Here is a 72,089-nt window from a genome sequence, read left to right as displayed (position 1 = left end):
ATTAAGCATAGATAACTGTTGCCAAAAGGTTGGTTGCTGCTGCTGCTTATTATATTGATTTGCTTGCCCAGTTTGTCCTTGACCAATGCTTGGATGTGGTTTCCACCCTTGATTGTAATTCCCTTGACGGTATGGAAATTGATTAGCCATGAAATTAACATCCTCCAAGGCTTCCACTGGAAAAGCACATTGACCATTGATATGATCACCTCCACATAATTCGCACAACTGGGTTTGTACCTGTGCAGCAGTTTTCAACTCTTTAGGTAATTGTGCAAGAGTTTTAGTCAGAGTCTCCAGCTGTTGAGTTAGAATTTTATTTTGAGCTAGCAAGGCATCATGTGTCTGTAATTGGAGAACCCCTTTTTGTTGCATAGGAGCTCCTCTTTCACTGTTGAGCTCATTATCACTAGTAGCCATGTTATCAATGATTTCTATAGCTTCCTCTGGAGTTTTCCATTTAATATTGCCTCCTGCTGAGGCATCAAGCATCATCTTGGTTTGTGAACCAAGCCCTCCAAGGAAAGTTAAGACTACTTCCTGTTCTTCAAAGCCATGCGTAGGTGTTTTTCTTAGCAGACTTTTGTATCTATCCCATGCATGCCCCAGTGATTCTTCCATGCCCTGCTTAAATGAAGATATCTCTTGCTTGCCTTTTGTCACCTTTGATTGTGGAAAGTACTTGTTCAAAAACTTTGTTACCACTGCTTCCCACTCTGTGAAACTTCCTTCTGGAAAAGAGTTCAACCAAAGCTTAGCATTGCCTCCCAATGAGAAAGGAAACAAACTAAGTTTGATTGCTTCGTCTGGCACCCCATTGATTTTCACTGTGTTGCAAATTTCATTAAATGTAGTAAGGTGCCCATATGGGCTTTCATGAGATAACCCATTAAATTGATTACTCTTCACCAGTTGGATCAGTGCTGGTTTGACCTCCATATTGGCTGCATTGACTCTAGGTCTAGCTATGCTGTTAAAGTGTTGAGGTCCAGCTATGTTGGTGTAATCAGCAAGAGTTCTTCTGATATTATTATTCTCCATATTTTCTGTGCTATTGTCAGAACCTTGTGGTGATGGTTGCAACAGAGTTTTCGGAGGAGGGAAAAGTTCTCTAGATGTTCTGATTCTTCTCCTCCGTCTACTGTCTTCTAATCCTTCAAGCAGAGGTTCTGTTGTTTTCTTACTCCTAGTTCGAATTGCCTCCTGCATACACAAGAACACAAAACCCTAGAAAAGATTTGGTTAGCACAAAAAGATATAAGAGAAGATATAATATTCAGAAAATAAAATAAAAAAAAATAAAAAACAGAAAAATAAAATAAAAATTCGAAATTTAAAAATAAAATAAAAAAATAAGTCAAAGATAATCAATAATCACACAAATTAACCAGTTAAACCACGAGTCCCCGGCAACGGCGCCAAAAACTTGATGGACAAGTTTATGAGCACCAAATTATGATGTCACAAACTTGTTTTCAATCGGCAAGTATGACCGAATCGTTCAAGTAATAAACTTGGTTAGACCAAGTATCGTTCTTCCCAAAGGACTCACGGCCTAGTTTAGTTATGTGGTTTCTTGATTAACTAAGACTTACAAACGAAATATTTGGGGTTTAAAATGCAAGACAGAAAATAAACATGTATGCATGAATTTTGATCAATGGCAAAAAGCAAAAGATAAACACTTTCAATGAAATATAAATATGAATATGTTGTTGGGGGTCAATTTCATCTTATCCACTCTCATATATTTTAGGAATTCAACATTCAAATCATCATTGTTAATGCCACTCTCTAAAGTACCTTTCTAGAAGGCTTCTCCCTAATCACGAGTTCATACAATTCCTAGCATTCCTAATGATCAGTTCATAAGTGCAGGAGCTTAACGACAACCAATATCATATTGGGAGAAATTCCCCGGATCTAGACTTCCCCGTACGTGCCCGTATCGACAAAACCAATAATCATGCATCGAATGAGTTAAACAATGCAAGCATTAAGCAAAGAGGAAAAACCCTAACTAATGATGAAAAGAAAGCATAAGTCTTGATTAAAAGATGTAAAAACAGATTCCATATATGAGAGTTTCACAAGATTACATTGATTCCCCAACAAACATACAGAGTTTAGTTCACCATATTCATGGTGAACCTAGATGAATTACAATGAAAGAATGAAAGAATAAACCCTAAAAAGGTGAAGAGGAAGCCTCAGCATCCAAGATCCTCCTTCAAAGGGGTGGAAGAGAGAGTGTTTGCTTCGTTCCAGCCAGAGATGCCTAACCCTAGGAAACCCTAAAGCTTATATATCATTCGTAAATTACAAAAAGTCAAATCCAAGCCCATTAAAATGCCGCTCAGCGGTAAAATACCGCTCAGCGGTGAGTACGTGACTTGTTTTCTCCCCTCAGTGGCCATTTTGCCCCTCAGCGGACCTTACGTGACTTCCAGAGTGCCGCTCAGCGGTAAAATACCGCTCAGCGGTGAGTGCGTGACTTGTTTGCTCCCCTCAGCGGCCATTTTGCCCCTCAGCGGACCTCCCGCAAGCTCCTGAGTGCCGCTCAGCGGTAAACTGCCGCTGAGCGGTGACTTCGGCTTCTCCTTTTGCACTTTTTATTGTCTTTTCTGATTTCATCTCTCTCCTTCTTCACTTCTTTCACCAAATTCACCTTAAAACCTGCACAAAAACACTGAAATCAAGCATAAACCTGTCCAGCTCTCTTATTTCTAAAAACATGAGGAAAAACATGATTTCAAGCTAGTTTCTAAGTGTAAAAGTTGCTTTTAGTGTCAATTTTAATCATGAAAATAACAGTTTTTCAACTGTTATCAGTCCACTTCGTCCACTTCGTCAACTTCGTCCACTTCCTTCACTTCCTCCACTTCGTCCACTTCGTCCACTTTGTCCCCTTCGTCCGCTTCGTCCACTTCGTCAACTTCGTCCGCTTCGTCCGCTTCGTCCACTTCGTGCACTTCGTCCATTTCTTCCACTTCTTCCACTTCTTCCACTTCTTCCTCTTCTTCAACTTCTTCATTTTCTTCTTCTTCTTCTCCTTCATCCACTTTTTCCCCTTCGTCCACTTCGTCCAGTTCCTCCACTTCCTCCACTTCGTCCACATCGTCCACTTCGTGAACTTCGTCGACTTCGTCATCTTCGTCCACTTCATCAACTTCGTCCACTTCTCCCACTTCGTCCGCTTCGTCAACGTCATCCGCTTCGTCAACTTCGTCCACTTCCACCACTTCTTCAACTTTGTCCAGTTCCTTCACTTCCTTCACTTCCTCCACTTCCTGCACTTCCTGCACTTCTTCCACATCCTCAACTTCGTCAACTTCGTCAACTTCGTCCACTTCTTCCACCTAGTCCACTTCCTCTACTTCGTCAACTTCGTAAATTTCGTCAACTTCGTCAACTTTGTCTACTTCGTCTACTACCTCTACTTCCTCCACTTCTTCCACTTCCTCCATTTCCTCCACTTCGTCAACTTTGTCAACTTCGTCAACTTCGTCCACTTAGGCCACTTCTTCCACTTCCTCCTCTTCCCCCAAGTCCTCCACTTCGTCCAATTCATGCACTTAGTCCACTGCTTTCACTTCGTCCACTTCCTCCACTTCCCCCACGTCTGTCACTTCGACCACTTCCTCCACTTACTCCACATCCTCCACTTCGTCCAATTCGTCCACTTAGTCCACCTACTCCACTTCCTCCACTTCGTCCACTTCCTCCACTTCGTCCACGTCGTCCACTTCAACAACTTTGTCCACTTCGTACACTTCGTCCACTTCGTCCACTTTGTCCACGTCATCCACTTCAACAACTTCGTCCATTTCGTCCACTTCATCCACTTCGTTCACTTCATCAACTTCGTCCACTTCGTTCACTTCGTCCACTTCGTTCACTTCGTCCACTTCCTTCGCTTCGTCCACTTCCTTCGCTTCGTCCACTTTGTCCACTTCCTCCACTTCTTCCACTTCCTCGACTTCGTCAACTTCGTCCACTTAGTCCACTTCCTCCGCTTCCTCCACTTCGTCCACTTCGTCCACTTCGTCCACTTCGTCCACTTCGTCAACTACGTCAACTGCGACAACTTCCTCCACTTCGTCAAATTCGACAACCACACCCACTTTGTAAACTTCCTCATTTTCGTCCACTTCGTTCACTTCGTCCACTTTGTCCACTTCGTCCATTTCGTCCACTTCGTCAACTTTGTCAAATTCGTCCCCTTCGCCCACTTCGGCCACTTCTTCCACATCCTCATCTTCCCCAAGTCCTCCACTTCGTCCAATTCATGCACTTAGTCCACTGCCTTCACTTCGTCCACTTCCTGCACTTCCTCCACTTCCCCCACGTCCGTCACTTCGACTACTTCCTCCACTTACTCCACATCCTCCACTTCGTCCAATTCGTCCACTTAGTCCACTTCCTCCACTTCCTCCACTTCCTCCACTTCCTCCACTTCGTCCACGTCGTCCACTTCAACAACTTCGTCCACATCGTACACTTCGTCCACTTCATCCACGTCATCCACTTCAACAACTTCGTCCACTTCGTCCACTTCGTCCACTTCGTCCACTTCGTTCACTTCATCAACTTTGTCCACTTCGTTCACTTCGTCCACTTCCTTCGCTTCGTCCACTTCGTCCACTTCCTTCGCTTCGTCCACTTCGTCCACTTCCTCCACTTCTTCCACTTCCTCGGCTTCGTCCACTTCGTCCACTTCGTCAACTTCGTCCACTTCGTCCACTTCGTCAGCTACATCAACTTCGTCAACTTCGACAACTTCCTCCACTTCGTCAAATTCGACAACCACACCCACTTCGTCAACTTCATCATTTTCGTCCACTTCGTCCTCTTCGTCCACTTCCTCCACTTCGTCCATTTCGTCCACTTCGTCAAATTCGTCCCCTTCGTCCACTTCGTCCACTTCGTCCACTTCGCCAACTTCGTCCACTTCGTCCACTTCGTCAACTTTGTCAAATTCGTCCCCTTCGTCCACTTCGTCCACTTCGTCCACTTTGTCCACTTCGCCAACCTTGTCTACTTCGTCAACTTCGTCCACTTCGTCAACTTCGTGCAACTCATCAACTTCGTCCACTTCGTCAACTTCGTCCACTTCGTCAAATTCGTCAACTTCGTCAAATTCGTCAACTTCGTCCACTTCGTCCATTTCTTCCACTTCTTCCACTGCTTCCACTTCTTCCACTTCTTCCTCTTCTTCTTCTTCTTCATTTTCTTGTTGTTGTTGTTGTTGTTGTTCTTCTTCTTCTTCTTCTTCTCCTTCATCCACTTTTTCCCCTTCGTCCAGTTCCTCCACTTCGTCCACTTTATCCACTTTGTCAACTTCGTCCACTTCGTCAACTTCGTCCACTTCTTCCACTTGGTCCGCTTCGTTAACGTCGTCCGCTTCGTCAACTTCGTCCACTTTGTCCACTTCGTCAACTTCGTCCACTTCTTCAACTTTGTCCACTTCCTCCACTTCCTCCACCTCGTCCATTCCTCCACTTCGTCCACATCGTCAACTTCGTCCAACTATTCCACTTCCTCCACTTCATCTACTTCATAAACTTCCTCCACTTCGTCAACCTCGTCCACTTCCTCCACTTCGTCCACTTCGTCCACTTTGTCAACTTCGTCCACTTCGTCAACTTCCTCAACTTCGTCCACTTCATCAACTTCATCAACTTCGTCCTGTCCGTCCAGTTCGTCCACTTGGTATACTTCGTCCCCTTCGTCCACTTCATCAACTTCGTCTACTTCATCTACTTCGTCCACTTCGTCCACTTCGTCAACTTCGTCATCTTCATCATCTTCGTCTCCTTCGTCCACTTCGTCAACTTCCTCAACTTCGTCCACATAGTCCAGTTCCTCCACGTCCTCCACTTCGTCCAATTCGTCCACTTAGTCCACTTCCTCCACGTCCTCCACGTCCTCCACTTCGTCCACTTCCTCCACTTCGTTCACGTCGTCCACTTCACCAACTTCGTCCACTTCCTCCACTTCGTCAACTTCGTCATCTTCGTCAACGTCCTCCACTTCGTTCACTTCATCCACTTCGTCCACTTCTTTCGCTTCGTTGACTTCCTCCACTTCCTCCACTTCGTCAAGTTCATCGACTTAGTCCATTTCCTCCACTTCCTCCACTTCGTCCACTTCGTCAACTATGTCAACTACGTCAACTTCGTCAACTTCGACAACTTCGACAATTTCCTCCACTTCGTCCACTTCGCCAAGTTCATCAATATCGTCCACTTTGTTCACTGCGTCCACTTCGTCCACTTCGTCCACTTCCTCTACTCCGTCCACTTCATTAACTTCGTCAATTTCGTCCACTTAGTCCACTTCCTCCACATCGTCCTCCTCGTCCACTTCGTCAACTTTGTCATATTCGTCCACTTCGTCCACTTCGTCAACTTCGTCAACTTCGTCCACTTCGTCAACTTCGTCCACTTCGTCAACTTATTGCACTTCGTCCACTTCCTCAACTTCGTCCACTTCGTCAACTTCGTCCACTTCGTCCACTTCGTCATCTTCATCCACTTCGTCAACTTCCTCAACTCCGTCCACTTCGTCAACTTCGTGCACTGCGACAACTTCGTCAAATTCGTCCTCTTCGTCCACTTCGTCCACTTGGTCGACTTCGTTCACTTCGTCTCTTCGTCCACTTCGTCCACTTCGTCAACTTCGTCATCTTCGTCCACTTCGTCCACTTCGTCCACTTCCTCGACTTCCTCCACCTCGTCAACTTCGTCCACATAGTCCACCTCCTCCATTTCCTCCACTTCCTCCAGTTCCTCCACGTCCTTCATTTCGTCCAATTCGTCTACTTAGTCCACTTCCTCCACTTCCTCCACTTCCTCTACTTCCTCAACTTCTTCTACTTCTACTTCTTCTTCTTCTTCTCCTTCATCCACTTTTTCCCCTTCGTCCATTTCGTCCACTTCGTCCACTTCGTCCACTTCGTCCACTTCGTCCACTTCGTCCACTTCGTCCACTTCGTCCACTTCGTCAACATCGTCCACTTCTTCAACTTCGTCTACTTCCTCCACTTCCTCCGCTTTGTCCACTTCGTCCACTTCGTCAACTATGTCAACTATGTCAACTACGTCAACTTCGTCAACTTCGACAACTTCGACAATATCGTCCACTTCGTCCGCTTCGCCAACTTCATCAATATCGTCCACTTTGTTCACTGCGTCCACTTCATCCACTTCCTCCACTTCGGCCACTTCCTCTACTCCGTTCACTTCATTAACTTCGTCAATTTCGTCAACTTCGTCCACTTTGTCCACTGCGTCCACTTAGTCCACTTCCAACACTTCGTCAACTTCGTCAAATTCGTCCCCTGCGTCCACTTCGTCAACTTCGTCCACTTCGTCCACTTCGTCAACTTATTGCACTTCGTCCACTTCGTCAACTTTGCCCACTTCGTCAATTTTGTCCACTTCATCCACTTCGTCAACTTCGTCCACTTCATCAACTTCCTCAACTCCGTCCACTTCGTCAACTTCGTGCACTGCGACAACTTCGTCCACTTCGTCCTCTTCGTCCACTTCGTCTACTTGGTCGACTTCGTCCACTTCGTCCACCTCGTCAACTTCGTCAACTTCGTCAACTTCGTCATCTTCGTCCACTTCCTCCACTTCCTCCACTTCCTCCAGTTCCTCCACGTCCTTCACTTCGTCCAATTCGTCTACTTAGTCCACTTCCCCCACTTCCTCCATTTCCTCAACTTCTTCTACTTCTACTTCTTCTTCTTCTTCTCCTTCATCCACTTTTTCCCCTTCGTCCACTTCGTCCACTTCGTCAACTTCGTCCACTTCGTCAACTTCGTCCACTTCTTCAACTTCGTCCACTTCCTCCACTTCCTCCACTTCCACCACTTCGTCCACTTCGTCCACATCGTCCACATCGTCAACTTCTTCAACTTCGTCCACTTCGTCCACTTAGTCCACTTCATCCACTTCCTCCACTTCCTCCACTTCCTCCACTTCCTCCACTTCGTCAACTTCGTCAACTTCGTCAATCTCGTCAACTTCGTCTACTTCCTCCACTTCCTCCACTTCGTCGACTTCCTCCACTTCCTCCACTTCCTCCGCTTCGTCCACTTCACCAACTTCGTCCACTTCCTCCACGTCCTCCACTTCCTCCACTTCCCCCAAGTCCTACACCTCGTCCAATTCGTCCACTTAGTCCACTACCTTTACTTCCTCCACTTCGTCCACTTCACCAACTTCGTAAACTTCCTCCACTTCCTCGACTTCCTCCACTTCTCCACTCCGTCCACTTCGTAAACTTCGTCAACATCCTCAACTTCGTCAACTTCATCCACTTCGTCCTCTTCGTCCACTTGGTCTAGTTCGTCCACTTCGTGCTCTTCGACCACTTCGTCCACTTCGTCCACTTCGTCCACTTCGTCCACTTCGTCCACTTCGTCCACTTCGTCCACTTCGTCCACTTCGTCCACTTCGTCCACTTCGTCCACTTCGTCCATTTCGTCCACTTCCTCCACTTCGTCCACTTCGTCCACTTCGTCCACTTCGTCAACTTCGTCCACTTCGTCAACATCGTCCACTTCGTCCACTTCGTCAACTTCGTCCACTTCTTCAACTTCGTCCACTTCCTCCACTTCCTCCACTTCGTCTACATCGTCAACTTCGTCAACTTCGTCCAATTAGTCCACTTCCTCCACTTCGGCCACTTCGTCAACTTCCTCCACTTCGTCAACTTCTTCAACTTCGTCAACTTCCTCCACTTCCTCCACTTCGACGACTTCCTCAACTTTCTCCACTTTCTCCACTTCGTCAACTTCGTCAACTTCGTCAATTTCGTCCAATTCGTCCACTTAGTCCACTTCCTTCACTTCCTCCGCTTCGTCCACTTCCTCCACCTCCTGCACTTCCTCCACGTCCCCGACGTCCTTCACTTCGTGCAATTTGTCCACTTAGTCCACTTCGTCAACTTCGTCAACTTCCTCCACTTCGTCCACTTTGTCAACTTCGTCAACTTAATCCACTTCGTCAACTTCCTCCACTTCCTCCATTTCATCCACTTCCTCCACTTCCTCTACTTCTTCGTCCACTTCGTCCACTTCCTACACTTCCTCCACTTCCTCCACTTCCTCCACTTCGTCCACTTCGACAACTGCGTCAAATTCGTCCACCTCCTCTACTTCCTCCACTTCGTCCATTTCGTCCCCTTCGTCCACTTCGTCAACTTCGTCCACTTCGTCAACTTATTGCACTTTTTCCACTTCGTCAACTTCGTCCACTTCCTCCGCTTCCTCCACTTCCTCTACATTGTCCACTTCGTCCATTTCACCAACTTCGTCCACTTCCTCCACTTCCTCCACTTTGTCAACTTCGTCAACTTCCTCAACTTCGTCCACTTCGCCAACTTCGTCCACTTCGTCAACTTCCTCAACTCCGTCCACTTCGTCAACTCCGTCCACTTCGTCAACTTCGTCCTGTCCGTCCACTTCGTCCACTTGGTCTACTTCGTCCCCTTCATCCACTTCATCAACTTCGTCCACTTCGTCCACTTCGTCCACTTCGTCCACTTCGTCCACTTCGTCAACTTTTTCATCTTTGTCTACTTCGTCCATTTCATCCCACTTCGTCAACTTCCTCAACTTCGTCCACATAGTCCACTTCCTCCACTTCCTCCACGTACTCCACGTCATCCACTTCGTCCAATTCGTCCACTTAGTCCACTTCCTCCACTTCCCCTCCACTTCTTCCACTTCTTCCACTTCGTCCACTTCCTCCACTTCCTCCACTACGTTCACGTCGTCCACTTCACGAACTTCGTCCACTTCCTCCATTTCGTCAACTTCGTCAACGTCGTCCACTTCGTTCACTTCATCGACTTCATCCACTTCGTTCGCTTCGTTCACTTCCTCCACTTCCTCCACTTCGTCCACTTCGTCAACTATGTCAGCTATGTCAACTACGCCAGCTTTGTCAACTTCGACAACTTCGACAACTTCGTCCACTTCGCCAACTTCATCAATATCGTCCACTTCGTTCACTGCGTCCACTTCGTCCACTTCGTCCACTTCGTCAACTTCCTCTACTCCGTCCACTTCATTCACTTCTTCAATTTCGTCCACTTAGTCCACTTCCTCCACTTCCTCCCCATCGTCCTCTTCGTCCACTTCGTCAACTTCGTCAAATTCATCATCTTCGTCCACTTCGTCAACTTTTTCACCGTCGTCCACTTCGTCAACTTTTTCATCGTCGTCCACTTCGTCAACTTATTGCACTTCGTCCACTTATTGCACTTCGACCACTTCGTCCACTTCGTCAACTTCGTCCACTTCGTCAACTTCGTCCATTTCGTCCACTTCGTCAACTTCGTCCACTTCGTCAACTTCGTCCACTTCGTCCACTTCCTCCGCTTCCTCCACTTCGTCCACTTTGTCAACTACGTCCACTTCGTCGACTTAGTCCGCTTCCTCCACTTCCTCAACTTCCTCCAATTCCTGCACTTCGTCAACTCGTCAAATTCGTCCACTTACTCCACTTCGTCAACTTCGTCCACTTCCTCCACTTCCTCCACTTCCTCCACTTCGTCAACTTCGTGCACTTCGTCAACTTCCTCCACTTCGTCAACTTCGTCCACTTCGTCAAATTCGTCAACTTCTTCCACTTCGTCCACTTCGTCCATTTCTTCGAGTTCTTCCACTTCTTCCTTTTTTTCTTCTTCTCCTTCTTCTTCTTCTTCTTCTTCTTCTTCTCCTTCATCCACCTTTTCCCCTTCGTTCACTTCGTCCACTTCCTCAACTTCGTCCACTTCGTCGACTTCGTCCACTTCGTCAACTTCGTCCACTTCGTCCACTTCGTCCACTTCGTCAACTTCGTCCACTTCGTCCACTTCGTCAACTTCGTCCACTTCCTCTACTTCCTCCACTTCCTCTACATCGTCCACTGCGTCCACTTCACCAACTTCGTCCACTTCCTCCCCTTCCTCCACTTTGTCAACTTCCTCAACTTCGTCCACTTCGTCAACTTCGTCCACTTCGTCAACTTCCTCAACTCCGTCCACTTCGTCAACTTCGTTCACTTCGTCAACTTCGTCCACTTCCTCAACTTCGTCCTGTCCGTCCACTTGGTCTACTTCGTCCCCTTCATCCACTTCATCAACTTCGTCACTTCGTCCACTTCGTCCACTTCGTCAACTTTGTCAACTTTTTCATCTTTGTCTACTTCGTCCATTTCCTCCCACTTCGTCAACTTCCTCAACTTCGTCCACATAGTCCACTTCCTCCACTTCCTCCACGTCCTCCACGTCCTCCACTTCGTCCAATTCGTCCACTTAGTCCACTTCCTCCACTTCCCCTCCACTTCCTCCACTTCTTCCACTTCGTCCACTTCCTCCACTTCCTCCACTACGTTCACGTCGTCCACTTCACGAACTTCGTCCACTTCCTCCATTTCGTCAACTTCGTCAACGTCGTCCACTTCGTTCACTTCATCCACTTCATCCACTTCGTTCGCTTCGTTCACTTCCTCCACTTCCTCCACTTCGTCAACAATGTCAGCTATGTCAACTACGCCAACTTTGTCAACTTCGACAACTTCGACAACTTCGTCCACTTCGCCAACTTCATCAATATCATCCACTTCGTTCACTGCGTCCACTTCGTCCACTTCCTCCACTTCGTCCACTTCCTCTACGCCGTCCACTTCATTCACTTCGTCAATTTCGTCCACTTAGTCCACTTCCTCCACTTCCTCCCCATCGTCCTCTTCGTCCACTTCGTCAACTTCGTCAAATTCATCATCTTCGTCCACTTCGTCAACTTTTTCACCGTCGTCCACTTCGTCAACTTTTTCACCGTCGTCCACTTCGTCAACTTATTGCACTTCGTCCACTTATTGCACTTCGTCCACTTCGTCCACTTCGTCAACTTCGTCCACTTCGTCAACTTCGTCCATTTCGTCCACTTCGTCAACTTCGTCCACTTCGTCAACTTCGTCCACTTCGTCCACTTCCTCCGCTTCCTCCACTTCGTCCACTTCGTCAACTACGTCAACTTCGTCGACTTAGTCCGCTTCCTCCACTTCCTCAACTTCCTCCAATTCCTGCACTTCGTCAACTGCGTCAAATTCGTCCACTTATTCCAGTTCGTCCACTTCCTCCAGTTCCTCCACTTCCTCCACTTCGTCAACTTCGTGCACTTCGTCAACTTCCTCCACTTCGTCAACTTCGTCCACTTCGTCAAATTCGTCAACTTCTTCCACTTCTTCCACTTCGTCCACTTCGTCCATTTCTTCGAGTTCTTCCACTTCTTCCACTTCTTCCTTTTTTTCTTCTTCTCCTTCTTTTTCTTCTTCTTCTTCTTCTCCTTCATCCACGTTTTCCCCTTCGTTCACTTCGTCCACTTCCTCAACTTCGTCCACTTCGTCCTCTTCATCCTCTTCGTCCACTTTGTCCACTTGGTCTACTTCGTCCACTTCTTCCACTTCATCCACTTCGTCCACTTCGTCAACTTCCTCAACTCCGTCCACTTCGTCAACTTCGTCCACTTCATCAACTTCGTCCTGTCCGTCCACTTCGTCCACTTGGTCTACTTCGTCCCCTTCATCCACTTCATCAACTTCGTCCACTTCGTCCACTTCGTTCACTTCGTCAACTTTTTCATCTTTGTCTACTTCGTCCATTTCCTCCCACTTCGTCAACTTCCTCAACTTCGTCCACATAGTCCACTTCCTCCACTTCCTCCACATCCTCCACTTCGTCCAATTCGTCCACTTAGTCCACTTCCTCCACTTCCCCTCCACTTCCTCCACTTCTTCCACTTCGTCCACTTCCTCCACTACGTTCACGTCGTCCACTTCACGAACTTCGTCCACTTCCTCCATTTCGTCAACTTCGTCAACGTCGTCCACTTCGTTCACTTCATCCACTTCATCCACTTCGTTCGCTTCGTTCACTTCCTCCACTTCCTCCACTTCATCCACTTCGTCAACAATGTCAGTTATGTCAACTATGCCAGCTTTGTCAACTTCGACAACTTCGACAACTTCGTCCACTTCGCCAACTTCATCAATATCATCCACTTCGTTCACTGCGTCCACTTCCTCCACTTCCTCCACTTCGTCCACTTCCTCTACTCCGTCCACTTCATTCACATCGTCAATTTCGTCCACTTAGTCCACTTCCTCCACTTCCTCCCCATCGTCCTCTTCGTCCACTTCGTCAACTTCGTCAAATTCATCATCTTCATCCACTTCGTCAACTTTTTCACCGTCGTCCACTTCGTCAACTTTTTCACCGTCGTCCACTTCGTCAACTTATTGCACTTCGTCCACTTATTGCACTTCGTCCACTTCGTCCACTTCGTCAACTTCGTCCACTTCGTCAACTTCGTCCATTTCGTCCACTTCGTCAACTTCGTCCACTTCGTCAACTTCGTCGACTTCGTCCACTTCCTCCGCTTCCTCCACTTCGTCCACTTCGTCAACTACGTCAACTTCGTCGACTTAGTCCGCTTCCTCCACTTCCTCAACTTCCTCCAATTCCTGCACTTCGTCAACTGCGTCAAATTCGTCCACTTATTCCACTTCGTCCACTTCGTCCACTTCCTCCACTTCCTCCACTTCCTCCACTTCCTCCACTTCGTCAACTTCGTGCACTTCGTCAACTTCCTCCACTTCGTCAACTTCGTCCACTTCGTCAAATTCGTCAACTTCTTCCACTTCTTCCACTTCGTCCACTTCGTCCATTTCTTCGAGTTCTTCCACTTCTTCCACTTCTTCCTTTTTTTCTTCTTCTCCTTCTTTTTCTTCTTCTTCTTCTTCTCCTTCATCCACGTTTTCCCCTTCGTTCACTTCGTCCACTTCCTCAACTTCGTCCACTTCGTCCTCTTCATCCTCTTCGTCCACTTTGTCCACTTGGTCTACTTCGTCCACTTCATCCACTTCGTCTACTTCGTCCACTTCGTCAACTTTGTCATCTTCGTCAACTTCGTCTGCTTCGTCCACTTCCTCCACTTCCTCCACGTTCTCCACTACGTAAACTTCGTAAACTTCGTCCACTTAGTCCACTTCCTCCACTTCCTCCACTTCCTCAATTTCGTCCACTTCGTCAACTTCGTCCACTTCGTCCTCTTCGTCCACTTCATCCATTTGGTCGACTTCGTGCACTTCGTCCACTTCGTCAACTTCGTTAACTTCGTCCACTTCGTCCACTTCGTCAACTTCGTCCACTTCGTCAACTTCGTCAACTTGATCCACTTCGTCCACTTTGTCAACTTGATCCACTTTGTCCACTTCCTCCACTTCCTCTACTCCATCCACTTCGTCAACTTCGTCCACTTAGTCCACTTCCTCCACTTCCTCCACTTCGTCCACTTCGTCCACTTCCTCCACTTCCTCCACTTCGTCAACTTCCTCCACTTCCTCCACTTCGTCAACTTCTTCAAATTTGTCCACTTCGTCAACTTCTTCCACTTCGTCCACTTCGTCCACTTCGTCAACTTCGTCACCTTCGTCAACTTCGTCCACTTCGTCCACTTCCTCCACTTCGTCCACTTCGTCCACTTCGTCCACTTCGTCCACTTCGTCCACTTCGTCCACTTCGTCCACTTCGTCAACTACGTCAACTTCGTCAACATCGTCCACTTAGGCCACTGCCTCCACTTCGTCAACTTCACCCACGTCCTCCACTTCATCCAATTGTTCCACTTAGTTCACTTCCTTCACTTCCTCCACTTCGTCCACTTCCTCCACTTCCTCCATTTCCTCCACTTCGTGAACTTCGTCAACTTTGTCCACTTAGTCCACTTCCTTCACTTCCTCCACTTCGTCCACTTCCTCTACTTCCTCCACTTCCTCCACTTCCTCCACTTCCTCCACTTCCTCCACTTCGTCAACTTCGTCAACTTCGTCTACTTAGTCCACTTCCTCCGCTTCCTCCACTTCATCCACTTCGTCCACTTTGTCAACTACGTCAACTTCGTCGACTTAGTCCACTTAGTCCATTTCTTCCACTTCCTCAACTTCCTCCAGTTCATGCACTTCGTCAACTGCGTCAAATTCGTCCACTTACTCCACTTCGTCCACTTCCTCCACTTCCTCCACTTCCTCCACTTCCTCCGCTTCCTCCACTTCGTCAACTTCGTCAACTTCATCCACTTCGTCCCCTTCGTCCACTTCGTCAACTTCGTCCACTTCCTCCACTTCCTCCACTTCGTCAACTTCCTCCACTTCCTCCACTTCCTCCACTTCGTCCACTTCGTCAATTGCGTCCCCTTAGTCCACTTCCTCCGCTTCCTCCACTTCGTCCACTTCGTCAACTTTGTCCACTACGTCAACTTCGTCCACTTCGTCAACTACGTCAATTTCGTCGACTTTGTCAACCTCGTCAACTTCGTCCCCTTCGTCCACTTCGTCAACTTCGTCAACTTCGTCCACTTCGTCCACTTCGTCCACTTCGTCAACTTCGTCCACTTCGTCATCTTCTTAGACTTAGTCCACTTAGTCCACTTCCTCCACTTCCTCAACTTCCTCCAGTTCCTGCACTTCGTCAATTGCGTCAAATTCGTCCACTTACTCCACTTCGTCCACTTCCTCCACTTCCTCCACTTCCTCCACTTCCTCCACTTCCTCCAGTTCCTCCACTTCGTCCACCTTGTCAACTTCGTCGACTTAGTCCACTTAGTCCACTTCTTCCACTTCCTCCAGTTCCTGCACTTCGTCAACTGCGTCAAATTCGTCCACTTCGTCTACTTCCTCCACTTTGTCGATTTCGTCCACTTCGTCCACTTCCTCCACTTCCTCCACTTGGTCCACTTCTTCAATTTCGTCTACTTCGTCAACTTCAACCACTTCCTCAGCTTCCTCCACTTCCTCAACTTCTTCCACTTCCTCCACTTCCTCCACTTCGTCCACATCGTCCAATTAGTCCACTTCCTCTACTTCCTCCACTTCGTCCACTTCGTCAACTTCTTCCACTTCGTCAACTTCTTCCACTTCGTCCTCTTCGTCCACTTCGTATACTTCATCCACTTCGTCCACTTCAACAACTTCGTCAACTTCGTCAACTTCGTAATCTAGGTCAAATTCGTCTACTTCGTCTACTTCCTCTACTTCGTCGACTTTCTCCACTTGCTCCAGTTCGTCAACTTCCTGAACTTCCTCCACTTCCTCCACTTCCTCCACTTCGTCCACATCGTCAACTTCGTCAACTTCGTTCGTACACTTCGTCAACTTCGTCCACTTCGTCCTCTTCGTCAATTTCGTCCACTTCGTCCTCTTCGTCCACTTCGTCCACTTCCTCCACTTCGACAACTTCGTCAACTTCGTAATCTTCGTCATCTTCGTCCACTTCCTTTACATCGTTGACTTCCTCCACTTGCTGCACTTCGTCCACTTCGTCAACTTCGTCAACTTCGTCAACTTCGTCAACTTCGTCCACTTAGTCCACTTCCTCCACTTCCTCCACTTCACCCACGTCCTCCACTTCGTCCAATTCGTCCACTTAGTCCACTTCCTTCACTTCGTCCACTTTCTCCACTTCGTCCACTTCCTCCACTTCGGCCACTTCGTCAACTATGTCAACTTCGTCCACTTCGTCAACTACGTCAACTTCGTCCACTTCGTCAACTACGTCAACTTCATCAACTTTGTCAACTTCGTCCACTTCGTCCACTTCATCCACTTCGTCCACTTCGTCCACTTCCTCCACTTTGTCAACCTCGTGCACTTCATCCACATCGTTCACTTCGTCCACTTCGTCAACTTCCTCCACTTCGTCAAATTTGTCAACTTCTTCCACTTCGTCCACTTCTTCCATTTCTTCCACTTCTTCCACTTCTTCCTCTTCTTCTTCTTCTTCTTTTCCTTCATGCAATTTTTCCCCTTCGTCCACTTCGTCCACTTCCTCCACTTCGTCAACTTCATCCACTTCGTCCACTTCGTCAACTTCGTCCACTTCGTCAACTTCGTCTACTTCGTCCACTTCGTCCACTTCACGAACTTCCTCCACTTCCTCCACTTCCTCCACTTCCTACACTTTGTCCACTTTGTCAACTTCGTCAAACTTCCTCCATTTGGTCTACTTCTTCAACGTCGTCCATTTCCTCCGCTTCCTCCACTTCGTCCACATCGTCCACTTCTTCAACTTCGTCCACATCGTCCACTTCGTCCACTTCATCAACTTCGTCCGCTTAGTCAACTTCCTCCACTACCTCCACTTCCTCCACTTCCTCGATGTCCTCCAGTTCGTCCAATTCGTCCATGATGAGAGGGTCGCACCTCCCAACAAAAGTTGTTTGCAAAATTAATGCAGTATAGTACTAGGAAGTGACTCCTAGGTCGTCTCTCAAGGACCAATTGTGGTTCAGTCTCAGGTCAACACATAGTGGGGGGGGTTTTGTGAAGGTTTTATGAATGCAAGTTAACTAAATCAAAACAGGAACATAAACACGGATGTAAACACAGGATTAAAACAGTTGATCACTTAAGCTAACATCATAACTAAAATATCACAACCAAGAAAAATAGAGAACATTAAAATGAAAAATGCTTAAACCAAATTAAAAGTGCACATTATAATCATCCACCACCAACGCATATCAACAAACTAAAAATGTGCTACACTAAAATCAAATGATCCAGAATTGCTAAATGTAAATTAATATATAAAATATAAAAATGTAACTTGGTTAAAACGTGAAGACTAAAAGAAATTTCCAATGCTTCTTCCCAAAAGAAAATCAAACACCGTTCTCCTAAAAGAATGTTGGACGTGACCTAGCCACTCACTCCAAAAGAAATCACGCATATACCCTACTGCTGCAATAAATCAGCGCACAACACTTCAAGACGTCACCTAGCTTTTCTAATGAATTAAGCACCACTTCGTCACAGCGGTGTGCTTCCAATCTCATCACCTTTTCTCCCTCATAAAAAAAAAACATCTTAATCCTAATATCTAAAAACAATGAAAATAGAGAGCTGCTTGAACCGAGAAAGAACCATGCACAGCAAAATGCTCTTTCATTGATAGACCCAAAACTTGAATAACAACAAAGTGCTTAATACAAAACTGAAAAGGGAAATAATCAGCAAATTAAAAACAAAATAAAGGTTTCTATTCCACCATAAAAGTGTTGCTACTCTTCTATGAAAAAAAACGTTAATGGAGGCGGCTCCCAGTTCCACGTCTGGCCCCCTTCTTCATATTCCTTCCAGCTCAACCATTCTCCCAAGCATCCTATCCGTAACCCTCCATCTCTCCCTTTTTCTATGTGAAAGATCCTCCAATGTAACAGCGCTCTCCCCCCTTCTCCCTTCAAGCCAAAATGTGAACTTAAATGTGCCTCCTCCTAGGTTGCGGCTGGGTCCAGGTGCTGAACGTGTGTCACTTCCTCCTTGGCTTCTTCGTGCACCTCCATCTTTGCTGGATACAACCCGTGCATTCTGCGTGCTGCTGCTGCTGTTGTGCCAAGTGAATCAGCTGGGTTGTCCGTGAGCTGTGTGCTTGAACCGTGGTGCCTCTTCAATGCTGCTGGACCTCACGTGGATAGCCCACTTTTCTCCTCTCATCCAGCGCGCTTCAATTTTAATTTGCTGGGCCCCCATCTGCTGGACTGTGGCTTTGCTTCATCTCCAACTCATTCCCGTGCTTTTTCTTATCACACCTTAAGTTTGTTGAATGCGTGAAGTGCTGGCTGGAGTGTGCATTTTGGGACGCGTGCCTCCTCAAGGTAAAGAAACATCTCCCATAATCAAGTCCGCACACTCCATCTCCGCGTGAATTGGACTAAGGGCGTGATGTGCTTCCAGCTTAATTACCGAGTGCACCCCCAGAAAAATAAATTCACACCTCTTCTCTCCACGTGGCCCCCCTCCATTGGTGTCCTTTACTTTAAAAGAGAAAGAAGATTCCTTGACAGCTGGTTGCCTAGGCTGTGTGGTGTGATGATTCCAAGCCAATTTTGCTTCTTAAAATTCATGAAGTGAATGACATGTTCTCCCTCTTTCACGTGCAGCCCCATCCATTCTTTATTCATCAATTTCATGGACCCACGTTTTTGGACATGAGCACAAGAGCCGTGTGCTTCTAACATGCTGCCACACTCCATTTCCCAATTAAAAGTCCAAATCCAAAAGCTTCTATGTGTGTAGTGAAAGAGCACGGAGCTTCATAGTCTGCACATCTTTTTCTATTCAACACAAAATGAATCAATGCAGTGTAGCTTCTTTCTTTTTTTCTTCCTGCACCCCCTCCTTTCTTTACTTCACTAAAACAGATCCACCTTCTCCACTGGACGGTGCTTGCTGGAATCAAGCTCCAAAGGTGCATAAACCAAGTTCTAGGAAAAATGAAAGCCACTTCCTCTGCTGGACCGTGAATGTGGCTGCTTTCTTTTTTTTTCTTTGCTATCCAATAAAGCCAAGCTATTGTATGCCTTGTTTAAGAGTGTTGGAAGGTCTTAGCATCGTCCAATGATCAATTCCAGCCACCACAATTACTAAACAGCAAGCAAACAATGCAAACAGATTAGAAATCACTCAAACAGTAATCACTGGACTGACATATGAGAGTAAAATAAATACTGGGAACAGCACAGAACGAATTTGAACAAAGTAAAAACTATACGTTAAAATAGACATCTAGACGAAACTATGAAAAAAAATTGCATGGAAAACGGATAAGAATTGAACTCAAACGAAGACACACAAGTTGACACAACATTCACGCGGCAGCCAGCGAAAATAAAAAATGGCTAAGATGCATTGGCTCAATTGCCATTTCTCATTTAGCTTTCAAATGTCCCAAAAAGTTATCCAAAATTTTCCCTTAATTAATAATGCAAAATAATAAGCTCAGATAATTCAAATTAGTTAAAATAAGAATTTCCGATCAAATTAAGCACAATTAGGAAAAACAGGAAAATACCGGACGTTTAAGCATAATTCCCCGACTAATTCTAGCACATTAAACTAAGTGAAGTGAGGAAAATATTGGTTCATCAAAATAGACCACACTTAGTCTTTTGCACTCCTGGGCAAAATCAAGACGCAAATCAGGGAATAGTTCAAAGGACTTTTAAGAAGGTGACACAAAGTCGACACACACAAAATAAAGACTCGCAAGGAAACAAACAGAATTTACACAGTCCTCAAGAAATCTGGACAGAGAAAAGAAGTAGACAATTCCAACACAGAATGAATCAAAGAAAGCAGATACTCATGAAATCATCCAAGTAATTCAAGACATGGCAAAATGATCAATCAGCTCAAGAGGTGAATCAAAAGTAACATAGCCTCACAGATGCACACAATGAGTGTTTCTCTCAAGTGTTTAAGGTAAATCGATGTCACTCAATGCACTCAAGAAAGCAAACAACAACAGACTTGGCAAACCTCTAATATCATCACTCAAAACATATGCATGTTCAAATCAAAAGGTCTTTTCATGGTTGTAATGGGGCCAAGGACAAGGGAGGATATATCTGGATAAGAAGCTACAAACCATAAGGAACAGAGGAGCAATGGGGAACAAGTGTAAACACATTCAAACACACCCACAACCTCTAATTCCATCCTCTTCTTGACTCCATTATTCACAATTATTCACATTTTTTTTTCACTATTTTTCTGCTCTCTTCTTTTTTTTTTTTCTTCATCCTGTCTCTTTTCTTTTCTCTCTTTTCAAAACAAAACTGTAAAAGACAAGATACACATATATTTACCAAAACAAAACAAGAAGATGAACCAACTAGCCAACTCATCAGAATCCCCAAGGAGATCACACTTGTTCCCAAAACACTTCCAAAGCTCCAAAATTCCCTAAGGTTAAGGTAATCATGGTTTTTTTTTTTTTTTTCACTTAGGGCCAGTGTATGAGCTTCAAAACAAAGAAATGAGGAAAGTATAGGCTCAAAAGGGGTTTTCAAAGGATCAGAACAAGGTAAGCTTATTTGGCTAGAGAGGCTCAAAAACAAAACTGCCTTTATCACTTCCAAACATGCATATCAATCAAGAATTATCAACAAGAGTCAAGCCAAGGCATATGCGCAAGCAATCAAGAGACGTATCACACACAAGAAAGAACATAAAGTGGCTCAAATCTCACACAGGGTAATTCTGTCACAATCAATTCAACTCTCAAAAATCATAAGCATCTTCCCAAGCAAAGAAAAGCAAGGATTCCAACATCTCAGAGTATCAATGAAGTGAAGGAAATGATAAGTCTACAACCCAAACAAGGTTCAGAAATGAAGAGAATCATGCACAACTGTATACAAGACACGACAAAAATAACCTAGAAAAGAAAAAAAAATTAACCAAGAAATCAAAAACTAACAAAGAAAAATAAAAATCTCCCCCAATAGACCACACTTAAACTACACAGTGTCCTCAATGTGTCATAAGCATAAGATCAGAAATCAGAACAATCAACACATCATGGACAAGTGCAATAAAAGTAGGAAAAGGAGGAGAAGAGAAAAGGAAAACTCCCCTGATCATGGTGGCAGTTGCCAATTTTGGACTTGCAGGGAGATGTCTTCCACCATTGGACCCAGCCAGGAAGTTTTGAGGAAAAATTGCTTCATCCTCCATATTTGATCAAGCAGGGAAATGTCTTCCACAGCTGGATCTAAGAAGAAGTGATTGTTGATGAGCGGGTTCAACAGGTGCTTATTGATCTTGAAGCTTTTGTCATTGTGAGCACCTTTGTTGTCCACTGTGGGTGTTTGTTGATCAAATTCATTTGTACCTCCTGCAATAGGGTTAGTGCAATGTGGCTCTACAGAAATTTCATGCAGGGGTATAACACCCAATCCCAGTGTAACAGGCTGAACCTCAGATACATCCTCAAAACATGAATCAATTTCGAAATTAAAAGTAATATCAATAACAGACTCAGATTCATGTTCAGTGCATTGAGAATAAACATCTGGATGTGATATCAAAAAGTGGTTCTCATCATGCACAGAGGGAAAATTAAAAACATGCTCAGCAACAATATGATCATCAACATACCTCTCAACAGCATAATCATGAACAACATAATCATCACTGACATAATCATACTGAGGTATGCTTACCTCCACTTCCTTGAAGATTGGAAGAGTGGTGGAAGCTGATGATGGTCTACCTTTCTCAAAAATGTTGCTCATATATGCCTGGTCCTCAAAATCTTTCTCGGTCTCCTCAGGTGCAAGAGTGGGACCATCTGAAGGTGGGAAAGTATGTGGTGCAGTAGTAAGCTCATGACTCTTCTCCCCATCTTCTATGTTGATGCCACTATCATCATATCTGGAATCTGAACAGTCTGAAATGGGAACTCTGAATCTTGAGACTGTTCCTCAGTGAGTTGAGTGGCCATCTGCCCTATCTGATCAGTCATACTCTGAATGACAGCTCCTATTTCTTGCTGGAACTGCATGTTCTCTTGCTGAAACTGAAGGTTCTGCATGGTCATCTGCTCCAACAACTCCTGCAATGTAGGCTCAGAAGTAGAAGGCTGAGGAGCTATTTGGGCAGGAGCATCATATTGCTGACTTTGGTATTGCTGGACTGGTGGAGGCATACAAGTACTCTGGAATGGTGGTTCTTGATAATGATGCTGTGGAGCATTATACCATTCCAAGGTAGGGTCATTCCATCCAAGACCGTTGCTGTAACCATACTGCACAAGGGAGAATTTGCTCAGAAACTGATGCTCAAGATATCCCCAATCGGTAACGGATCTCAAAGGGAGAGAGTCTTTCCAATCCTTAGCTGCTCCTTGTAATGAATGCGGAAATGCGCTCAAGAAAATGTAATCAAGAGGGACATCTGGAGGCTTCATTGAAGAGCACATGATGTGGAGCTCCTCCAAATGTCTGTGTGGGCATTCTCCTGCAAAACCATGAAACTTAGGCAGCAAATGTATCAGTCCAGGGGTGAGATCGCAATGAAGATCATCCTCCTTAAGTGAAATCGGCTCACAAAGAGCACTCTCAGAAATTAGAGGATGAGTCGTATTGTTCTCAACATAGAAATCAGCAGAATATGAATTACAATCAGAGTAACATGCAGAAGGAGAATCATAATCAGAGGCACTAGCAAAACAAGCAGTGTTCACGAAATCAAAATAGGTAGACATGGAAAAAGAAGAATACTAAAAATCACGAAACAAATAAAACACAACACATTTATACATGCAACACGCACACACAAAACAGAACATCACATCACAACACAAGACAAAACACAACACACACAAACACAACAAAAACCTAAGACCGAACCGTTGGTCCCCGGCAACGGCGCCATTTTGATGAGAGGGTCGCACCTCCCAACAAAAGTTGTTTGCAAAATTAATGCAGTATAGTACTAGGAAGTGACTCCTAGGTCGTCTCTCAAGGACCAATTGTGGTTCAGTCTCAGGTCAACACATAGTGGGGGGGGTTTTGTGAAGGTTTTATGAATGCAAGTTAACTAAATCAAAACAGGAACATAAACACGGATGTAAACACAGGATTAAAACAGTTGATCACTTAAGCTAACATCATAACTAAAATATCACAACCAAGAAAAATAGAGAACATTAAAATGAAAAATGCTTAAACCAAATTAAAAGTGCACATTATAATCATCCACCACCAACGCATATCAACAAACTAAAAATGTGCTACACTAAAATCAAATGATCCAGAATTGCTAAATGTAAATTAATATATAAAATATAAAAATGTAACTTGGTTAAAACATGAAGACTAAAAGAAATTTCCAATGCTTCTTCCCAAAAGAAAATCAAACACCGTTCTCCTAAAAGAATGTTGGACGTGACCTAGCCACTCACTCCAAAAGAAATCACGCATATACCCTACTGCTGCAATAAATCAGCGCACAACACTTCAAGACGTCACCTAGCTTTTCTAATGAATTAAGCACCACTTCGTCACAGCGGTGTGCTTCCAATCTCATCACCTTTTCTCCCTCATAAAAAAAACATCTTAATCCTAATATCTAAAAACAATGAAAATAGAGAGCTGCTTGAACCGAGAAAGAACCGTGCACAGCAAAATGCTCTTTCATTGATAGACCCAAAACTTCAATAACAACAAAGTGCTTAATACAAAACTGAAAAGGGAAATAATCAGCAAATTAAAAACAAAATAAAGGTTTCTATTCCACCATAAAAGTGTTGCTACTCTTCTATGAAAAAAAACGTTAATGGAGGCGGCTCCCAGTTCCACGTCTGGCCCCCTTCTTCATATTCCTTCCAGCTCAACCATTCTCCCAAGCATCCTATCCGTAACCCTCCATCTCTCCCTTTTTCTAAGTGAAAGATCCTCCAATGTAACAGCGCTCTCCCCCCTTCTCCCTTCAAGCCAAAATGTGAACTTAAATGTGCCTCCTCCTAGGTTGCGGCTAGGTCCAGGTGCTGAACGTGTGTCACTTCCTCCTTGGCTTCTTCGTGCACCTCCATATTTGCTGGATACAACCCGTTCATTCTGCGTGCTGCTGCTGCTGTTGTGCCAAGTGAATCAGCTGGGTTGTCCGTGAGCTGTGTGCTTGAACCGTGGTGCCTCTTCAATGCTGCTGGACCTCACGTGGATAGCCCACTTTTCTCCTCTCATCCAGCGCGCTTCAATTTTAATTTGCTGGGCCCCCATCTGCTGGACTGTGGCTTTGCTTCATCTCCAACTCATTCCCGTGCTTTTTCTTATCACACCTCAAGTTTGCTGAATGCGTGAAGTGCTGGCTGGAGTGTGCATTTTGGGACGCGTGCCTCCTCAAGGTAAAGAAACATCTCCCATAATCAAGTCCGCACACTCCATCTCCGCGTGAATTGGACTAAGGGCGTGATGTGCTTCCAGCTTAATTACCGAGTGCACCCCCAGAAAAATAAATTCACACCTCTTCTCTCCACGTGGCCCCCCTCCATTGGTGTCCTTTACTTTAAAAGAGAAAGAAGATTCCTTGACAGCTGGTTGCCTAGGCTGTGTGGTGTGATGATTCCAAGCCAATTTTGCTTCTTAAAATTCATGAAGTGAATGACATGTTCTCCCTCTTTCACGTGCAGCCCCATCCATTCTTTATTCATCAATTTCATGGACCCACGTTTTTGGACATGAGCACAAGAGCCGTGTGCTTCTAACATGCTGCCACACTCCATTTCCCAATTAAAAGTCCAAATCCAAAAGCTTCTATGTGTGTAGTGAAAGAGCACGGAGCTTCATAGTCTGCACATCTTTTTCTATTCAACACAAAATGAATCAATGCAGTGTAGCTTCTTTCTTTTTTTCTTCCTGCACCCCCTCCTTTCTTTACTTCACTAAAACAGATCCACCTTCTCCACTGGACGGTGCTTGCTGGAATCAAGCTCCAAAGGTGCATAAACCAAGTTCTAGAAAAATGAAAGCCACTTCCTCTGCTGGACCGTGAATGTGGCTGCTTTCTTTTTTTTTCTTTGCTATCCAATAAAGCCAAGCTATTGTATGCCTTGTTTAAGAGTGTTGGAAGGTCTTAGCATCGTCCAATGATCAATTCCAGCCACCACAATTACTAAACAGCAAGCAAACAATGCAAACAGATTAGAAATCACTCAAACAGTAATCACTGGACTGACATATGAGAGTAAAATAAATACTGGGAACAGCACAGAACGAATTTGAACAAAGTAAAAACTATACGTTAAAATAGACATCTAGACGAAACTATGAAAAAAAATTGCATGGAAAACGGATAAGAATTGAACTCAAACGAAGACACACAAGTTGACACAACATTCACGCGGCAGCCAGCGAAAATAAAAAATGGCTAAGATGCATTGGCTCAATTGCCATTTCTCATTTAGCTTTCAAATGTCCCAAAAAGTTATCCAAAATTTTCCCTTAATTAATAATGCAAAATAATAAGCTCAGATAATTCAAATTAGTTAAAATAAGAATTTCCGATCAAATTAAGCACAATTAGGAAAAACAGGAAAATACCGGACGTTTAAGCATAATTCCCCGACTAATTCTAGCACATTAAACTAAGTGAAGTGAGGAAAATATTGGTTCATCAAAATAGACCACACTTAGTCTTTTGCACTCCTGGGCAAAATCAAGACGCAAATCAGGGAATAGTTCAAAGGACTTTTAAGAAGGTGACACAAAGTCGACACACACAAAATAAAGACTCGCAAGGAAACAAACAGAATTTACACAGTCCTCAAGAAATCTGGACAGAGAAAAGAAGTAGACAATTCCAACACAGAATGAATCAAAGAAAGCAGATACTCATGAAATCATCCAAGTAATTCAAGACATGGCAAAATGATCAATCAGCTCAAGAGGTGAATCAAAAGTAACATAGCCTCACAGATGCACACAATGAGTGTTTCTCTCAAGTGTTTAAGGTAAATCGATGTCACTCAATGCACTCAAGAAAGCAAACAACAACAGACTTGGCAAACCTCTAATATCATCACTCAAAACATATGCATGTTCAAATCAAAAGGTCTTTTCATGGTTGTAATGGGGGCCAAGGACAAGGGAGGATATATCTGGATAAGAAGCTACAAACCATAAGGAACAGAGGAGCAATGGGGAACAAGTGTAAACACATTCAAACACACCCGCAACCTCTAATTCCATCCTCTTCTTGACTCCATTATTCACAATTATTCACATTTTTTTTTTCACTATTTTTCTGCTCTCTTCTTTTTTTTTTTTCTTCATCCTGTCTCTTTTCTTTTCTCTCTTTTCAAAACAAAACTGTAAAAGACAAGATACACATATATTTACCAAAACAAAACAAGAAGATGAACCAACTAGCCAACTCATCAGAATCCCCAAGGAGATCACACTTGTTCCCAAAACACTTCCAAAGCTCCAAAATTCCCTAAGGTTAAGGTAATCATGGTTTTTTTTTTTTTTTCACTTAGGGCCAGTGTATGAGCTTCAAAACAAAGAAATGAGGAAAGTATAGGCTCAAAAGGGGTTTTCAAAGGATCAGAACAAGGTAAGCTTATTTGGCTAGAGAGGCTCAAAAACAAAACTGCCTTTATCACTTCCAAACATGCATATCAATCAAGAATTATCAACAAGAGTCAAGCCAAGGCATATGCGCAAGCAATCAAGAGACGTATCACACACAAGAAAGAACATAAAGTGGCTCAAATCTCACACAGGGTAATTCTGTCACAATCAATTCAACTCTCAAAAATCATAAGCATCTTCCCAAGCAAAGAAAAGCAAGGATTCCAACATCTCAGAGTATCAATGAAGTGAAGGAAATGATAAGTCTACAACCCAAACAAGGTTCAGAAATGAAGAGAATCATGCACAACTGTATACAAGACACGACAAAAATAACCTAGAAAAGAAAAAAAATTTAACCAAGAAATCAAAAACTAACAAAGAAAAATAAAAATCTCCCCCAATAGACCACACTTAAACTACACAGTGTCCTCAATGTGTCATAAGCATAAGATCAGAAATCAGAACAATCAACACATCATGGACAAGTGCAATAAAAGTAGGAAAAGGAGGAGAAGAGAAAAGGAAAACTCCCCTGATCATGGTGGCAGTTGCCAATTTTGGACTTGCAGGGAGATGTCTTCCACCATTGGACCCAGCCAGGAAGTTTTGAGGAAAAATTGCTTCATCCTCCATATTTGATCAAGCAGGGAAATGTCTTCCACAGCTGGATCTAAGAAGAAGTGATTGTTGATGAGCGGGTTCAACAGGTGCTTATTGATCTTGAAGCTTTTGTCATTGTGAGCACCTTTGTTGTCCATTGTGGGTGTTTGTTGATCAAATTCATTTGTACCTCCTGCAATAGGGTTAGTGCAATGTGGCTCTACAGAAATTTCATGCAGGGGTATAACACCCAATCCCAGTGTAACAGGCTGAACCTCAGATACATCCTCAAAACATGAATCAATTTCGAAATTAAAAGTAATATCAATAACAGACTCAGATTCATGTTCAGTGCATTGAGAATAAACATCTGGATGTGATATCAAAAAGTGGTTCTCATCATGCACAGAGGGAAAATTAAAAACATGCTCAGCAACAATATGATCATCAACATACCTCTCAACAGCATAATCATGAACAACATAATCATCACTGACATAATCATACTGAGGTATGCTTACCTCCACTTCCTTGAAGATTGGAAGAGTGGTGGAAGCTGATGATGGTCTACCTTTCTCAAAAATGTTGCTCATATATGCCTGGTCCTCAAAATCTTTCTCGGTCTCCTCAGGTGCAAGAGTGGGACCATCTGAAGGTGGGAAAGTATGTGGCGCAATAGTAAGCTCATGACTCTTCTCCCCATCTTCTATGTTGATGCCACTATCATCATATCTGGAATCTGAACAGTCTGAAATGGGAACTCTGAATCTTGAGACTGTTCCTCAGTGAGTTGAGTGGCCATCTGCCCTATCTGATCAGTCATACTCTGAATGGCAGCTCCTATTTCTTGCTGGAACTGCATGTTCTCTTGCTGAAACTGAAGGTTCTGCATGGTCATCTGCTCCAACAACTCCTGCAATGTAGGCTCAGAAGTAGAAGGCTGAGGAGCTATTTGGGCAGGAGCATCATATTGCTGACTTTGGTATTGCTGGACTGGTGGAGGCATACAAGTACTCTGGAATGGTGGTTCTTGATAATGATGCTGTGGAGCATTATACCATTCCAAGGTAGGGTCATTCCATCCAAGACCGTTGCTGTAACCATACTGCACAAGGGAGAATTTGCTCAGAAACTGATGCTCAAGATATCCCCAATCGGTAACGGATCTCAAAGGGAGAGAGTCTTTCCAATCCTTAGCTGCTCCTTGTAATGAATGCGGAAATGCGCTCAAGAAAATGTAATCAAGAGGGACATCTGGAGGCTTCATTGAAGAGCACATGATGTGGAGCTCCTCCAAATGTCTGTGTGGGCATTCTCCTGCAAAACCATGAAACCTAGGCAGCAAATGTATCAGTCCAGGGGTGAGATCGCAATGAAGATCATCCTCCTTAAGTGAAATCGGCTCACAAAGAGCACTCTCAGAAATTAGAGGATGAGTCGTATTGTTCTCAACATAGAAATCAGCAGAATATGAATTACAATCAGAGTAACATGCAGAAGGAGAATCATAATCAGAGGCACTAGCAAAACAAGCAGTGTTCACGAAATCAAAATAGGTAGACATGGAAAAAGAAGAATACTAAAAATCACGAAACAAATAAAACACAACACATTTATACATGCAACACGCACACACAAAACAGAACATCACATCACAACACAAGACAAAACACAACACACACAAACACAACAAAAACCTAAGACCGAACCGTTGGTCCCCGGCAACGGCGCCATTTTGATGAGAGGGTCGCACCTCCCAACAAAAGTTGTTTGCAAAATTAATGCAGTATAGTACTAGGAAGTGACTCCTAGGTCGTCTCTCAAGGACCAATTGTGGTTCAGTCTCAGGTCAACACATAGTGGGGGGGGGTTTTGTGAAGGTTTTATGAATGCAAGTTAACTAAATCAAAACAGGAACATAAACACGGATGTAAACACAGGATTAAAACAATTGATCACTTAAGCTAACATCATAACTAAAATATCACAACCAAGAAAAATAGAGAACATTAAAATGAAAAATGCTTAAACCAAATTAAAAGTGCACATTATAATCATCCACCACCAACGCATATCAACAAACTAAAAATGTGCTACACTAAAATCAAATGATCCAGAATTGCTAAATGTAAATTAATATATAAAATATAAAAATGTAACTTGGTTAAAACGTGAAGACTAAAAGAAATTTCCAATGCTTCTTCCCAAAAGAAAATCAAACACCGTTCTCCTAAAAGAATGTTGGACGTGACCTAGCCACTCACTCCAAAAGAAATCACGCATATACCCTACTGCTGCAATAAATCAGCGCACAACACTTCAAGACGTCACCTAGCTTTTCTAATGAATTAAGCACCACTTCGTCACAGCGGTGTGCTTCCAATCTCATCACCTTTTCTCCCTCATAAAAAAAAACATCTTAATCCTAATATCTAAAAACAATGAAAATAGAGAGCTGCTTGAACCGAGAAAGAACCGTGCACAGCAAAATGCTCTTTCATTGATAGACCCAAAACTTCAATAACAACAAAGTGCTTAATACAAAACTGAAAAGGGAAATAATCAGCAAATTAAAAACAAAATAAAGGTTTCTATTCCACCATAAAAGTGTTGCTACTCTTCTATGAAAAAAAAACGTTAATGGAGGCGGCTCCCAGTTCCACGTCTGGCCCCCTTCTTCATATTCCTTCCAGCTCAACCATTCTCCCAAGCATCCTATCCGTAACCCTCCATCTCTCCCTTTTTCTAAGTGAAAGATCCTCCAATGTAACAGCGCTCTCCCCCCTTCTCCCTTCAAGCCAAAATGTGAACTTAAATGTGCCTCCTCCTAGGTTGCGGCTGGGTCCAGGTGCTGAACGTGTGTCACTTCCTCCTTGGCTTCTTCGTGCACCTCCATCTTTGCTGGATACAACCCGTGCATTCTGCGTGCTGCTGCTGCTGTTGTGCCAAGTGAATCAGCTGAGTTGTCCGTGAGCTGTGTGCTTGAACCGTGGTGCCTCTTCAATGCTCTTGGACCTCACGTGGATAGCCCACTTTTCTCCTCTCATCCAGCGCGCTTCAATTTTAATTTGCTGGGCCCCCATCTGCTGGACTGTGGCTTTGCTTCATCTCCAACTCATTCCCGTGCTTTTTCTTATCACACCTCAAGTTTGCTGAATGCGTGAAGTGCTGGCTGGAGTGTGCATTTTGGGACGCGTGCCTCCTCAAGGTAAAGAAACATCTCCCATAATCAAGTCCGCACACTCCATCTCCGCGTGAATTGGACTAAGGGCGTGATGTGCTTCCAGCTTAATTACCGAGTGCACCCCCAGAAAAATAAATTCACACCTCTTCTCTCCACGTGGCCCCCCTCCATTGGTGTCCTTTACTTTAAAAGAGAAAGAAGATTCCTTGACAGCTGGTTGCCTAGGCTGTGTGGTGTGATGATTCCAAGCCAATTTTGCTTCTTAAAATTCATGAAGTGAATGACATGTTCTCCCTCTTTCACGTGCAGCCCCATCCATTCTTTATTCATCAATTTCATGGGCCCACGTTTTTGGACATGAGCACAAGAGCCGTGTGCTTCTAACATGCTGCCACACTCCATTTCCCAATTAAAAGTCCAAATCCAAAAGCTTCTATGTGTGTAGTGAAAGAGCACGGAGCTTCATAGTCTGCACATCTTTTTCTATTCAACACAAAATGAATCAATGCAGTGTAGCTTCTTTCTTTTTTTCTTCCTGCACCCCCTCCTTTCTTTACTTCACTAAAACAGATCCACCTTCTCCACTGGACGGTGCTTGCTGGAATCAAGCTCCAAAGGTGCATAAACCAAGTTCTGGAAAAATGAAAGCCACTTCCTCTGCTGGACCGTGAATGTGGCTGCTTTCTTTTTTTTTCTTTGCTATCCAATAAATCCAAGCTATTGTATGCCTTGTTTAAGAGTGTTGGAAGGTCTTAGCATCGTCCAATGATCAATTCCAGCCACCACAATTACTAAACAGCAAGCAAACAATGCAAACAGATTAGAAATCACTCAAACAGTAATCACTGGACTGACATATGAGAGTAAAATAAATACTGGGAACAGCACAGAACGAATTTGAACAAAGTAAAAACTATACGTTAAAATAGACATCTAGACGAAACTATGAAAAAAAATTGCATGGAAAACGGATAAGAATTGAACTCAAACGAAGACACACAAGTTGACACAACATTCACGCGGCAGCCAGCGAAAATAAAAAATGGCTAAGATGCATTGGCTCAATTGCCATTTCTCATTTAGCTTTCAAATGTCCCAAAAAGTTATCCAAAATTTTCCCGTAATTAATAATGCAAAATAATAAGCTCAGATAATTCAAATTAGTTAAAATAAGAATTTCCGATCAAATTAAGCACAATTAGGAAAAACAGGAAAATACCGGACGTTTAAGCATAATTCCCCGACTAATTCTAGCACATTAAACTAAGTGAAGTGAGGAAAATATTGGTTCATCAGTCCACTTAGTCCACTTCCTTCATTTCCTCCACTTCTTCCACTTCCTCCACTTCGTCCACTTCGTCCACTTTGTCAACTTCGTCAAATTCGTCCACTTCATCCACTTCGTCAACTTCGTCAACTTCGTCCACTTCGTCAACTTCGTCCACTTCGTCAACTTCCTCCACTTCGTCCACTTCGTCCACTTCGTCCACTTCCTCCACTTCGTCAACTTCCTCCACTTCGTCAACTTCCTCCACTTCCTCCACTTCGTCAACTTCTTCAAATTTGTCCACTTCGTCAACTTCTTCCACTTCGTCCACTTCGTCCACTTCGTCAACTTCGTCACCTTCGTCAACTTCGTCCACTTCGTCCACTTCCTCCACTTCGTCCACTTCGTCCACTTCGTCCACTTCGTCCACTTCGTCCACTTCGTCCACTTCGTCCACTTCGTCCACTTCGTCCACTTAGTCCACTTCCTTCACTTCCTCCACTTCGTCCACTTCCTCCACTTCCTCCACTTCCTCCACTTCCTCCACTTCGTCAACTTCGTCAACTTAGTCCACTTCCTCCGCTTCCTCCACTTCATCCACTTCGTCCACTTTGTCAACTACGTCAACTTCGTCGACTTAGTCCACTTAGTCCATTTCTTCCACTTCCTCAACTTCCTCCAGTTCATGCACTTCGTCAACTGCGTCAAATTCGTCCACTTACTCCACTTCGTCCACTTCGTCCACTTCCTCCACTTCGTCCACTTCCTCCGCTTCCTCCACTTCGTCAACTTCGTCAACTTCATCCACTTCGTCCCCTTCGTCCACTTCGTCAACTTCGTCCACTTCCTCCACTTCGTCAACTTCCTCCACTTCCTCCACTTCCTCCACTTCGTCCACTTCGTCAATTGCGTCCCCTTAGTCCACTTCCTCCGCTTCCTCCACTTCGTCCACTTCGTCAACTTTGTCCACTACGTCAACTTCGTCCACTTCGTCAACTACGTCAATTTCGTCGACTTTGTCAACCTCGTCAACTTCGTCCCCTTCGTCCACTTCGTCAACTTCGTCCACTTCGTCAACTTCGTCAACTTCGTCCACTTCGTCCACTTCGTCCACTTCGTCCACTTCGTCAACTTCGTCCACTTCGTCATCTTCTTAGACTTAGTCCACTTAGTCCACTTCCTCCACTTCCTCAACTTCCTCCAGTTCCTGCACTTTGTCAATTGCGTCAAATTCGTCCACTTACTCCACTTCGTCCACTTCCTCCACTTCCTACACTTCCTCCACTTCCTCCACTTCCTCCACTTCCTCCACTTCCTCCACTTCCTCCAGTTCCTCTACTTCGTCCACCTTGTCAACTTCGTCGACTTAGTCCACTTACTCCACTTCTTCCACTTCCTCCAGTTCCTGCACTTCGTCAACTGCGTCAAATTCGTCCACTTCGTCCACTTCCTCCACTTTGTCGATTTCGTCCACTTCGTCCACTTCGTCCACTTCCTCCACTTGGTCCACTTCTTCAATTTCGTCTACTTCGTCAACTTCAACCACTTCCTCAGCTTCCTCCACTTCCTCAACTTCTTCCACTTCCTCCACTTCCTCCACTTCGTCCACATCGTCAACTTCGTCCACTTCGTCCAATTAGTCCACTTCCTCTACTTCCTCCACTTCGTCCACTTCGTCAACTTCTTCCACTTCGTCAAGTTCGTGAACTTCGTCCACTTCGTTCGTCCACTTCGTCAACTTCGTCCACTTCGTCCTCTTCGTCCACTTCGTATACTTCATCCACTTTGTCCACTTCAACAACTTCGTCAACTTCGTCAACTTCGTCAACTTCGTAATCTAGGTCAAATTCGTCTACTTCGTCTACTTCCTCTACTTCGTCGACTTTCTCCACTTGCTCCAGTTCGTCAACTTCCTGAACTTCCTCCACTTCCTCCACTTCCTCCACTTCGTCCACATCGTCAACTTCGTCAACTTCGTTCGTACACTTCGTCAACTTCGTCCACTTCGTCCTCTTCGTCAATTTTGTCCACTTCGTCCTCTTCGTCCACTTCGTCCACTTCCTCCACTTCGACAACTTCGTCAACTTCGTAATCTTCGTCATCTTCGTCCACTTCCTTTACATCGTTGACTTCCTCCACTTGCTGCACTTCGTCCACTTCGTCAACTTCGTCAACTTCGACCACTTAGTCCACTTCCTCCACTTCCTCCACTTCATCCACGTCCTCCACTTCGTCCAATTCGTCCACTTAGTCCACTTCCTTCACTTCGTCCACTTTCTCCACTTCGTACACTTCCTCCACTTCGGCCACTTCGTCAACTATGTCAACTTCGTCCACTTCGTCAACTACGTCAACTTCGTCCACTTCGTCAACTACGTCAACTTCGTCAACTTTGTCAACTTCGTCCACTTCGTCCACTTCATCCACTTCGTCCACTTCGTCAACTTCGTCCACTTCCTCCACTTCCTCCACTTCGTCAACCTCGTGCACTTCGTCCACATCGTTCACTTCGTCCACTTCGTCAACTTCCTCCACTTCGTCAAATTTGTCAACTTCTTCCACTTCGTCCACTTCTTCCATTTCTTCCACTTCTTCCACTTCTTCCTCTTCTTCTTCTTCTTCTTTTCCTTCATGCACTTTTTCCCCTTCGTCCACTTCGTCCACTTCGTCCACTTCCTCCACTTCCTCCACTTCGTCAACTTCGTCCACTTCGTCAACTTCGTCCACTTCGTCAACTTCGTCCACTTCGTCAACTTCGTCTACTTCGTCCACTTCGTCCACTTCACGAACTTCCTCCACTTCCTCCACTTCCTCCACTTCCTACACTTTGTCCACTTTGTCAACTTCGTCAAACTTCCTCCATTTGGTCTACTTCTTCAACGTCGTCCACTTCCTCCGCTTCCTCCACTTCGTCCACATCGTCCACTTCTTCAACTTCGTCCACATCGTCCACTTCGTCCTCTTCGTCCACTTCGTCAACTTCGTCCGCTTAGTCAACTTCCTCCACTACCTCCACTTCCTCGATGTCCTCCAGTTCGTCCAATTCATCCACTTAGTCCACTTCCTTCATTTCCTCCACTTCTTCCACTTCCTCCACTTCGTCCACTTCGTCCACTTTGTCAACTTCGTCAAATTCGTCCACTTCGTCCACTTCGTCAACTTCGTCAACTTCGTCCACTTCGTCAACTTCGTCCACTTCGTCAACTTCCTCCACTTCGTCAACTTCCTCCACTTCGTCAAATTCGTCAAATTCTTCGACTTCGTCCACTTCGTCCATTTCTTCCACTTCTTCCACTTCTTCCTCTTCTTCTTCTTCTTCATTTTCTTATTCTTCTTCTTCTTCTTCTTCTTCTCCTTCATCCACTTTTTCCCCTTCGTCCACTTCGTCCACTTCGCCCACTTCGTCTAGTTCTTCCACTTCGTCCACTTCCACCACTTCGTCCACATCGTCCACTTCTTCAACTTCCTCCACTTCCTCCACTTCACCCACGTCCTCCACTTCGTCCAATTCGTCCACTTAGTGCACTTCCTTCACTTCGTCCACTTCGGCCACTTGGTCAACTTCGTCCACTTAGTCCACTTCCTCCGCTTCCTCCACTTCGTCCACTTCCTCCACGTCCTCCACTTCGTTCAATTCGTCCACTTAGTCCACTTCGTCCACTTCCTGCACTTCCTCCACTTCCTCCACCTCCTCCACTTCGTCAACTTTGTCCACTTTGTCAACTTCGTCTACTTCGTCCACTTCACCAACTTCCTGAACTTCCTCCACTTCCTCCACTTCCTCCACTTCCTCCACTTCGTCCACTTTGTCCACTTTGTCAACTTCGTCGACTTCGTCCACATCGTCCACTTCTTCAACTTCCTCCACTTGCTGCACTTCCCCCACTTCCTCCACTTCACCCACGTCCTCCAGTTCGTCAAATTCGTCCACTTAGTCCCCTTCCTCCACTTCCTCCGCTTCGTCAACTTCGTCAACTTCGTCCACTTCGTCAACTTCGTCCACTTTGTCCACTTCGTTCACTTCGTCAACCTCGTGCACTTCGTCCACTTCGTCAACTTCCTCCACTTTGTCAAATTCGTACACTTCTTCCACTTGGTCCACTTCTTCCATTTCTTCCACTTCTTCCACTTCTTCCACTTCTTCCACTTCTTTCACTTCTTCCACTTCTTCCAGTTCTTCCTCTTCTTCTTCTTCTTCTTCTTCTTCTTCTTCTTCTCCTTCATCCACCTTTTCCCCTTCGTCCACCTCGTCCACTTCCTCCACTTCCTCCACTTCGTCCACTTCCTCCACTTCGTCAACTTCGTCCACTTCGTCAATTTCGTCCACTTCGTCCACTTCGTCCATGTCACCAACTTCCTCAACTTCCTCTACTTCCTCCACTTCCTCCACATCCTCCACTTCCTCCACTTTGTCATCTTCGTCCACTTCGTCGGTTTCGTCCACTACGTCTACTTCTTCAACTTCGTCCACTTCCTCCGCTTCCTCCACTTCCTCTAATTCGTCCACATTGTCCACTTCTTCAACTTCCTCCACTTCCTGCACTTCCCCCACTTCCTCCACTTCACCCACGTCCTCCACTTTGTCAAATTCGTTCCCTTAGTCCACTTCCTTCACTTCCTCCACTTCGTCAATTCCTCCACTTCCTCAACTTCCTCCACTTCCTTCACTTCGCCAACTTCGTCCACTTAGTCCACTTCCCCCGCTTCCTCCACTTCGTCCACTTCATCAACTACATCAACTTCGTCCACTTAGTCCACTTAGTCCACTTCCTTCGCTTCCTCCACTTCGTCCACTTTGTCAACTTCGTCCACTTCGTTCACTTCCTCCACTTCGTCCTCTTCGTGAACTTCGTCCACTTCCTCCACTTCGTCCACTTCCTCCACTTCCTCCACTTCCTCAACTTCCTCTACTTCGTCCACTTCGTCAACTTCGTCAACTTGGTCCACTTAGTCCACTTCCTCCACTTCCTTCACTTCGTCAACTGCGTCAAATTCGTCCACTTCCTCCACTTCGTCCACTTCCTCCACTTCATCCATTTCGTCCAGTTCGTACACTTCGTCCATTTCGTCCACTTCGTCCACTTCGTCCACTTCGTCCACTTCGTCCACTTCGTCCACTTCGTCCACTTCGTCAACTTCGTCCACTCCTTCAACATCGTCCACTTCGTCCACTTCGTCAACTTCAACCACTTCTTCAACTTCGTCAACTTCGTCCACTTCGTCAACTTCTTCCACATCCTCCACTTCCTCCACATCGTCAACTTCGTCATCTTCGTCCACTTCGTCAACTTCTTCCACTTCTTCCACTTCGTCCATTTCTTCCACTTCTTCCACTTCTTCCACTTCTTCCACTTCTTCCACTTCTTCCTCGTCTTCATCTTCTTCTTCTTCTTCTTCTTCTTCTTCTTCTTCTTCTTCTCCTTCATCCACTTTTTCCCCTTCGTCCACTACGTCCACTTCCTCCACTTCGTCCACTTCGTCAACTTACTCCACTTCGTCGACTTCGTCAACTTCGTGCACTTCGTCCACTTCACCAACTTCGTCCACTTCGTCCACTTCGTCAACTTCCTCCACTTCGTCAAATTCGTGAACTTCTTCCACTTCGTCCACTCCTTCCACTTCTTCCTTGTCTTCTTCTTCTTCTTCTTCTTCTTCTTCTTCTTCTTCTTCTCCTTCATCCACTTTTTCCCCTTCGTTTACTTTGTCCACTTCCTCCACTTCGTCCACTTCGTCCAATTCGTCCACTTCACCAACTTTCGCCACTTCGTCTACTTCCTCCACTTTGTCCACTTCGTCAACTTCGTCAACTTCGTCCACTTCGTCAACTTCGTCTACTTCGTCAACTTCGTCCACTTCTTCAACTTCGTCCACTTCCTCCGCTTCCTCGGCTTCCTCCACTTCATCCACATTGTCCACTTCGTCATCTTCGTCAACTTCGTCCACTTCGTCCACTTAGTCCACCTCCTCCACTTCCTCCACTTCGTCTACCTCGTCAACTTCCTCCACTTCGTCAACTTCGTCCACTTTGTTCGTCCACTTCGTCCACCTCTTCCTCTTCGTCCACTTCGTCCACTTCGTCCACTTCGTCAACTTCTTCTTCTTCATCAACTTCGTCTACTTCTTCCACTTCGTCCACTTCCTCTATTTCGTCCACTTCCTCCACTTCCTCCACTTCGTCAACTTCGTTTCCTTAGGCCACTTCCTCCACTTCGTCCACTTCTTCCACTTCCTCCACTTCGTCAACTTCATCCAATTCGTCCACTTAGTCCACTTAGTCCACTTCGTTCACGTCCTCCACTTCGGCCACTTCGTCCACTTCGTCCACTTCGTCCACTTCACCAACTTCCTCCACTTCCTCCACTTCCTCAACTTCCTCCACTTCCTCCATTTCCTCAACTTCATCCAATTCGTCCACTTAGTCAACTTCCTTCACTTCCTCCACTTCGGCCACTTCGTCCACTTCGTCCGCTTCGTCCGCTTCGTCCGCTTCGTCCGCTTCGTCCGCTTCGTCCGCTTCGTCCGCTTCGTCCGCTTCGTCAACTTCGTCAACTTCGTCCACTTCGTCCACTTCGTTCACTTCGTCCACTTCCTCCACTTCGTACTCTTCCTCCACTTCCTCCCCTGCCTCCACTTCCTCCAATTCGTCCACTTAGTCCACTTCCTCCACTTTCTCCACTTCCTCCGCTTCGTCCACTTCGTCCACTTCGTCAATTTCGTCCACTTCCTCCACTTCGTCAACTTCGTCAACTTCCTTAACTTCATCCACTTCGTCAACTTCCTCCACTTCGTCAAATTCGTCAACTTCTTCCACTTCTTCCACTTCTTCCACTTCGTCCATTTCTTCAACTTCCCCCACTTCCTCCACTTCACCCACGTCCTCCACTTCGTCCACTTCGTCCACTTCGTCCTCTTCGTCCACTTCGTCCACTTCGTCCACTTCGTCAACTTCCTCCACTTCCTCCACTTCGGCCACTTCGTCAACTTCGTCCACTTAGTCCACTTCCTCTGCTTCCTCCACTTCCTCCACTTCGTCAACTTCTTCCACTTCGTCTACTTCGTCCACTTCGTCAACTATGTCAACTTCGTCCACTTCGCCAACTACGTCAACTTCGTCCACTTCGTCAACTTCGTCCACTTTGTCCACTTCGTCCACTTCCTCAACCTCGTGCACTTTGTCCACTTCGTGCACTTCTTCAACTTCGTGAACTTCCTCCACTTCGTCAAATTCGTCAACTTCTTCCACTTCGTCCACTTCTTCAATTTCTTCCACTTCTTCCACTTCTTCCACTTCTTCCACTTCTTCCGGTTCTTCCTCTTCTTCGTCTTCTTCTTCTTCTTCTTCTTCTTCTTCTTCTGCTTCATCCACTTTTTCCCCTTCGTCCACTTCCTCCACTTCCTCCACTTCCTCCACTTCCTCCACTTCCTCCACTTCGTCAACTTCGTCCACTTCGTCAACTTCGTCCACTTCGTCCACTTCACCAACTTCCTCAACATCCTCCACTTCCTCCACTTCCTCCACTTTGTCCACTTTGTCAACTTCGTCCACTTCGTCGACTTCGCCCACTTCGTCTACTTCTTCAACTTCGTCCACTTCCTCCGCTTCCTCCACTTCGTCAACATCGTCCACTTCTTCAACTTCCTCCACTTCCTGCACTTCCCCCACTTCCTCCACTTAGTCCCCTTCCTCCACTTCCTCCTCTTCGTCAACTTCGTCAACTTCGTCCACTTCGTCAACTTTCTCCACTTTGTCCACTTCGTCCACTTCGTCAACCTCGTGCACTTCGTCCACTTCGTCAACCTCGTGCACTTCGTCCACTTCCTCCACTTCCTCCACTTCCTCCACTTCCTCCACTTTGTCCACTTTGTCAACTTCGTCCACTTCTTCCACTTCTTCCTCGTCTTCTTCTTCTTCTTCTTCTTCTTCTTCTTCTTCTTCTTCTTCTTCTCCTTCATCCACTTTTTCCCCTTCGTCCACTTCCTCCACTTCCACCACTTCGTCCACTTCATCAACTTCGTCCAGTTCGTCCATTGCACCAACTTCGTCCACTTCCTCCACTTCGTCCACTTCGTCAATTTCGTCCACTTCGTCTACTTCGTCCACTTCGTCAACTTCCTCCACTTCGTCAAATTCGTCAACTTCTTCAACTTCGTCCATTTGTTCCACTAGTTCCACTTCTTCCACCTCTTCCACTTCTTCCTCGTCTTCTTCTTCTTCTTCTTCTTCTTCTTCGTCGTCTTCTTCTTCTTCTTCTTCTTCTTCTTCTTCTTCTTCTTCTTCTCTTTCATCCACTTTTTCCCCTTCGTTTACTTTATCCACTTCCTCCACTTCCTCAACTTCGTCCACTTCGTCAACTTCGTCCACTTCGTCCACTTCGTCAAATTCACCAACTTCCTCAACTTCCTCCACTTCCTCCACTTCCTCCACTTTGTCAACTTCGTCCACTTTGTCTACTTCTTCAACTTCGTCCACTTTGTCTACTTCTTCAACTTCGTCCACTTCCTCCACTTCCTCTACTTCCTCCACTTCGTCAACATGGTCCACTTCTTCAACTTCCTCCACTTCCTGCACTTCCCCCACTTCCTCCACTTAGTCCCCTTCCTCCACTTCCCCCGCTTCGTCAACTTCGTCACATTCGTCAACTTCGTCAACTTTCTCCACTTTGTCCACTTCTTCCACTTCGTTAACCTCGTGCACTTCGTCCACTTCGTCAACTTCCTCCACTTCGTCAAATTCGTCAACTTCTTCCACTTCGTCCACTTCTTCGATTTCTTCCACTTCTTCCACTTCTTCTACTTCTTCCAGTTCTTCCTCTTCTTCTTCCTCTTCTTCTTCTTCTTCTTCTTCTTCTTCTTCTTCATCCACTTTTTCCCCTTCGTCCACTTCGTCCACTTCCTCCACTTCGTCCGCTTCGTCCACTTCCTCAACTTCGTCAACTTCGTCCACTTCCTCAACTTCGTCCACTTCCTCCACTTCGTCAACTTCTTCAACTTCCTCCACTTCCTGCACTTCTACCACTTCCTCCACTTCACCCACGTCCTCCACTTCGTCAAATTCGTTCACTTAGTCCACCTCCTTCCGTTCCTCCACTTCCTCCACTTCGTCCACTTCCTCCACTTCCTCCACTTCCTGAACTTCCTCCACTTCCTCCACTTCGTTCACTTCCTCCACTTCGTCCACTTCGTGAACTTCGTCAACTTTGTCCACTTCGTGCACTTCCTCCACTTCCTCCACTTCCTCCTTTTCCTCTACTTCGTCCACTTCGTCAACTTCGTCGACTTAGCCCACTTAGTCCACTTCCTCCACTTCCTCCACTTCGTCAACTGCGTCAAATTCGTCCACTTGCTCCACTTCCTCCACTTCCTCCACTTCGTCCATTTCGTGCACTTCGTCCACTTCGTCCACTTCGTCCACTTTGTCCACTTCGTCAACTTCGTCCACTTCGTCAACATCGTCCAGTTCGTCCACTTCGTCCCCTTCAGCCACTTCTTCAACTTCCTCAACTTCCTCCACTTCCTCAACTTCTTCCACATCCTCCACTTCCTCCACATCGTCAACTTCGTCAACTTCTTCCACTTCGTCCACTTCTTCCATTTCTTCCACTTCTTCCACTTCTTCCACTTCTTCCACTTCTTCCTCGTCTTCTTCTTCTTCTTCTTCTTCTTCTTCTTCTTCTCCCTCATCCACTTTTTCCCCTTCGTCCACTTCGTCCACTTCCTCCACTTCCACCACTTCCTCCAGTTCGTCCACTTCATCAACTTCGTCCACTTCGTCTATTTCACCAACTTCGTCCACTTTGTCCACTTCCTCCACTTCCTCCACTTCCTCCACTTCCTCCACTTCCTCCACTTCGTCAACTTCGTCCACTTCGTCAACTTCGTCCACTTCGTCCACTTCACCAACTTCCTCAACATCCTCCACTTCCTCCACTTCCTCCACTTTGTCCACTTTGTCAACTTCGTCCACTTCGTCGACTTCGCCCACTTCGTCTACTTCTTCAACTTCGTCCACTTCCTCCGCTTCCTCCACTTCGTCAACATCGTCCACTTCTTCAACTTCCTCCACTTCCTGCACTTCCCCCACTTCCTCCACTTAGTCCCCTTCCTCCACTTCCTCCGCTTCGTCAACTTCGTCAACTTCGTCAACTTCGTCCACTTCGTCAACTTTCTCCACTTTGTCCACTTCGTCCACTTCGTCAACCTCGTGCACTTCGTCCACTTCGTCAACCTCGTGCACTTCGTCCACTTCCTCCACTTCCTCCACTTCCTCCACTTCCTCCACTTTGTCCACTTTGTCAACTTCGTCCACTTCTTCCACTTCTTCCTCGTCTTCTTCTTCTTCTTCTTCTTCTTCTTCTTCTTCTTCTTCTTCTTCTTCTCCTTCATCCACTTTTTCCCCTTCGTCCACTTCCTCCACTTCCACCACTTCGTCCACTTCATCAACTTCGTCCAGTTCGTCCATTGCACCAACTTCGTCCACTTCCTCCACTTCGTCCACTTCGTCAATTTCGTCCACTTCGTCTACTTCGTCCACTTCGTCAACTTCCTCCACTTCTTCAAATTCGTCAACTTCTTCAACTTCGTCCATTTGTTCCACTACTTCCACTTCTTCCACCTCTTCCACTTCTTCCTCGTCTTCTTCTTCTTCTTCTTCTTCTTCTTCGTCGTCTTCTTCTTCTTCTTCTTCTTCTTCTTCTTCTTCTTCTTCTTCTTCTCTTTCATCCACTTTTTCCCCTTCGTTTACTTTATCCACTTCCTCCACTTCCTCCACTTCGTCCACTTCGTCAACTTCGTCCACTTCGTCAAATTCACCAACTTCCTCAACTTCCTCCACTTCCTCCACTTCCTCCACTTTGTCAACTTCGTCCACTTTGTCTACTTCTTCAACTTCGTCCACTTTGTCTACTTCTTCAACTTCGTCCACTTCCTCCACTTCCTCTACTTCCTCCACTTCGTCAACATGGTCCACTTCTTCAACTTCCTCCACTTCCTGCACTTCCCCCACTTCCTCCACTTAGTCCCCTTCCTCCACTTCCCCCGCTTCGTCAACTTCGTCACATTCGTCAACTTCGTCAACTTTCTCCACTTTGTCCACTTCTTCCACTTCGTTAACCTCGTGCACTTCGTCCACTTCGTCAACTTCCTCCACTTCGTCAAATTCGTCAACTTCTTCCACTTCGTCCACTTCTTCGATTTCTTCCACTTCTTCCACTTCTTCTACTTCTTCCAGTTCTTCCTCTTCTTCTTCCTCTTCTTCTTCTTCTTCTTCTTCTTCTCCTTCATCCACTTTTTCCCCTTCGTCCACTTCGTCCACTTCCTCCACTTCGTCCGCTTCGTCCACTTCCTCAACTTCGTCAACTTCGTCCACTTCCTCAACTTCGTCCACTTCCTCCACTTCGTCAACTTCTTCAACTTCCTCCACTTCCTGCACTTCCACCACTTCCTCCACTTCACCCACGTCCTCCACTTCGTCAAATTCGTTCACTTAGTCCACCTCCTTCCGTTCCTCCACTTCCTCCACTTCGTCCACTTCCTCCACTTCCTCCACTTCCTGAACTTCCTCCACTTCCTCCACTTCGTTCACTTCCTCCACTTCGTCCACTTCGTGAACTTCGTCAACTTTGTCCACTTCGTGCACTTCCTCCACTTCCTCCACTTCCTCCACTTCCTCCTTTTCCTCTACTTCGTCCACTTCGTCAACTTCGTCGACTTAGCCCACTTAGTCCACTTCCTCCACTTCCTCCACTTCGTCAACTGCGTCAAATTCGTCCACTTCCTCCACTTCCTCCACTTCCTCCACTTCGTCCATTTCGTGCACTTCGTCCACTTCGTCCACTTCGTCCACTTTGTCCACTTCGTCAACTTCGTCCACTTCGTCAACATCGTCCAGTTCGTCCACTTCGTCCCCTTCAGCCACTTCTTCAACTTCCTCAACTTCCTCCACTTCCTCAACTTCTTCCACATCCTCCACTTCCTCCACATCGTCAACTTCGTCAACTTCTTCCACTTCGTCCACTTCTTCCATTTCTTCCACTTCTTCCACTTCTTCCACTTCTTCCACTTCTTCCTCGTCTTCTTCTTCTTCTTCTTCTTCTTCTTCTTCTCCCTCATCCACTTTTTCCCCTTCGTCCACTTCGTCCACTTCCTCCACTTCCACCACTTCCTCCAGTTCGTCCACTTCATCAACTTCGTCCACTTCGTCTATTTCACCAACTTCGTCCACTTTGTCCACTTCCTCCACTTCCTCCACTTCCTCCACTTCCTCCACTTCCTCCACTTCGTCAACTTCGTCCACTTCGTCAACTTCGTCCACTTCGTCCACTTCACCAACTTCCTCAACATCCTCCACTTCCTCCACTTCCTCCACTTTGTCCACTTTGTCAACTTCGTCCACTTCGTCGACTTCGCCCACTTCGTCTACTTCTTCAACTTCGTCCACTTCCTCCGCTTCCTCCACTTCGTCAACATCGTCCACTTCTTCAACTTCCTCCACTTCCTGCACTTCCCCCACTTCCTCCACTTAGTCCCCTTCCTCCACTTCCTCCGCTTCGTCAACTTCGTCAACTTCGTCCACTTCGTCAACTTTCTCCACTTTGTCCACTTCGTCCACTTCGTCAACCTCGTGCACTTCGTCCACTTCGTCAACCTCGTGCACTTCGTCCACTTCCTCCACTTCCTCCACTTCCTCCACTTCCTCCACTTCCTCCACTTTGTCCACTTTGTCAACTTCGTCCACTTCTTCCACTTCTTCCTCGTCTTCTTCTTCTTCTTCTTCTTCTTCTTCTTCTTCTTCTTCTTCTTCTTCTTCTTCTTCTTCTTCTCCTTCATCCACTTTTTCCCCTTCGTCCACTTCCTCCACTTCCACCACTTCGTCCACTTCATCAACTTCGTCCAGTTCGTCCGTTGCACCAACTTCGTCCACTTCCTCCACTTCGTCCACTTCGTCAATTTCGTCCACTTCGTCTACTTCGTCCACTTCGTCAACTTCCTCCACTTCGTCAAATTCGTCAACTTCTTCAACTTCGTCCATTTGTTCCACTACTTCCACTTCTTCCACCTCTTCCACTTCTTCCTCGTCTTCTTCTTCTTCTTCTTCTTCTTCTTCGTCGTCTTCTTCTTCTTCTTCTTCTTCTTCTTCTTCTTCTTCTTCTTCTTCTTCTCTTTCATCCACTTTTTCCCCTTCGTTTACTTTATCCACTTCCTCCACTTCCTCCACTTCGTCCACTTCGTCAACTTCGTCCACTTCGTCCACTTCGTCAAATTCACCAACTTCCTCAACTTCCTCCACTTCCTCCACTTCCTCCACTTTGTCAACTTCGTCCACTTTGTCTACTTCTTCAACTTCGTCCACTTTGTCTACTTCTTCAACTTCATCCACTTCCTCCACTTCCTCTACTTCCTCCACTTCATCAACATGGTCCACTTCTTCAACTTCCTCCACTTCCTGCACTTCCCCCACTTCCTCCACTTAGTCCCCTTCCTCCACTTCCCCCGCTTCGTCAACTTCGTCACATTCGTCAACTTCGTCAACTTTCTCCACTTTGTCCACTTCTTCCACTTCGTTAACCTCGTGCACTTCGTCCACTTCGTCAACTTCCTCCACTTCGTCAAATTCGTCAACTTCTTCCACTTCGTCCACTTCTTCGATTTCTTCCACTTCTTCCACTTCTTCTACTTCTTCCAGTTCTTCCTCTTCTTCTTCCTCTTCTTCTTCTTCTTCTTCTTCTTCTCCTTCATCCACTTTTTCCCCTTCGTCCACTTCGTCCACTTCCTCCACTTCGTCCGCTTCGTCCACTTCCTCAACTTCGTCAACTTCGTCCACTTCCTCAACTTCGTCCACTTCCTCCACTTCGTCAACTTCTTCAACTTCCTCCACTTCCTGCACTTCCACCACTTCCTCCACTTCACCCACGTCCTCCACTTCGTCAAATTCGTTCACTTAGTCCACCTCCTTCCGTTCCTCCACTTCCTCCACTTCGTCCACTTCCTCCACTTCCTCCACTTCCTGAACTTCCTCCACTTCCTCCACTTCGTTCACTTCCTCCACTTCGTCCACTTCGTGAACTTCGTCAACTTTGTCCACTTCGTGCACTTCCTCCACTTCCTCCACTTCCTCCTTTTCCTCTACTTCGTCCACTTCGTCAACTTCGTCGACTTAGCCCACTTAGTCCACTTCCTCCACTTCCTCCACTTCGTCAACTGCGTCAAATTCGTCCACTTCCTCCACTTCCTCCACTTCCTCCACTTCGTCCATTTCGTGCACTTCGTCCACTTCGTCCACTTTGTCCACTTCGTCAACTTCGTCCACTTCGTCAACATCGTCCAGTTCGTACACTTCGTCCCCTTCAGCCGCTTCTTCAACTTCCTCAACTTCCTCCACTTCCTCAACTTCTTCCACATCCTCCACTTCCTCCACATCGTCAACTTCGTGATGAGCGGGTCGCACCTCCCAACAAAAGTTGTGCATAAAAGAATGCAGTATAGACTAGGAAGTGACTCCTAGGTCGTCTCTCAAGGACCAATTTGTGGTTCAGTCTCAGATCAAACACGTAGTGGGGGGGTTTGTGAAAGGCTTGTGAATGCAATTTGAACTAAATTAAAACACGAACATAAACACAGATGTAAACACAAAATTAAGACATTTGGTCACTTAAGCTAACATTTCAACTAAATTAAAGAAAACTTGCATGACTCACTTCAATTGAAATTGCTAAATCAGAAATGCATCTTCCATTAATTAAAGGCAACGCGTAGAAGCGTAATGCAGCAAGAAAAATTAACTTATCAATTCCTTGTACAACTTGTACACAATGAAAAAAAAAGAAAATGCATGTTGTGGCTGGAATAAAAAAAAACTACACTTGACCAAATTAAATACACCTAAATCTAATGAATCTACCACTCCATCACCGAAACGTGGAAAACCAAATTCATTCAGCTGAAAAAGGAAAAAAAATATGCATCCAATGCTATTAATTGAAACGCTGTAAGCTAAAGCAGAAATGCACATGGCTGGAATATAAATTCAAACCAAAAGCGTATGAACTAATTGGAGATGTAACTTCTAGCTAAAAGTTTAATTTCTACCGAGAAAATGGAGGCGGAAAGAGAAAAGCTAAATGCGTGAAGAACACTTAAATGCTTGAAGAAGTAAACGGAGGTGGCAGCTGCTGGAATAAAAACTAAAAGCTACTAGAACCGAAAAAAAACGAGAGCTGCAGGAATAAAAATAAGCGTGCACAGTAAAATGCTCCATTCATTGATAGACTGAAAACATCAATAAAAACGAAATGTTCGAGCCAAAAAAAATGAAAAGGGAAATGTGTGATCAGCAGCATAAAAATAAAATAAAGCTTCGTTTCTCCTCATAACAGCGTTGCTACCCTTCTATTAAAAATGAAACGTTAAGGGAGAGACCGAGTAAGGTTGGCGGCTCCCCGCCACCGTTTTCTCTGAATATTATATATATGATGATGGCTGCCACGCACATCCCCTCACTTGCTGCCCTACTCCTGGACCAATTTCCGTGTGCCCTTGTGCCAAGCTGGACCGTGGAGTGATTCTGGACCAGGGACGTTGCTTTGCTGGACGCTTCCAAGTGCACCTCCAAAAGTGCTTACAGCTGCCACTGCACCGTGATGCTTGGATGAAAGCTGGACTGCTGGACTATCGTTGTACTGTTGGGCCGTGTGTACCCCTGTGTGGCTGCTTCTTCCGTGTGTGCTTCCAGATGTGGGCCGTGCTGGACGTAGCTGCTTCGTGTGCACCCCCTCTCCTAGCTGGTTGCTGGTACTGGACGTGGCAGTGTGCGTGATGACTTGGGCGCTGGATTTCTTCCAAAAATTGCTGGACCGTGCGCTTCTGTAGCTGGGCCTTGGAGCTAGTTGGATGCGTGAACGTGGACGTGTGGTGGGCCGTGGATTTTCTTCTGCCAAGCTGCTGGGGCATGCTTTCTTCTTTCGCTGCAACTCCATTCTTCACGTATTGGATTGTTGAATGAAAGAAGGTGTGGGCTGTGTGTTGATTTCTGCTAGCCAAAAACTCCTTTTCATGGGCCCACTCTTCTTTCAAGAACGTGCTCCTACTTAAGGACGTGGATGTGTGCCGCACCGTCTCAAGCTGCTTCCGGATGCCACTGGATTCAAGGTGTTGGACACTTCCTTGCGGGCTTCCTGTGCTTCCAGCCGTGGGCTCCTTCTTTGCTGGACGCACCCCTCTCCAAGTTGCCACCGTGGCTGCTTTCTTGTGGGCCGTGTGTGTGCAGCCTGGAGCTATTACAAATTCAAGAAAAATATTTATCAACACACAGAATAAATAAATGCAGTGCAAGTTCTTCTAAGCAAACTGTGTGAATGTTTTTCCAAATGTCCCAAATTATTATCCAATAATTTCCCTATAATTAATAATGCAAATAATTAGCTCAAATAATTCAAATTAATTAAAATTTGAATTTCCAATCAAATTAAGCACAATTGGTGAAAACGGGAAAATATCGAACATTTAAGCACAATTCCCTGATTAATTCTAGCACAATAAACTAAGTGAAGTCAGTAAAATATCGACTCATCAAAATAGACCACACTTAGTCTTTTGCACTCCTGGGCAAAACTAAAACGAAAACGGGGGAACTACTCAAACATCAGGGAGATGACACAGACTCGAAAGACAGACAACAAAGACTCCAAAACAGAAACACAGTTGCACAGTTCTCAGAAAATCTGTACAGTAAAAGGTATAGGCAGAATCCAACACCGAGTCAACAAAAGCAGATACTCAAAGAATCATCCAAACAATTCCGTACAGGAAAGCAGTCAATCAGTTCAAGAGATGAATCAACAGCAACAGAGCCTCACAGATGCACACAATCAGTGTTTCTCTCAAGTGTTTAAGGTAAATCAATGTCACTCAATGCACTCAAGAAAGCAAACAACAACAGACTTGGCAAGCCTCTAATATCAACACTCAAACACATATGCATGTTCAAATCAAAAGGTCTTTTCATGGTTGTAATGGGGCCAAGGACAAGGGAGGATATATTTGGATAAGAAGCTACAAACCATAAGGAACATAGGAGCAATGGGGAACAAGTGTAAACACATTCAAACACACCCACAACCTCTAATTCCATCCTCTTCTTGACTCCATTATTCACAATTATTCACATTTTTTTTTCACTACTTTTCTGTTCTTCTTTTTTTTTTTTCATCCTGTCTCTTTTCTTTTCTCTCTTTTCAAAACAAAACTGTAAAAGACAAGATACACATATATTTACCAAAACACGATAAGAAGAGGACTCACTAGCCAATTCCTCTGAAACTCCCAAGGAGACCACACTTGTTACCAAAACACTTCCAAAGCTCCAAAATTCCCTAAGGTTAAGGTAATCATTGTTTTTCACTGAGGTCTAGTGTATGAGCTTCAAAACAAGGAAATGGTGGAAAGTATAGGCTCAAAATGGGTTATCAAAGAATTAAAACAAGGTAAGCTTATTTGGCTAGAGAGGCTCAAGAACAAAATTGCCTTTATCACTTCCAAACATGCATATCAATCAAGAGTTGTCACAAGAGTCAAGCCAAGGCATATGCGCAAGCAATCAAGAGACATATCACACACAAGAAAGAACATAAAGTGGCTCAAATTCTCACACAGGGCATTGTGTCACAATCAATTCAACTCTCAAACATTATGATCATCTTCCAAGCAAAGAAAAGCAAGGAATCCAACATCTCAGAGTATCAATGAAGTGAAGGAAAACTGACAACCTAACCACAATCCAGAATTCACGAAAAGCATGCAAAACTGTACACAAAACAAAACAAAAACTACCTAGAAAAGAAAAAAAAAATTTAACCAAGAAAACAAAAACTAACAGAAAAATCAGAATCTCCCCCAATAGACCACACTTAAACTACACAATGTCCTCAATGTGTCATAAGCATAAGATCGAAAATCAAAACAGTGAACAGATCATGGACAAGTGCAATAAAAGTAGGGAAAGGGGGAGAAGAGAGAAAGAAAGCTCCCCTGATCATGGTGGCAGTTGCCAATTTTGGACTATCAGGGAGATGTCTTCCACCACAAGATCCAGCCAGGAAGTTTTGAGGAAGAATTGCTTCATCCTCCAGATTTGATCTAGTAGGGAGATATCATCCACAGCTGGATCTAAGAAGCAAAGATTGTTGATGAGCAGGTTCAGCAGGTGCCTGTTGATGTTGAAACTTTCGTGAATGCTGGCACCTTTGTCTTCCAGCATGGGTGCATGTTGGTCAAATTCATTTGTACCTCCTGCAATAGGGTTAGTGCAATGTGGTTCCAAAGAAATAACATGCAGGGGTATAACACCCAAATTATCATACTGAACCTCAGATACATCCTCAGAACATGAATCAATTTCAAAATCACAAGCAATATCAACTACAGACTCAGATTCATGTTCAATGCATGGAGAATAAACATTCGGATGCGACAGCAAAAGTTGGTTCTCATCATGCATAGAGGGGAAATTAAAATCAGACTCAACAACAATATAATCATCAGCATACCTCTCAACCACATAATCATCAACATAATCAAATTGAGGTATGCTTACCTCCTCTTCCTTGAAGATTGCTAAAGTGTGGGAAGATGAAGGTGGTCTACCTGGTTCAGGATTACTGCTTATTTCTGCCTGCTCCTCAAAATATTCATCACTCTCCTCAGGTGCAAGGGTAGGGACATAGGATGATGGGAAAGTAGATGGCGCAACAATAAGCTCATGACTCTTCTCCCCATCTTCTATGTTGATGCCACTATCATCATCATCTGGAATCTGAACAGTCTGAAATGGTAACTCTGAATCTTGAGACTGTTCCTCAGTGAGTTGAGTGGCCATCTGCCCTATCTGATCAGTCATACTCTGAATGGCAGCTCCTATTTCTTGCTGGAACTGCATGTTCTCTTGCTGAAACTGAAGGTTCTGCATGGTCATCTGCTCCAACAACTCCTGCAATGTAGGCTCAGAAGTAGAAGGCTGAGGAGCTATTTGAGCAGGAGCATCATAAAATTGCATCTGTTGTTGTTGCTGCTGTTTTTGTTGCCTGTTGTTGTAGATGTTTGTAGCATAAGCCTGAGGTGCATCAAAGGCAGCATGGTGTTGCAAAGAAGGACATGCATCTGTATAGTGGTCACTGGAAGGACAAATAGCACATAGTCGTGCAACCGATGCAGATGGAGATGCAGATCTTTGGTTGGTAGTGAACTGTGTCACCAACTTCGCAAGAGAGTCAATCTTTCCTTCCAACTTGCTTTCAAAATCTGATAAAGACTGGGCAACATCATCATGTACGCCCCTCACCAGAGGATGCGCAATATTGTTCTCCTTATAGAAATCAGCAGAATAATTAGAGTACCATGCAGAAGGAGATTCATAAGTATTGGCAGAATAAGCACTATTCACAAAACCAGAATAAGTAGACATGGAAAAATAAAAATACTAAAAATTACGAAACAAATAAAACACAACACATTTATACATGCAAAACGCACACAGAAAACAGAACATCACAACACAAGACAAAACACATACGACACGCATACAAAAACGCACATAACAGAAAACAACAAAAGACCCAAAACCGAACCTTTGGTCCCCGGCAGCGGCGCCATTTTGATGAGCGGGTCGCACCTCCCAACAAAAGTTGTGCATAAAAGAATGCAGTATAGACTAGGAAGTGACTCCTAGGTCGTCTCTCAAGGACCAATTTGTGGTTCAGTCTCAGATCAAACACGTAGTGGGGGGGGTTTGTGAAAGGCTTGTGAATGCAATTTGAACTAAATTAAAACACGAACATAAACACAGATGTAAACACAAAATTAAGACATTTGGTCACTTAAGCTAACATTTCAACTAAATTAAAGAAAACTTGCATGACTCACTTCAATTGAAATTGCTAAATCAGAAATGCATCTTCCATTAATTAAAGGCAACGCGTAGAAGCGTAATGCAGCAAGAAAAATTAACTTATCAATTCCTTGTACAACTTGTACACAATGAAAAAAAAAGAAAATGCATGTTGTGGCTGGAATAAAAAAAAACTACACTTGACCAAATTAAATACACCTAAATCTAATGAATCTACCACTCCATCACCGAAACGTGGAAAACCAAATTCATTCAGCTGAAAAAGGAAAAAAAATATGCATCCAATGCTATTAATTGAAACGCTGTAAGCTAAAGCAGAAATGCACATGGCTGGAATATAAATTCAAACCAAAAGCGTATGAACTAATTGGAGATGTAACTTCTAGCTAAAAGTTTAATTTCTACCGAGAAAATGGAGGCGGAAAGAGAAAAGCTAAATGCGTGAAGAACACTTAAATGCTTGAAGAAGTAAACGGAGGTGGCAGCTGCTGGAATAAAAACTAAAAGCTACTAGAACCGAAAAAAAACGAGAGCTGCAGGAATAAAAATAAGCGTGCACAGTAAAATGCTCCATTCATTGATAGACTGAAAACATCAATAAAAACGAAATGTTCGAGCCAAAAAAAATGAAAAGGGAAATGTGTGATCAGCAGCATAAAAATAAAATAAAGCTTCGTTTCTCCTCATAACAGCGTTGCTACCCTTCTATTAAAAATGAAACGTTAAGGGAGAGACCGAGTAAGGTTGGCGGCTCCCCGCCACCGTTTTCTCTGAATATTATATATATGATGATGGCTGCCACGCACATCCCCTCACTTGCTGCCCTACTCCTGGACCAATTTCCGTGTGCCCTTGTGCCAAGCTGGACCGTGGAGTGATTCTGGACCAGGGACGTTGCTTTGCTGGACGCTTCCAAGTGCACCTCCAAAAGTGCTTACAGCTGCCACTGCACCGTGATGCTTGGATGAAAGCTGGACTGCTGGACTATCGTTGTACTGTTGGGCCGTGTGTACCCCTGTGTGGCTGCTTCTTCCGTGTGTGCTTCCAGATGTGGGCCGTGCTGGACGTAGCTGCTTCGTGTGCACCCCCTCTCCTAGCTGGTTGCTGGTACTGGACGTGGCAGTGTGCGTGATGACTTGGGCGCTGGATTTCTTCCAAAAATTGCTGGACCGTGCGCTTCTGTAGCTGGGCCTTGGAGCTAGTTGGATGCGTGAACGTGGACGTGTGGTGGGCCGTGGATTTTCTTCTGCCAAGCTGCTGGGGCATGCTTTCTTCTTTCGCTGCAACTCCATTCTTCACGTATTGGATTGTTGAATGAAAGAAGGTGTGGGCTGTGTGTTGATTTCTGCTAGCCAAAAACTCCTTTTCATGGGCCCACTCTTCTTTCAAGAACGTGCTCCTACTTAAGGACGTGGATGTGTGCCGCACCGTCTCAAGCTGCTTCCGGATGCCACTGGATTCAAGGTGTTGGACACTTCCTTGCGGGCTTCCTGTGCTTCCAGCCGTGGGCTCCTTCTTTGCTGGACGCACCCCTCTCCAAGTTGCCACCGTGGCTGCTTTCTTGTGGGCCGTGTGTGTGCAGCCTGGAGCTATTACAAATTCAAGAAAAATATTTATCAACACACAGAATAAATAAATGCAGTGCAAGTTCTTCTAAGCAAACTGTGTGAATGTTTTTCCAAATGTCCCAAATTATTATCCAATAATTTCCCTATAATTAATAATGCAAATAATTAGCTCAAATAATTCAAATTAATTAAAATTTGAATTTCCAATCAAATTAAGCACAATTGGTGAAAACGGGAAAATATCGAACATTTAAGCACAATTCCCTGATTAATTCTAGCACAATAAACTAAGTGAAGTCAGTAAAATATCGACTCATCAAAATAGACCACACTTAGTCTTTTGCACTCCTGGGCAAAACTAAAACGAAAACGGGGGAACTACTCAAACATCAGGGAGATGACACAGACTCGAAAGACAGACAACAAAGACTCCAAAACAGAAACACAGTTGCACAGTTCTCAGAAAATCTGTACAGTAAAAGGTATAGGCAGAATCCAACACCGAGTCAACAAAAGCAGATACTCAAAGAATCATCCAAACAATTCCGTACAGGAAAGCAGTCAATCAGTTCAAGAGATGAATCAACAGCAACAGAGCCTCACAGATGCACACAATCAGTGTTTCTCTCAAGTGTTTAAGGTAAATCAATGTCACTCAATGCACTCAAGAAAGCAAACAACAACAGACTTGGCAAGCCTCTAATATCAACACTCAAACACATATGCATGTTCAAATCAAAAGGTCTTTTCATGGTTGTAATGGGGCCAAGGACAAGGGAGGATATATTTGGATAAGAAGCTACAAACCATAAGGAACATAGGAGCAATGGGGAACAAGTGTAAACACATTCAAACACACCCACAACCTCTAATTCCATCCTCTTCTTGACTCCATTATTCACAATTATTCACATTTTTTTTTCACTACTTTTCTGTTCTTCTTTTTTTTTTTTCATCCTGTCTCTTTTCTTTTCTCTCTTTTCAAAACAAAACTGTAAAAGACAAGATACACATATATTTACCAAAACACGATAAGAAGAGGACTCACTAGCCAATTCCTCTGAAACTCCCAAGGAGACCACACTTGTTACCAAAACACTTCCAAAGCTCCAAAATTCCCTAAGGTTAAGGTAATCATTGTTTTTCACTGAGGTCTAGTGTATGAGCTTCAAAACAAGGAAATGGTGGAAAGTATAGGCTCAAAATGGGTTATCAAAGAATTAAAACAAGGTAAGCTTATTTGGCTAGAGAGGCTCAAGAACAAAATTGCCTTTATCACTTCCAAACATGCATATCAATCAAGAGTTGTCACAAGAGTCAAGCCAAGGCATATGCGCAAGCAATCAAGAGACATATCACACACAAGAAAGAACATAAAGTGGCTCAAATTCTCACACAGGGCATTGTGTCACAATCAATTCAACTCTCAAACATTATGATCATCTTCCAAGCAAAGAAAAGCAAGGAATCCAACATCTCAGAGTATCAATGAAGTGAAGGAAAACTGACAACCTAACCACAATCCAGAATTCACGAAAAGCATGCAAAACTGTACACAAAACAAAACAAAAACTACCTAGAAAAGAAAAAAAAAATTTAACCAAGAAAACAAAAACTAACAGAAAAATCAGAATCTCCCCCAATAGACCACACTTAAACTACACAGTGTCCTCAATGTGTCATAAGCATAAGATCGAAAATCAAAACAGTGAACAGATCATGGACAAGTGCAATAAAAGTAGGGAAAGGGGGAGAAGAGAGAAAGAAAGCTCCCCTGATCATGGTGGCAGTTGCCAATTTTGGACTATCAGGGAGATGTCTTCCACCACAAGATCCAGCCAGGAAGTTTTGAGGAAGAATTGCTTCATCCTCCAGATTTGATCTAGTAGGGAGATATCATCCACAGCTGGATCTAAGAAGCAAAGATTGTTGATGAGCAGGTTCAGCAGGTGCCTGTTGATGTTGAAACTTTCGTGAATGCTGGCACCTTTGTCTTCCAGCATGGGTGCATGTTGGTCAAATTCATTTGTACCTCCTGCAATAGGGTTAGTGCAATGTGGTTCCAAAGAAATAACATGCAGGGGTATAACACCCAAATTATCATACTGAACCTCAGATACATCCTCAGAACATGAATCAATTTCAAAATCACAAGCAATATCAACTACAGACTCAGATTCATGTTCAATGCATGGAGAATAAACATTCGGATGCGACAGCAAAAGTTGGTTCTCATCATGCATAGAGGGGAAATTAAAATCAGACTCAACAACAATATAATCATCAGCATACCTCTCAACCACATAATCATCAACATAATCAAATTGAGGTATGCTTACCTCCTCTTCCTTGAAGATTGCTAAAGTGTGGGAAGATGAAGGTGGTCTACCTGGTTCAGGATTACTGCTTATTTCTGCCTGCTCCTCAAAATATTCATCACTCTCCTCAGGTGCAAGGGTAGGGACATAGGATGATGGGAAAGTAGATGGCGCAACAATAAGCTCATGACTCTTCTCCCCATCTTCTATGTTGATGCCACTATCATCATCATCTGGAATCTGAACAGTCTGAAATGGTAACTCTGAATCTTGAGACTGTTCCTCAGTGAGTTGAGTGGCCATCTGCCCTATCTGATCAGTCATACTCTGAATGGCAGCTCCTATTTCTTGCTGGAACTGCATGTTCTCTTGCTGAAACTGAAGGTTCTGCATGGTCATCTGCTCCAACAACTCCTGCAATGTAGGCTCAGAAGTAGAAGGCTGAGGAGCTATTTGAGCAGGAGCATCATAAAATTGCATCTGTTGTTGTTGCTGCTGTTTTTGTTGCCTGTTGTTGTAGATGTTTGTAGCATAAGCCTGAGGTGCATCAAAGGCAGCATGGTGTTGCAAAGAAGGACATGCATCTGTATAGTGGTCACTGGAAGGACAAATAGCACATAGTCGTGCAACCGATGCAGATGGAGATGCAGATCTTTGGTTGGTAGTGAACTGTGTCACCAACTTCGCAAGAGAGTCAATCTTTCCTTCCAACTTGCTTTCAAAATCTGATAAAGACTGGGCAACATCATCATGTACGCCCCTCACCAGAGGATGCGCAATATTGTTCTCCTTATAGAAATCAGCAGAATAATTAGAGTACCATGCAGAAGGAGATTCATAAGTATTGGCAGAATAAGCACTATTCACAAAACCAGAATAAGTAGACATGGAAAAATAAAAATACTAAAAATTACGAAACAAATAAAACACAACACATTTATACATGCAAAACGCACACAGAAAACAGAACATCACAACACAAGACAAAACACATACGACACGCATACAAAAACGCACATAACAGAAAACAACAAAAGACCCAAAACCGAACCTTTGGTCCCCGGCAGCGGCGCCATTTTGATGAGCGGGTCGCACCTCCCAACAAAAGTTGTGCATAAAAGAATGCAGTATAGACTAGGAAGTGACTCCTAGGTCGTCTCTCAAGGACCAATTTGTGGTTCAGTCTCAGATCAAACACGTAGTGGGGGGGGTTTGTGAAAGGCTTGTGAATGCAATTTGAACTAAATTAAAACACGAACATAAACACAGATGTAAACACAAAATTAAGACATTTGGTCACTTAAGCTAACATTTCAACTAAATTAAAGAAAACTTGCATGACTCACTTCAATTGAAATTGCTAAATCAGAAATGCATCTTCCATTAATTAAAGGCAACGCGTAGAAGCGTAATGCAGCAAGAAAAATTAACTTATCAATTCCTTGTACAACTTGTACACAATGAAAAAAAAAGAAAATGCATGTTGTGGCTGGAATAAAAAAAAACTACACTTGACCAAATTAAATACACCTAAATCTAATGAATCTACCACTCCATCACCGAAACGTGGAAAACCAAATTCATTCAGCTGAAAAAGGAAAAAAAATATGCATCCAATGCTATTAATTGAAACGCTGTAAGCTAAAGCAGAAATGCACATGGCTGGAATATAAATTCAAACCAAAAGCGTATGAACTAATTGGAGATGTAACTTCTAGCTAAAAGTTTAATTTCTACCGAGAAAATGGAGGCGGAAAGAGAAAAGCTAAATGCGTGAAGAACACTTAAATGCTTGAAGAAGTAAACGGAGGTGGCAGCTGCTGGAATAAAAACTAAAAGCTACTAGAACCGAAAAAAAACGAGAGCTGCAGGAATAAAAATAAGCGTGCACAGTAAAATGCTCCATTCATTGATAGACTGAAAACATCAATAAAAACGAAATGTTCGAGCCAAAAAAAATGAAAAGGGAAATGTGTGATCAGCAGCATAAAAATAAAATAAAGCTTCGTTTCTCCTCATAACAGCGTTGCTACCCTTCTATTAAAAATGAAACGTTAAGGGAGAGACCGAGTAAGGTTGGCGGCTCCCCGCCACCGTTTTCTCTGAATATTATATATATGATGATGGCTGCCACGCACATCCCCTCACTTGCTGCCCTACTCCTGGACCAATTTCCGTGTGCCCTTGTGCCAAGCTGGACCGTGGAGTGATTCTGGACCAGGGACGTTGCTTTGCTGGACGCTTCCAAGTGCACCTCCAAAAGTGCTTACAGCTGCCACTGCACCGTGATGCTTGGATGAAAGCTGGACTGCTGGACTATCGTTGTACTGTTGGGCCGTGTGTACCCCTGTGTGGCTGCTTCTTCCGTGTGTGCTTCCAGATGTGGGCCGTGCTGGACGTAGCTGCTTCGTGTGCACCCCCTCTCCTAGCTGGTTGCTGGTACTGGACGTGGCAGTGTGCGTGATGACTTGGGCGCTGGATTTCTTCCAAAAATTGCTGGACCGTGCGCTTCTGTAGCTGGGCCTTGGAGCTAGTTGGATGCGTGAACGTGGACGTGTGGTGGGCCGTGGATTTTCTTCTGCCAAGCTGCTGGGGCATGCTTTCTTCTTTCGCTGCAACTCCATTCTTCACGTATTGGATTGTTGAATGAAAGAAGGTGTGGGCTGTGTGTTGATTTCTGCTAGCCAAAAACTCCTTTTCATGGGCCCACTCTTCTTTCAAGAACGTGCTCCTACTTAAGGACGTGGATGTGTGCCGCACCGTCTCAAGCTGCTTCCGGATGCCACTGGATTCAAGGTGTTGGACACTTCCTTGCGGGCTTCCTGTGCTTCCAGCCGTGGGCTCCTTCTTTGCTGGACGCACCCCTCTCCAAGTTGCCACCGTGGCTGCTTTCTTGTGGGCCGTGTGTGTGCAGCCTGGAGCTATTACAAATTCAAGAAAAATATTTATCAACACACAGAATAAATAAATGCAGTGCAAGTTCTTCTAAGCAAACTGTGTGAATGTTTTTCCAAATGTCCCAAATTATTATCCAATAATTTCCCTATAATTAATAATGCAAATAATTAGCTCAAATAATTCAAATTAATTAAAATTTGAATTTCCAATCAAATTAAGCACAATTGGTGAAAACGGGAAAATATCGAACATTTAAGCACAATTCCCTGATTAATTCTAGCACAATAAACTAAGTGAAGTCAGTAAAATATCGACTCATCACTTCGTCAACTTCTTCCACTTCGTCCACTTCTTCCATTTCTTCCACTTCTTCCACTTCTTCCACTTCTTCCACTTCTTCCTCGTCTTCTTCTTCTTCTTCTTCTTCTTCTTCTTCTTCTTCTCCCTCATCCACTTTTTCCCCTTCGTCCACTTCCTCCACTTCCACCACTTCCTCCAGTTCGTCCACTTCATCAACTTCGTCCACTTCGTCTATTTCACCAACTTCGTCCACTTTGTCCACTTCCTCCACTTCCTCCACTTCGTCCACTTCGTCAATTTCGTCCACTTCGTCTACTTCGTCCACTTCGTCAACTTTCTCCACTTCGTCAAATTCGTCAACTTCTTCCACTTCGTCCATTTCTTCCACTACTTCCACTTCTTCCACCTCTTCCACTTCTTCCTCGTCTTCTTCTTCTTCTTCTTCTTCTTCGTCTCCTTCTTCTTCTTCTTCTTCTTCTTCTTCTTCGTCTTCTTCGTCTTCTTGATACAAGAAGGTCTAACACCATAGGACCCATCACAAGAGGAATGGCCAAAAAGCTCCAAGATGAATATTCTCCTCAAGGTCAAGTACTATTTGCTATCTTTGGATGGAAAATTGGAGAACAAGAATATATGCCAAATCTGCCAAAACATGGAGAAGGTTAAAAAGGACATTTCTATACAAAAGGGGTGTACTTATCCTTCTATGGGGCTGCATGAGTAATTGTTTTTCTTCACATAAAACTTGATTTTCACGTGTTTTAGACGCTATACATGTAGCACATGGGTTCAGATCTGCCACGTGAAAGTTGAGTGCTTAGAGCCTTGAGATTAATCTATAAAATCTCATAGGAAAAGCTTGTAAATCACTTTTGGATTGTATTAAAGAATTTCTGCTGAAATGCATAGCAAATTCCTTCTCCAAGAGTCACTTCTTAGCTTGATTTCCATTGCAACTTCCTTCCACTCTAGGAAGCCTTCTGAGTTGTGAATCACCTCTCCAAGCTAGCCTCCATATCCATTCACCTTAAACTCCAAACATCCGCTGCTTCACATCCAAAACTCTTCATCAATCTGCTCACCAAACTCCAAGTCTGCAGCTGTCCATGCTACTGTTCCATTGGTTTCCGCAAGCTGTTCAAGCCTCCCTGCACCTTCAATCTCACGGATCTGCTTCTCCACATCTCCTAGGATGTATCAAGTGGTATCAGAGCCAGGTTCTAACTAGAACCGTGAGATAAGTCCAGATTTTCTTCCATTTATCTGCTGTCAAAAAATTTCCTGGTTGTCTTGCTGTTTTCTGAAAAAATTCTGCAATGTTTCATCAATCATTGCTTTGTTTAGGATCTACTCTTAATTTCATTGGCTACTAGCTGTCGTTGTTTGAGTTTTCCTTCATTTTATTCGGCTGTTATTAATTGTTTGAGTCTATTTTACCATTTAAACATCATTTCTGTTTTTGTCTTAAGTCTTGTTAGTTACTTTGCTGTTTTGTTATCAAATCTGGTTTTTCTACCAAGTTTTACCAAAAATCTGAGTTGTTTGAATGTGGCTACACCAAGTAAGAGCAATGAATACTTCAGAAATGAGCTCAGGTGTTTAGATCTATCATTCAAACTCAAAATCTGTGCAGTTTTTTTTTTTTTAAAATCCTGACAGCATTTCAGTTCTGTTTTTGTGCTGCATTGCCACTGTTTTTATGGTCATTTACTATTCTATTGAACAGCAGTTGGTTGATCCATTGTCTGAACCATTTGGAAGATGAAATGAGTTGATTCCAAATAGTTTGTCATGTGGCAAGAGTGTCCAAGCATTTGGCCGAGATGCATGAGTTTCCTTGAGTCAATTTTGCTTAATTGTGTGTGGTTAGTATTAGATCATTGCTAATCATCATCAACACTGAATTTCTGCATTTGTGCAAATTTCAAATACCATTTCTAACTCCTCCTTGCTGTTTTCAAGTCAGAATTACTTTTGAATCAAAATTTGACCATGCTAGTTGGTAAATTTAGCTGAAATATGGTACTGCAGTAGTGATTTTCTGTTTTATATAGTTTTGATGTATCCAATTAGTTCCAACAAGTCATAAATCATCATCAAAACATGTTTGAATCATTGGAAAATAACTAGGTGCAGTACTGTTCATTTGGTCTATTTTTCTGCATTGAAAAAAATTGACTCTGCTGCAATACTGTGCTGGTTTTTCTGTCAAATTCTGCACTGCATTACTTTGTTTGATTCATCATTTTTAGATGCAGTAAAAGCCATGGTCCATTTAAAATATTAAGATAACAATTCAAAAGAGATATTACAAATGTTAAAAGGCACTTAGGACCATTGCATCATCAGTTTCGAAGTTTGAATTGTATAAAAATCTGGTGCAGAAATCTGGTGCAAAAAATCTGGTGTAACTCATTCAGGCATTTCATCAAACAGTTTTGTCAATTTTCAATGCATAGCCAATTCGTGTGTGATTCTGATTTAAAGTCTTTTATTGCGTTTTAATTCTGTTCTAGAGCCATTCCTAAGATCATTTTGATGTGCCACCGTGATTGATAGCCACTTAATTGCTTGCTTTCTGAATTTTGAACACTCTGCACACCATCTGTTTGACAAAAGTCCTGGTGTTGCTGTCACTTGGATGTGATTTTGCTGGCAATTGTGGTGGTAGTTTCTGTGACTAATTGGTTTATTGGATAGGTGAACTATAACTCAAATGGTTCACTGCAAGTGGAAGCATCAAAGGAAGTTCAATTGGTGAAGAAAAGTGAATGAAGTTGAACCTTGAAGAAGGAAAAACCGTGACTGCAGCAGCATTCTATACTGTAGAAAATTAATTTCTTGGTTTTGGCACCTTGCAGCTGAGAGAATTGTTTGGAATCCAGTAGATTCAAGTTCTTTGAGAGCAACCAAAGCTGCATACATTGTCCCTTAGCCTATTTTTAACTTTTCCTTTCCAATTTACCAAATTTCTTTGTAACTTCCATTGTTTTTCTTTGGTTGTAAGTTCCAAATCCAAGCAAGTGAGGTGCTAGAGTTCACAAGTGCTCTTCCCTCATTTGTAACTAGACTCAAAGAAGTCTCACAACCTAAAATTGAGTAGTCAGTGAGTGTGTCTTAGATCCAAAGTCTAAGCCTCACCTAGGAGACCTCACTTTAATGGTTTTTCCAATTTTCGACTAGATAACATATATCTTGTGCGAATAGGAAGCTCTCTTAGGGGTCCGAATTTAGAGTTTAGGTTGTGTCCTTCCTTTGCTTTGTGTTTTTCTTTGTTGTCTTTAAGACTTAAGTGGATTTAAGAGTGATTTTGATCTAAGGACTCTAGTAAGTAGCAAGAAGCATATTTGGCAAGGAAAAGGCTTGGTACTTAAGCATTCCTAGTGAATCACCTCCCTTACCTGGAATATTGCTTCAAGTGAAAATCTCTAGTCTTTACTTCAAGAATAACATTTAAGTCCATCATAATGTCTAGAAGGCATTCTCCTAGGATTAGTGATAGTGAAAAAGAACATTTTTCTCTTCAAACTTTAGTTAATGAATTCAAGGAAATGAGAAGAGAAATGAATGAAGAGAAAGCCAATAGAGAGCTTCAAAATGCTGTTATTCAAGATGAGTTGAGAATGATAAGGAAAAGCAAGTCTAGGGGAAGTCAGAGTGAAAACTCTCAAGAGGGAGGGATGTCTTTGAGTCTGGGTGATTATTACCCTCATCAGCCTTCTACTTCTAGGAGGCATAGGAGAAATTCTCATGCACCCCCACCCCCTAAAGAAGTCAATGTTGTGTTGCCTCACTTCCATGGGAAGGACAATGTAGAGGCTTATCTTGATTGGGAGATGAAGGTGGAACAATTGTTTGAATGCCACCAAGTGAGTGAAGAGAGGAAGGTCTCTCTAGCTACCCTAAGCTTTCAAGGGTATGCAATGTATTGGTGGACTGCCTTGGTCCAAGAGAGGCTTAGACATCAAGCCCCTCCCATCCACTATTGGAATGATCTCAAGTCTGCCCTTAGGAGGAGACACATTCCCTCCTACTACAATAGAGAACTCATGGATAAACTCCAAAGGTTACAACAAAGGTCTATGACAGTTGAGGAATATAGACAAAAGATGGAGTTGTATATGATGAGGGCAGGCATAGTAGAAGGTCCAGAAACTACTTTAGCTAGATTTTTAAGTGGGCTCAATTTTGACATAAGAGATAGGGTTGAACTTCTACCTTATAGAGATTTGAATGATCTTGTTCAAATGTGTATAAAGGTAGAACAACAAAACTTGAGAAAATCTTCTTCTAAAAGAATTCAAGTTCAACCTACTTTTGAAAAGAAAATTTTTAAAGAAAAAGAGCCATTTAAACCTCTAGCCAAAATAGAAGAGAGACCCAAGAAAGAGACACCCTCACACACAAGAACAAGTGAAATCAAATGCTTCAAATGTCTAGGAAGGGGTCATGTAGCTACTCAATGTCCTACAAAAAGAAACATTATTTTGAAAGGCAAGGACATTTATAGTAGTGAAAGTGACACCCCAACTAGTACAAGTGAGAGTGAGGAAGAAGAGAGGGAAGAGGAAATATATGCTGATGATGGACAACTTCTCATGGTGAGAAGGATACTTAGCAACCAACCAAGTCTGGAACATATATCACAAAGAGAGAACATCTTTCACACAAGATGTAAAATTCAAGAAAATCATTGTTCTCTCATTGTTGATAGTGGGTCTTGTTGCAATTGTTGTAGCACAAGGTTGGTTGAGAAGTTGAAACTTGATATTATACCCCATCCAAAACCTTATAAACTTCATTGGCTAAATGAAGATGGGGATATAATAGTCAAGAATCAAGTGAAGTTGGCATTTTCCATTGGGAACTTCAAAGATGAAGTTTTATGTGATATAGTTCCCATGGAAGCATGTCATGTGTTATTGGGGAGACCATGGCAATTTGATCATCAAACTATCCATCATGGTCTAACCAATACCATCACTATCCATCAAAAGGACAAGAAGTTTGTGCTTCATCCTTTGACTCCTACCCAAGTGGCTAAGGATCAAGCACAAATGAAGATTTTAAGAAAGCAAGAACATGATCAAAAGAAAAAGTCAAAAAGAAAGGGCGGTATAGAAACAAGTGTGCCACCTAAGGTCACTCAACATGAAGTCCTTTTAAACAAAAAGACTTTAATCAATACACTTCAAGTTGAGCAACCTTCATATCTTCTTCTTTGTCAAGGGACACTTACATGCACATCTAGTGATTCAAAGACTTCAACTCCTTCTCCATCCATTCAAAAACTTTTGAAAGAATTTGATGATCTATTCCCACAAGAAATTCCAAAAGAGCTTCCACCCATAAGAGGAATTGAACATCAAATTGATTTCATTCCAGGGGCAGTTCTTCCTAATAGGCCAGCCTATAGGACCAATCCCCAAGAAACTAAGGAGATTGAGACACAAGTCCAAGAGTTGCTAGATAAAGGCTTAGTTCAAAAGAGTCTAAGTCCCTGTGCTGTACCAGTGTTACTTGTACCAAAAAAAGATGGGAAGTGGCGCATGTGTTGTGATTGTAGAGCTATCAACAACATCACAATCAAGTATAGACATCCCATTCCTAGGCTTGATGATATGTTGGATGAATTGCATGGAGCACAAATATTTTCAAAGGTAGATTTAAAAAGTGGCTATCACCAAATAAGAATTAAGGAAGGTGATGAATGGAAAACTGCCTTTAAGACCAAGTTTGGATTATATGAATGGCTAGTTATGCCTTTTGGTCTTACAAATGCTCCAAGCACATTCATGAGACTTATGAATCATGTCCTTAGGGATTGCATTGGGAAGTTTGTAGTTGTTTACTTTGATGACATCTTGGTATATAGTCAAAATTTGCAAACTCATGAAAAACATTTGAGAGTTGTTTTAACAATTCTTAGAACACACAAATTGTTTGCAAACTTTGACAAGTGTACCTTTTGTGTTGATAGTGTCATATTTCTTGGATTTGTGGTCACCAAAAATGGGGTTCATGTGGACCCAGAAAAAATAAAGGCCATCCAAGATTGGCCTCCTCCAAAGAATGTAGGAGAAGTAAGGAGCTTCCATGGGTTGGCAAGCTTTTACAGAAGATTTGTTCCTAACTTCTCTAGTCTTGCTTCACCCCTCAATGAGTTGGTGAAAAAAGATGTTACATTCCATTGGGGGGATAAACAACAAAAAGCTTTTGAGCTACTCAAAGAGAAGCTCACACAAGCACCCATTCTAGCTTTGCCAAATTTTTCCAAAACTTTTGAGCTAGAATGTGATGCTTCAGGATTTGGCATAGGTGCAGTATTATTACAAGAAGGACACCCAATTGCATACTTTAGTGAAAAACTTCATGGTGCCTCTTGTAATTATCCCACCTATGACAAAGAACTCTATGCACTTGTGAGGGCTCTTCAAACTTGGGAACATTACCTTGTTGCCAAGGAGTTTATCATTCATAGTGATCATGAATCACTTAAGTATTTGAAGAGTCAACACAAGTTACAAAAGAGGCATGCTAAGTGGTTGGAATTCATTGAACAATTCACTTATGTTATTAAATACAAGAAAGGAAAATCCAATGTGGTGGCTGATACTTTGTCAAGAAAAATTAATCTATTAGCTACATTGGGAGCTCAAATTCTTGGATTTAATAACATTCTTGAATTATATTCACAAGATCTTGATTTTGCTCATATCTATGAGGAATGTCTCAATAAGCCTCAAGGAGGATTCTATGTGAAAGAGGGGTATCTTTTTAAAGAAGGAAAAATTTGCATTCCCCAAGGTTCACATAGAAAACTCCTTGTTAAAGAGACACATGAGGGAGGATTAATGGGACATTTTGGGGTAGAAAAGACCCTTGGCATGTTGAAAGAAAAATTCTTTTGGCCTCACATGAGAAGGGATGTTCAAAGGCATTGCTTTAAGTGTATAACTTGTTTAGAAGCTAAATCTAAATCAATGCCTCATGGACTTTATACTCCTTTGAATGTTGCTTCCACCCCTTGGGAAGAGATAAGTATGGATTTTGTGTTAGGTCTTCCCAAAACTTCTAGGGGTTTTGATTCTATCTTTGTGGTGGTAGATAGGTTTAGCAAAATGGCTCATTTTATACCTTGCCACAAAGTAGATGATGCAAGCAACATTGCAAAGTTATTCTTTAGAGATGTGGTTAAACTTCATGGTCTACCTAAGGTAATAGTTTCGGATAGAGATACAAAATTTCTTAGTCACTTTTGGAGGACCTTATGGTCTAGATTAGGGACTAAGTTATCTTTTTCTACTACTTGCCATCCTCAAACAGATGGTCAAACTGAGGTAGTAAATAGATCTCTTTCCACTTTACTAAGGGTAGTTCTAAAAGGTAATCACAAATCTTGGGATGAGTATCTTCCTCATGTTGAGTTTGCCTACAATAGAGTAGTTCATGGAACTACTAAATTGTCTCCTTTTGAAGTTGTTTATGGTTTTAATCCTTTGACACCCATGGATTTAATACCCCTTCCAAATTCTATTGATTTTGTTCATCAAGATGGGGTATCTAAATCTAAATTTATTAAAGATTTACATCAAAGGGTTAAAATTCAAATTCAACAACAAAATGAGAAATATGCCAAGAAACATAATAAGGGCAAGAAAGAGTTAATCTTCAATGAAGGAGATTTAGTTTGGATTCATCTTAGAAAGGAAAGATTTCCTCAACTAAGAAAGTCCAAACTCAATCCTAGAGGAGATGGACCCTTTAGAGTGATCAGGAGGATTAATAACAATGCATATCAACTTGATCTTCCTCCTGAATATGGTGTTCATGCTACCTTCAATGTATCTGATCTTAAACCTTTTGCAGGATTTGATAGTGAAGATGAAGATCTTTTGGATTTGAGGGCAAATCCTTCTCAAGAGGGAGGGGATGATACAAGAAGGTCTAACACCATAGGACCCATCACAAGAGGAATGGCCAAAAAGCTCCAAGATGAATATTCTCCTCAAGGTCAAGTACTATTTGCTATCTTTGGATGGAAAATTGGAGAACAAGAATATATGCCAAATCTGCCAAAACATGGAGAAGGGTAAAAAGGACATTTCTATACAAAAGGGGTGTACTTATCCTTCTATGGGGCTGCATGAGTAATTGTTTTTCTTCACATAAAACTTGATTTTCACGTGTTTTAGACGCTATACATGTAGCACATGGGTTCAGATCTGCCACGTGAAAGTTGAGTGCTTAGAGCCTTGAGATTAATCTATAAAATATCATAGGAAAAGCTTGTAAATCACTTTTGGATTGTATTAAAGAATTTCTGCTGAAATGCATAGCAAATTCCTTCTCCAAGAGTCACTTCTTAGCTTGATTTCCATTGCAACTTCCTTCCACTCTAGGAAGCCTTCTGAGTTGTGAATCACCTCTCCAAGCTAGCCTCCATATCCATTCACCTTAAACTCCAAACATCCGCTGCTTCACATCCAAAACTCTTCATCAATCTGCTCACAAAACTCCAAGTCTGCAGCTGTCCATGCTACTGTTCCATTGGTTTCCGCAAGCTGTTCAAGCCTCCCTGCACCTCCAATCTCACGGATCTGCTTCTCCACATCTCCTAGGATGTATCACTTCTTCTTCTTCTTCTTCTTCTTCTTCTTCTTCTTCTTCTTCTTCTTCTCTTTCATCCACTTTTTCCCCTTCGTTTACTTTATCCACTTCCTCCACTTCCTCCACTTCCTCCACTTCCTCCACTTCGTCAACTTCGTCCACTTCACCAAATTCCGCTACTTCGTCCACTTCGTCAACTTCGTCCACTTTGTCAATTTCGTCCACTTCTTCAACTTCGTCCACTTCCTCCGCTTCCTCCACTTCGTCCACATCGTCCACTTCGTCAACTTCGTCCACTTCGTCCACTTAGTCCACCTCCTCCACTTTCTCCACTTCGTCCACTTCGTCAACTTCCTCCACTTCGTCAACTTCGTGAACTTTGTCCACTTCGTTCGTCCACTTCATCCACTTTGTCCACTTCTTCCTTTTCGTCCACTTCTTCCACTTCGTCAACTTCGTCATCTTCATCGACTTCTTCCACTTCGTCCACTTCGTCCACTTCGTCAACTTCGTCCACTTAGGCCACTTCCTCCACTTCCTCCACTTCCTCCACTTCGTCAACTTCGTCCAATTTTTCCACTTTGTCCACTTCGTGCACGTCCTCCACTTCGGCCACTTCATCCACTTCGTCGACTTCGTCCACTTCACCAACTTCCTCCACTTCCTCGACTTCCTCAACTTCCTCCACTTCCTCCATTTCCTCCACTTCCTCCATTTCCTCCACTTCGTCCCATTCGTCCACTTAGTCCAATTCCTTCACTTCCTCCACTTCGGCCACTTCGTCCACTATGTCAACTTCGTCAACTTCGTCAACTTCGTTCACTTCGTCCACTTCGTCCGCTTCGTCCACTTCGTCAACTTCGTCCACTTCGTCTACTTTGTTCACTTCGTCCACTTCCTCCACTTCGTACACTTCCTCCACTTCCTCCACTGCCTCCACTTCCTCCAATTCGTCCACCTAGTCCACTTCCTTCACTTCCCCCACTTCCTCCACTTCCTCCACTTCCTCCACTTCCTCCGCTTCCTCAAGTTCATCGACTTCCTCCACTTCCTCCACTTCCTCCACTTCGTCCATTTCGTCAACTTCGTCATCTTCGTCAACTTCGTCCACTTCGTTCGTCCACTTCGTCAACTTTGTCCACTTCGTCCACTTCGTCCACTTCGTCCACTTCGTCCACTTCGTCCACTTCGTCCACTTCGTCCTCTTCGTCCACTTCGTCCACTTCCTCCACTTCCTCCTCTTCGTCAACTTCGTCCACGTCGTTCGTCCACTTCGTCAACTTTGTCCACTTCGTCCACTTCGTCCACTTCGTCCACTTCGTCCACTTCGTCCACTTCGTCCACTTCGTCCACTTCGTCCACTTCGTCCACTTCGTCCACTTCGTCCTCTTCGTCCACTTCGTGCACTTCCTCCACTTCCTCCTCTTCGTCAACTTCGTCAACTTCGTCCACTTCGTCAACTTCCTCAACTTCATCCACTTCCTCAACTTCTTCCACTTCGTCCACTTCGTCAACTTCGTCAACTTCGTGCACTTCGTTCACTTCGTCCACTTCGTCCACTTCCTCCATTTCGTCCACTTCATCCACTTCGTCCACTTCGTTAACTTCGTCCACTTAGTCCACTTCTTCCACTTCCTCCACTTCGTCCACCTCGTGAACTTCGTCAACTTCGTCCACTTCGTCAACTTCGTCGAGGTCGTCCTCTTCGTCCACTTGGTCTACTTCGTCCACCTCGTCCACCTCGTCCACTTCGTCCGCTTCGTCCACTTCGTCAACTTCGTCATCTTCGTCAACTTCGTCCAATTCGTCGACTTAGTCCATTTTCTCCACTTCCTCCACTTCCTACACTTCTTCCACTTCTTGCACTTCGTCCACTTCTTCCCCTTCTTCTTCTTCTTCATTTTGTTTTTTCGTCTTCTTCTTCTTCTTCTTCTTCTTCTTCTTCTTCTCCTTCATCCACTTTTTCCCCATCGTCCACTTCCTCCAGTTCGTCCACTTCCTCCACTTCGTCCACTTCCTCCACTTCGTCAACTTCGTCCACTTCGTCCACTTCTTCAACTTCCTCCACTTCCTCCACTTCCTCAACTTCGTCAACTTCGTCCACTTCGTCAACTTCGTCAACTTCGTCCACTTTGTCCACTTCGTCAACTTCCTCAACTTCCTCCACTTTGTCCACTTCCTCAACTTCCTCAACATCGTCCACTTCGTCCTCTTCGTCCACTTCGTGCACTTCGTCAACTTCGTTTACTTTGTCCACTTCATCAACTTCATCCACTTCCTCAACCTCTTCCACTTCGTCCACTTCGTCAACTTCGTCAACTTTGTGCACATCGTTCACTTCATCCACTTCGTCCACTTCCTCCATTTTGTCCACTTCATCCACTTCGTCCACTTCGTCAACTTCATCCACTTAGTCCACTTCTTCCGCTTCCTGCACTTCGTCCACCTCATCAACTTCATCAACTTCGTCGACGTCGTCCTCTTCGTCCACTTGGTCTACTTCGTCCACCTCGTTCACTTCGTCCACTTCATCCACTTCGTCCACATCGTCAAGTTCGTCATCTTCGTCCAATTCGTCGACTTAGTCCATTTTCTCCACTTCCTCCACTTCCTACACTTCTTCCACTTCTTGCACTTCTTCCACTTCTTCCTCTTCTTCTTCTTCTTCATTCTGTTCTTCGTCTTCTTCTTCTTCTTCTTCTTCTTCTTCTTCTCCTTCATCCACTTTTTCCCCTTCGTCCACTTCGTCCACTTCCTCCGCTTCGTCCACTTCCTCAACTTCGTCAACTTCGTCCACTTCGTCAACTTCGTCCACTTCGTCAACTTCGTCCACTTCTTCAACTTCCTCCACTTCATCCACTTTCGTCCACTTCGTCCAATTCGTCACTTCCTCACTTCCTCCACTTCGTCCATTTCTTCCACTTCTTCCTCTTCTTCCACTTATTTCACTTCTTCCACTTCTTCCTCTTCTTCTTCTTCTTCATTTTCTTCTTCCTCTTCTTCTTCTTCTCCTGCATCAACTTTTTCCCCTTCGGCCATATCGTCCACTTCCTCAACTTCCTCCACTTCGTCAATCTCGTCCACCTCACCAACTTCCTCCACCCCCTCAACCTCCTCCACTTCCTCCACTTCCTCCACTTCCTTCACTTCCTCCACTTCGTCAACTTCGTCCACTCCGTCAACTTCGTCCACTTCGTCCACTTCTTCAACTTCGTCCACTTCCTCCGCTTCCTCTGCTTTCTCCACTACGTCCACATCGTCTACTTCGTCAACTTCGTCAACTTCGTCCACTTAGTCTACTTCCTCTACTTCCTCAACTTCGTCCACTTCGTCCACTTCGTCAACATCGTCAACTTCGTCTACTTCGTTGGTCCACTTCGTCGACTTCGTCCTCTTCATCCACTTCGTCCACTTCGTCATCTTCCTCAACTTCGTCTACTTCGTCGACTTCCTCCTTTTCGTCGACTTCGTCCACTTCGTCCACTTCGTCAACTTCGTGCACTTAGGCCACTTCCTCCACTTCCTCCACTTCCTCCACTTCATCAACTTCGTCAACTTCCTCCACTTCTTCAACTTCCTCCAGTTCCTCCACTTCATGCACTTCCTGCACTTCCTCCACTTCCTCCACTTCCTCCACTTCCTCCACTTCGTCAACTTCGTCAACTTCCTCCATTTCTTCAACTTCCTCCAGTTCCTCCACTTCCTGCACTTCTAGCACTTCCTCCACTTCCTCCACTTCCTCCACTTCGTCAACTTCCTCCACTTCTTCAACTTTGTCAACTTCGTCTACTTCGTTCATCCACTTCGTCAACTTCGTCCATGATGGACAAATTTGTAAGCACCAAAATATGATGTCACAAACTTGTTTCACAATCGGCAAGTATGACCGAATCGTTCAAGTAATAAAACTTGGTAAGACCAAGTATCGTTCTTCCCAAAGGACTCACGGCCTAGTTTAGTTATGTGATTTCTTGATTAGCTAAGACTTAAGAAAACAATAATTGAAATTTTAATATGCAAGACGAAAATAAACATGTATGCATGAATTGATCAATGGCAAAGACATAAGATAAACACTTTCAATGGATTAAATGAATGAATATGTTGTTGGGGGTCAATTTCATCTCATCCACTCTCATATATTTTAGGAATTCCTCTTTCAAATCATCATTGTTAATGCCACTCTCTAATGTACCATTCTAGATGGCTTCTCCCTAATCAAATAGTTCATACAATTCCTAGCATTCCTAATGATTAGTTCATGAGTGCAGGAGCTTAAGGCAACCAATATAATGTTGTCAGTAAAATATTGGGAGAAATTCCCCGGATCTAGATTTCCCCGTACGTGTCCGTATCAACAAAACCAATAATCATGCATTAGAATGAGTTAAACAATGCAAGCATTGAGCAAAGAGGAAAAACCCTAACTAATGATGAAAGAAAGCATATGTCTTAATTCAAAGATGTACT

The 72,089-nt window shown here is 44.0% G+C and overlaps 2 protein-coding genes across 2 annotated transcripts; both read right to left on the bottom strand.

Annotated features, from left to right (window-relative positions):
* Nucleotides 1-47,691: 47,691 nt before the first annotated feature.
* LOC148199314 (uncharacterized) lies at nucleotides 47,692-51,657 on the bottom strand. Its single transcript, XM_088112621.1, has 3 exons — nucleotides 50,893-51,657; nucleotides 50,428-50,736; nucleotides 47,692-48,296 (listed from the first exon to the last, which is right to left on the bottom strand). Exons 1-3 carry the CDS (start codon nucleotides 51,479-51,481, stop codon nucleotides 47,692-47,694), a joined length of 1,503 nt encoding a protein of 500 aa, XP_087968747.1. The 5' UTR covers nucleotides 51,482-51,657.
* Nucleotides 51,658-52,909: 1,252 nt separating this feature from the next.
* On the bottom strand, nucleotides 52,910-56,875 carry LOC148199313 (uncharacterized). The gene is made up of 3 exons (XM_088112620.1): nucleotides 56,111-56,875; nucleotides 55,646-55,954; nucleotides 52,910-53,514 (listed from the first exon to the last, which is right to left on the bottom strand). The coding sequence occupies exons 1-3, from the start codon at nucleotides 56,697-56,699 to the stop codon at nucleotides 52,910-52,912; spliced, it is 1,503 nt and encodes a 500-aa protein (XP_087968746.1). The 5' UTR covers nucleotides 56,700-56,875.
* Between the last annotated feature and the right edge of the window lie 15,214 nt (nucleotides 56,876-72,089).

Source organism: Vigna umbellata, chromosome 4 (assembly GCF_029865625.1).
Source record: "Vigna umbellata cultivar VRB3 chromosome 4, Vumbellata_1.0, whole genome shotgun sequence".
NCBI lineage: Eukaryota > Viridiplantae > Streptophyta > Magnoliopsida > Fabales > Fabaceae > Vigna > Vigna umbellata.
The sequence above is the reverse complement of the archived record's forward strand: the minus strand, read 5'-3'. Positions and strand labels throughout refer to the sequence as shown.

Bases quoted from the DNA above. Each gene is read 5' to 3' on its own strand.
- LOC148199314 (XM_088112621.1), bottom strand. From the start codon at position 51,481: ATGTCTACTTATTCTGGTTTTGTGAATAGTGCTTATTCTGCCAATACT. The intron at 50,737-50,892 runs CCACTCAACTCA...CATCCTATGTCC, and splicing joins TGATCAGATAGGGCAGATGG to CTACCCTTGCACCTGAGGAG. The intron at 48,297-50,427 runs GTGATTTTGAAA...AATTTGTAATAG, and splicing joins GTCTGTAGTTGATATTGCTT to CTCCAGGCTGCACACACACG.
- LOC148199313 (XM_088112620.1), bottom strand. From the start codon at position 56,699: ATGTCTACTTATTCTGGTTTTGTGAATAGTGCTTATTCTGCCAATACT. The intron at 55,955-56,110 runs CCACTCAACTCA...CATCCTATGTCC, and splicing joins TGATCAGATAGGGCAGATGG to CTACCCTTGCACCTGAGGAG. The intron at 53,515-55,645 runs GTGATTTTGAAA...AATTTGTAATAG, and splicing joins GTCTGTAGTTGATATTGCTT to CTCCAGGCTGCACACACACG.